This window comes from Triticum aestivum, chromosome 2A (assembly GCF_018294505.1).
Source record: "Triticum aestivum cultivar Chinese Spring chromosome 2A, IWGSC CS RefSeq v2.1, whole genome shotgun sequence".
Classification (NCBI taxonomy): domain Eukaryota; kingdom Viridiplantae; phylum Streptophyta; class Magnoliopsida; order Poales; family Poaceae; genus Triticum; species Triticum aestivum.
The window spans coordinates 662,692,007-662,764,095 of record NC_057797.1 but is presented as its reverse complement, the minus strand read 5'-3'; the positions used below and the strand labels follow the sequence as shown (position 1 = coordinate 662,764,095).

Here is a 72,089-nt window from a genome sequence, read left to right as displayed (position 1 = left end):
CTTGTTACTACTGTTGTTACCTTTACTTGTAATCCTATATGCTTAGTATAGGATGCTAGTATATTCATCTATGGCCCTACATTCTTGTCCGTCTGCCGTGCTATACTATCGGGCTGTGATCACTCGAGAGGTGATCATGGGTATATACTATATACTTTATACATGATACATGTGGTGACCAAAGACGGGTCGGCTGGTGGAGCACCCGCGAGTGGATCTTTGTGGCGGAGCGACAGGGCAGGTTGAGACCGCCTAGGAGAGAGGTGGGCCTGGCCCTGTTCGGTGTTCGCGGATATTTAACACGCTTAACGAGATCTTGGTATTTGATCTGAGTTGGCTACGAGCCTATACACACTAACCAACTACGTGGGAAAGATATGGGCACTCGGCGTCGTGGTATCAGCCGAAGCACTTCATGACGTCAGCAACTGAGCGGCGCGCGCCGAATTGGACTGGAACGCCACTAGGCTAGGTCTGCTTTCGGCCGCCCTCGCAACATGCAGGTGTGTTCAGGGTGATGGGCCCAGACCCCTGGGCGCCTAGGTTTAGACCGACGTGCTGACCTCTCTGTTGAGCCTAGGTGGGGCTGCGACGTGTTGATCTTCCGCGGCCGGGCATGACCCAGGAAAGTGTGTCCGGCCAAATGGGATCAAGCGTGTTGGGTAAGTTGGTGCACCCCTGTAGGGAAGTTAATCTATTCGAATAGCCATGATCTTCGGTAACAGGACGACTTGGAGTTGTACCTTGACCTTATGACAACTAGAACCGGATACTTAATAAAACACACCCTTCCAAGTTCCACAGACAACCCGGTGATCGCTTTTCCACAGGGCGACGAGGGGAGGATCGCCGGGTAGGATTATGCTATGCGATGCTACTGGAGATGCTACTGGAGATGCTACTTGGAGATGCTACTTGGAGATGCTACTTGGAGGACTTCAATCTACTCTCTTCTACATGCTGCAAGACGGAGGCTGCCAGAAGTGTAGTCTTCGACAGGATTAGCTATCCCCCTTTTATTCTGGCATTCTGCAGTTCAGTCCACCGATATGGCCCTTTACACATATACCCATGCATATGTAGTGTAGCTCCTTGCTTGCGAGTACTTTGGATGAGTACTCACGGTTGCTTTTCTCCCTCCTTTCCCCTTTCCCTTCTACCTGGTTGTCGCAACCAGATGCTGGAGCCCTGGAGCCAGACGCCACCGTCAACGACGACTCCTACTACACCGGAGGTGCCTACTACTACGTGCAGCCCGCTGACGACGACCAGGAGTAGTTAGGAGGATCCCAGGCAGGAGGCTTGCGCCTCTTTCGATCTGTATCCCAGTTTGTGCTAGCCTTCTTAAGGCAAACTTGTTTAACTTATGTCTGTACTCAGATATTGTTGCTTCCGCTGACTCGTCTATGATCGAGCACTTGTATTCGAGCCCTCGAGGCCCCTGGCTTGTATTATGATGCTTGTATGACTTATTTTATTTGTAGAGTTGTGTTGTGATATCTTCCCGTGAGTCCCTGATCTTGATCGTACACGTTTGCGTGTATGATTAGTGTACGATTGAATCGGGGGCGTCACACATATGCAGATATGGCCTTGGAACACTGAGACCGAAAGGTCGAGCGTGAATCATATAGTAGATATGATCAACATAGCGATGTTCACCATTGAAAACTACTCCATCTCACGTGATGATCGGACATGGTTTAGTTGATTTGGATCACGTGATCACTTAGAGGAGTAGAGGGATGTCTATATATGTGGGAGTCCTTAAGTAATATGATTAATTGAACTTAAATTTATCATGAACTTAGTCCTGGTAGTATTTTGTAAATTATGTTGTAGATCAATAGCTAGCGTTGTTGCTTCCCTGTGTTTATTTTGATATGTTCCTAGAGAAAATTGCGTTGAAAGATGTTAGTAGCAATGATGCGGATTGGATCCGTGATCTGAGGTTTATCCTCATTGCTGCACAGAAGAATTATGTCCTTGATGCACCGCTAGGTGACAGACCTATTGCAGGAGCAGGTGCAGACGTTATGAATGTTTGGCTAGCTCAATATGATGACTACTTGATAGTTTAGTGCACCATGCTTAATGGCTTAGAATCAGGACTTCAAAGATGTTTTGAACGTCATGGAACATATGAGATGTTCCAGGAGTTGAAGTTAATATTTCAAGCAAATACCCGAATTGAGAGATATGAAGTCTCCAACAAGTTCTATAGCTAAAAGATGGAGGAGAATCGCTCAACTAGTGAGCATGTGCTCAGATTTTCTGGGTACTACAATCGCTTGAATCAAGTGGGAGTTAATCTTCAAGATAAGATAGCGATTAACAGAATTCTCTAGTCACCATCACCAAATTAGTAGAACTTCTTGATGAACTATAATATGCAAGGGATAACGGAAACAACTCCCAAGCTCTTCGTGATGCTGAAATCAACGAAGGTAGAAATCAAGAAAAACATCAAGTGTTGATGGTTGACAAGACCACTAGTTTCAAGAAAAGGGCAAAGGGAAGAAGGGGAACTTCAAGAAGAACGACAAGCAAGTTTCTGCTCAAGTGAAGAAGCCCAAGTCTGATCCTAAGCCTGAGACTAAGTGCTTCTACTGCAAAGGGACTGGTCACTGGAAGTGGAACTGCCCCAAGTATTTGGCGGATAAGAAGGATGGCAAGGTAAACAAAGGTATATTGGATATACGTGTTATTGATGTGTACTTTACTAGTGTTTATAGCAACCCCTCGGCATTTGATACTAGTTCAGTTGCTAAGAGTTGTAACTCAAAACGGGAGTTGCAGAATAAACAGAAACTAGTAAAGGGTGAGGTGACGATGTGTGTTGGAAGTAGTTCCAAGATTGATATGATCATCATCGCACACTCCCTATACTTTTGGGATTAGTGTTGAACCTAAATAAGTGTTATTTGGTGTTTGCGTTGAGCATGAATATGATTTGATCATGTTTATTGCAATACGTTTATTCATTTAAGTAAGAGAATAAATTGTTGTTCTGTTTACATGAATAAAACCTTATATGGTTACACACCCAATGAAAATGGTTCGTTGGATCTCAATCATAGTGACACACATATTCATAATATTGAAACCAAAAGATGCAAAGTTAATAATGATAGTGCAACTTATTTGTGGCACTGCCGTTTAGGTCATATTGGTGTAAAGCGCATGAAGAAACTCCATGCTGATGGGATTTTGGAATCACTTGATTATGAATCACTTGATGCTTGCGAACCATGCCTCATGGGCAAGATGACTAAGACTCCGTTCTCTGAAACAATGGAGCGAGCAACAAACTTGATTGGAAATAATACATACTGATGTATACAGTCCAATGAGTGCTGAGGCTCGCGGCAGGTATCGTTATTTTCTGACCTTCACAAATGATTTGAGCAGATATGAGTATATCTACTTGATGAAACATTAGTCTGAAACATTTGAAAAGTTCAAATAATTTCAGGGTGAAGTGGAAAATCATCGTGACAAGAAAATGAGGTTTCTACGATCTGATCGCGGAGACAAATATTTGAGTTATGAGTTTGGTCTTCAATTAAAACATTGTGGAATAGTTTCACAAACTCATGCCACCTAGAACACCACAGCATAATGGTGTGTCCGATTGTCATAACCGTACTTTCTTGGATATAGTGCAATCTATGATGTCTCTTACCGATCTACCACTATCATTTTGGGGTTATGCATTAGAGACAACTGCATTCACGTTAAAAAGGGCACCATCTAAATCCGTTGAGACGACACAATCTGAATTATGGTTTGGCAAGAAACCAAAGTTGTCGGTAGGAGTAGGACTCCTCCTACGCGCCACCATAGGGCCGGCCACACCCCCCCTTGGATCCTTTGTATACGGGGACAGGGGGCACCTCTAGACACAGAAGTTGATCCACGTGATCGTTCCTTAGCCATGTGCGGTGCCCCCTGCCACCATATTCCACCTCGGTCATACCGTTGTAGTGCTTAGGCGAAGCCCTGCATCAGTAGAACATCATCATTGTCACCATGCCGTCGTGCTGATGGAACTCATCCCCGAAGCTTTGCTGGATTGGAGCCAGGGGATCGTCATCGAGCTATACGTGTGCTAAGAACTCGGAGGTGCCGGAGTAACGGTGCTTGGATCGGTCGGATCGGGAAGACGTACGACTACTTCCTCTACGTTGCGTCAACGCTTCCGCAGTCGGTCTGCGTGGGTACGTAGACAACACTCTCCCCTCTCGTTGCTGTGCATCACCATGATCTTGAGTGTGCGTAGGAATTTTTTTGAAATTACTACGAAAGCCAACAGTGGCATCCGAGCCTAGGTTTTTATGTTGATGTTATATGCACGAGTAGAACACAAGTGAGTTGTGGGCGAGATAAGTCATACTGCCTACCAGCATGTCATACTTTGGTTCGGCGGTATTGTTGGACGAGGCGACCCGGACCGACATTACGCGTACGCTTACGCGAGACCGGTTCTCCCGACGTGCTTTGCACATAGGTGGCTTGCGGGCAACAGTCTCTCCAACTTTAGTTGAACCGAGTGTGGCTACGCCCGGTCCTTGCGAAGGTTCAAACGGAGTCTACTTGACAAACTATCATTGTGGTTTTGATGCGTAGGTGAGATTGGTTCTTGCTTAAGCCCGTAGCAGCCACGTAAAACTTGCAACAACAAAGTAGAGGACGTCCAACTTGTTTTTGCAGGGCATGTTGTGATGTGATATGGTCAAGACATGATGCGAAATTTTATTGTATGAGATGATTATGTTTTGTAACCGAGTTATCGTCAACTGGCAGGAGCCATATGGTTGTCGCTTTATTGTATGCAATGCAATCGCGATGTAATGCTTTACTTTATCACTAAGCGTAGCGATAGTCGTAGAAGCATAAGATTGGCGAGACGACAATGATGCTACGATGGAGATCAAGGTGTCGCGCCGGTGACGATGGTGATCATGACGGTGCTTCGGAGATGGAGATCACAGGCACAAGATGATGATGGCCATATCATATCACTTATATTGATTGCATGTGATGCTTATCTTTTATGCATCTTACCTTGCTTTGATTGACGGTAGCATTATAAGATGATCTCTCACTAAATTATCAAGAAGTGTTCTCCCTGAGTATGCACCGTTGCGAAAGTTCTTCGTGCTGAGACACCACGTGATGATCGGGTGTGATAGGTTCTACATTCAAATACAACGGGTGCAAAATAGTTGCACACACGGAATACTCAGGTTATACTTGACGAGCCAAGCATATACAGATATGGCCTCGGAACACGGAGACCGAAAGGTCGAGCGTGAATCATATAGTAGATATGATCAACATAATGATGTTCACCAATGAAACTACTCCATCTCACGTGATGATCGGACATGGTTTAGTTGATTTGGATCACGTGATCGCTTAGAAGATTAGAGGGATGTCTATCTAAGTGGGAGTTCTTAAGTAATATGATTAATTGAACTTAAATTTATCATGAACTTAGTCCCTAATAGTATCTCGCTTGTTTATGTTGATTGTAGATAGATGGCTCGTGCTATTGTTCCGTTGAATTTTAATGCGTTCCTTGAGAAAGCAAAGTTGAAAGATGATGGTAGCAATTACACGGACTGGGTCCGTAATTTGAGGAGTATCCTCATTGCTCCACAAAAGAATTACGTCCTGGAAGCACCGCTGGGTGCCAGGCCTACTGCTGGAGCAACACCAGATGTTATGAACGTCTGGCAGAGCAAAGCTGATGACTACTCGATAGTTTAGTGTGCCATGCTTTACGGCTTAGAATCCGGACTTCAACGACGTTTTGAACGTCATGGAGCATATGAGATGTTCCAGGAGTTGAAGTTAATATTTCAAGCAAATGCCCAGATTGGGAGATATGAAGTCTCCAATAAGTTCTATACCTGCAAGATGGAGGAGAACAGTTCTGTCAGTGAGCATATACTTAAAATGTCTGGGTAAATAATCACTTGATTCAATTGGGAGTTAATCTTCCAGATGATTGCGTCATTGACATAATTCTCCAATCACTGCCACCAAGCTACAAGAGCTTCGTGATGAACTATAATATGCAAGGGATGAATAAGACTATTCCCGAGCTCTTCGCAATGCTGAAAGCTGCGGAGGTAGAAATCAAAAAGGAGCATCAAGTGTTGATGGTCAACAAGACCACTAGTTTCAAGAAAAATGGCAAAGGGAAGAAGAAGGGGAACTTCAAGAAGAACGGCAAACAAGTTGCTGCTCAAGAGAAGAAACCCAAGTCTGGACCTAAGCCTGAAACTGAGTGCTTCTACTGCAAGCAGACTGGTCACTGGAAGCGGAACTGCCCCAAGTATTTGGCGGATAAGAAGGATGGCAAGGTGAACAAAGGTATATGTGATATACATGTTATTGATGTGTACCTTACTAATGCTCGCAGTAGCACCTGGGTATTTGATACTGGTTCTATTGCTAATATTTGCAACTCGAAACAGGGACTACGGATTAAGCGAAGATTGGCTAAGGACGAGGTGACGATGCGCGTGGGAAACGGTTCCAAAGTCGATGTGATCGCGATCGGCACGCTACCTCTACATCTACCTTTGGGATTAATATTAGACCTAAATAATTGTTATTTGGTGCCAGCGTTGAGCATGAACATTATATCTGGATCTTGTTTAATGCGAGACGGTTATTCATTTAAATCAGAGAATAATGGTTGTTCTATTTATATGAGTAATATCTTTTATGGTCATGCACCCTTGAAGAGTGGTCTATTCTTGTTGAATCTCGATAGTAGTGATACACATATTCATAATGTAGAAGCCAAAAGATGCAGAGTTGATAATGATAGTGCAACTTATTTGTGGCACTGCCGTTTAGGTCATATCGGTGTAAAGCGCATGAAGAAACTCCATACTGATGGACTTTTGGAACCACTTGATTATGAATCACTTGGTACTTGCGAACCGTGCCTCATGGGCAAGATGACTAAAACACCGTTCTCCGGTACTATGGAGAGAGCAACAGATTTATTGGAAATCATACATACAGATGTATGTGGTCCGATGAATGTTGAGGCTCGTGGCGGATATCGTTATTTTCTCACCTTCACAGATGACTTAAGCAGATATGGGTATATCTACTTAATGAAACATAAGTCTGAAACATTTGAAAAGTTCAAAGAATTTCAGAGTGAAGTTGAAAATCATCGTAACAAGAAAATAAAGTTTCTACGATCTGATCGTGGAGGAGAATATTTGAGTTACGAGTTTGGTGTACATTTGAAAAATTGTGGAATAGTTTCGCAACTAACGCCACCCGGAACACCACAGCGTAATGGTGTGTCCGAACGTCGTAATCGCACTTTACTAGATATGGTGCGATCTATGATGTCTCTTACTGATTTACCGCTATCGTTTTGGGGATATGCTCTAGAGACAGCCGCATTCACATTAAATAGGGCACCATCAAAATCCGTTGAGACGACGCCTTATGAACTGTGGTTTGGCAAGAAACCAAAGTTGTCGTTTCTGAAAGTTTGGGGATGCGATGCTTATGTGAAAAAGCTTCAACCTGATAAGCTCGAACCCAAATTGGAGAAATGTGTCTTCATAGGATATCCAAAGGAAACTATTGGATACACCTTCTATCACAGATCCGAAGGCAAGACTTTTGTTGCTAAATTCGGAAACTTTCTAGAGAAGGAGTTTCTCTCGAAAGAAGTGAGTGGGAGGAAAGTAGAACTTGACGAGGTAACTGTACCTGCTCCCTTATTGGAAAGTAGTGCATCACAGAAAACTGTTTCAGTGACACCTACACCAGTTAGTGAGGAAGCTAATGATGATGATCATGAAACTTCAGATCAAGATACTACTGAACCTCGTAGATCAACCAGAGTGAGATCCATGCCAGAGTGGTATGGTAATCCTGTTCTGGAAGTCATGCTACTAGATCATGATGAACCTACGAACTATGAAGAAGCGATGGTGAGCCCAGATTCCGCAAAATGGCTTGAAGCCATGAAATCTGAGATGGGATCCATGTATGAAAACAAAGTATGTACTTTGGTTGACTTGCCCGTTGATCGGCAAGCAATTGAGAATAAATGGATCTTCAAGAAGAAGACTGACGCTGATGGTAATGTTACTGTCTACAAAGCTCGACTTGTCGCAAAAGGTTTTCGACAAGGTCAAGGGGTTGACTACGATAAGACCTTCTCACCCGCAGCGATGCTTAAGTCTGTCCGAATCATGTTAGCAATTGCCGCATTTTATGATTATGAAATTTGGCAGATGGATGTCAAAACTGCATTCCAGAATGGATTTCTGGAAGAAGAGTTGTATATGATGCAACCGGAAGGTTTTGTCGACCTAAAGGGAGCTAACAAAGTGTGCAAGCTCCAGCGATCCATTTATGGACTGGTGCAAGCCTCTCGGAGTTGGAATAAACGCTTTGATAGTGTGATCAAAGCATTTGGTTTTATACAGACTTTCGGAGAAGCCTGTATTTACAAGAAAGTGAGTGGGAGCTCTGTATCATTTCTGATATTATATGTGGATGACATATTACTGATTGGAAATGATATAGAATTTCTGGATAGCATAAAGGGATACTTGAATAAGAGTTTTTCAATGAAAGACCTCGGTGAAGCTGCTTACATATTAGGCATAAAGATCTATAGAGATAGATCAAGACGCTTAATTGGACTTTCACAAAGCACATACCTTGACAAGATTTTGAAGAAGTTCAAAATGGATCAAGCAAAGAAAGGGTTCTTGCCTGTGTTACAAGGTGTGAAGTTGAGTCAGACTCAATGCCCGACCACTGCAGAAGATAGAGAGAAAATGAAAGATGTTCCCTATGCTTCAGCCATAGGCTCTATCATGTATGCGATGCTGTGTACCAGACCTGATGTGTGCCTTGCTATAAGTTTAGCAGGGAGGTACCAAAGTAATCCAGGAGTGGATCACTGGACAGCGGTCAAGAACATCCTGAAGTACCTGAAAAGGACGAAGGATATGTTTCTCGTATATGGAGGTGACAAAGAGCTCATCGTAAATGGTTACGTTGATGCAAGCTTTGACACTGATCCGGACGATTTTAAATCGCAAACCGGATACGTGTTTACATTAAACGGTGGAGCTGTCAGTTGGTGCAGTTCTAAACAAAGTGTCGTAGCGGGATCTACATGTGAAGCGGAGTACATAGCTGCTTCGGAAGCAGCAAATGAAGGAGTCTGGATGAAGGAGTTCATATCCGATCTAGGTGTCATACCTAGTGCATCGGGTCCAATGAAAATCTTTTGTGACAATACTGGTGCAATTGCCTTGGCAAAGGAATCCAGATTTCACAGGAGAACCAAGCACATCAAGAGACGCTTCAATTCCATCCGGGATCTAGTCCAGGTGGGAGACATAGAGATTTGCAAGATACATACGGATCTGAATGTTGCAGACCCGTTGACTAAGCCTCTTCCACGAGCAAAACATGATCATCACCAAGGCTCCATGGGTGTTAGAATCATTACTGTGTAATCTAGATTATTGACTCTAGTGCAAGTGGGAGACTGAAGGAAATATGCCCTAGAGGCAATAATAAAGTTATTATTTATTTCCTTATATCATGATAAATGTTTATTATTCATGCTAGAATTGTATTAACCGGAAACATAATACATGTGTGAATACATAGACAAACAGAGTGTCACTAGTATGCCTCTACTTGACTAACTAGTTAATCAAAGATGGTTATGTTTCCTAACCATGAACAAAAGAGTTGTTATTTGCTTAACGAGATCACATCATTAGTTGAATGATCTGATTGACATGACCCATTCCATTAGCTTAGCACCCGATCGTTTAGTATGTTGCTATTGCTTTCTTCATGACTTATACATGTTCCTAAGACTATGAGATTATGCAACTCCCGTTTGTCGGAGGAACACTTTGTGTGCTACCAAACATCACAACGTAAATGGGTGATTATAAAGGAGCTCTACAGGTGTCTCCAAAGGTAGATGTTGGGTTGGCGTATTTCGAGATTAGGATTTGTCACTCCGATTGTCGGAGAGGTATCTCTGGGCCCTCTCGGTAATGCACATCACATAAGCCTTGCAAGCATTGCAACTAATGAGATAGTTGCGAGATGATGTATTACGGAACGAGTAAAGAGACTTGCCGGTAACGAGATTGAACTAGGTATTGGATACCAACAATCGAATCTCGGGCAAGTAACATACCGATGACAAAGGGAACAACGTATGTTGTTATGCGGTCTGACCAATAAAGATCTTCGTAGAATATGTAGGAGCCAATATGGGCATCCAGGTCCCGCTATTGGTTATTGATCGGAGATGTGTCTCAGTCATGTCTACATTGTTCTCGAACCGTAGGGTCCGCACGCTTAACGTTACGATGACAGTTATTATGAGTTTATGCATTTTGATGTACCGAAGTTAGTTCGGAGTCCCGGATGTGATCATGGACATGACGAGGAGTCCCGAAATGGTCGAGACATAAAGATTGATATATTGGATGACTATATTCGGACACCGGAAGGGTTCCGGAGAAGTATCGGATAAAACCGGAGCACCGGGAGGTTATCGGAACCCCCCGGGGGGTTAATGGGCCTCATGGGCCTAATGTGGAGAAGAGGAAGGGGCTGCCAGGGCAGGCCGCGCGCCCCCTCTCCCCCTAGTCCGAATTGGACAAGGAGGGAGGGGCGGCGCCCCCTCTTTCCTATTCTCCCTCCACCTCTCCTAGTTGGACAAGGATTGGGGGGGGGGAGTCCTACTCTCGGTAGGAGTAGGACTCCTCCTGCGCGCCACCATAGGGCCGGCCGCACCCCCCTTGGATCCTTTATATACGGGGACAGGGGGGCACCTCTAGACACAGAAGTTGATCCACGTGATCATTCCTTAGCCGTGTGCGGTGCCCCCTGCCACCATATTCCACCTCGGTCATACCGTTGCAGTGCTTAGGCGAAGCCCTGCGTCAGTAGAACATCATCATCGTCACCACGCCGTCGTGCTGACGGAACTCATCCCCGAAGCTTTGCTGGATCGGAGCCAGGGGATCGTCATCGAGTTGTACGTGTGCTAAGAACTCGGAGGTGCCGGAGTAACGGTGCTTGGATCGGTCGGATCGGGAAGACGTACGACTACTTCCTCTACGTTGCGTCAACGCTTCCGCAGTCGGTCTGCGTGGGTACGTAGACAACACTCTCCCCTCTCGTTGCTGTGCATCACCATGATCTTGAGTGTGCGTAGGAATTTTTTTGAAATTACTACGAAACCCAACAGAAATTTGGTAGATGGATGTCAAAACTGCATTCCTGAATGGATTTCTAGAAGAAGAGTTGTATATGATGCAACCAGAAGGTTTTGTCGATCGAAAGGGAGCTAACAAAGTGTGCAAGCTCCAGCGATCCATTTATGAACTGGTGCAAGCCTCTCGGAGTTGGAATAAATGCTTTGATAGTGTGATCAAAGCATTTGGTTTTGTACAGACTTTTGGAGAAGCCTGTATTTACAAGAAAGTGAGTGGGAGCTCTGTAGCATTTCTGATATTATATGTGGATGACATATTACTAATTGGAAATGATATAGAATTTCTGGATAGCATAAAGGGATACTTGAATAAGAGTTTTTCAATGAAAGACCTCGGTGAAGCTGCTTACATATTGGGCATTAAGATTTATAGAGATAGATCAAGATGCTTAATTGGACTTTCACAAAGCACATACCTTGACAAAGTTTTGAAGAAGTTCAAAATGGATCAAGCAAAGAAAGGGTTCTTGCCTGTGTTACAAGGTGTGAAGTTGAGTAAGACTCAATGTCCGACCACCGCAGAAGATAGAGAGAAAATGAAATATGTTCCCTATGCTGCAGCCATAGGCTCTATCATGTATGCAATGCTGTGTACCAGACCTGATGTGTGCCTTGCTATAAGTCTAGAAGGGAGGTACCAAAGTAATCCAGGATTGGATCACTGGACAGCGGTCAAGAACATCCTGAAGTACGTGAAAAGGACTAAGGATATGTTTATCGTATATGGAGGTGACAAAGAGCTCATCGTAAATGGTTACGTTGATGCAAGCTTTGACACTGATCCGGACGATTCTAAATCGCAAACCGGATACGTGTTTGTACTGAACGGTGGAGCTGTCAGTTGGTGTAGTTCTAAACAAAGCATCATGGCGGGGTCTACATGTGAAGTGGAGTACATAGCTGCTTCGGAAGCAACAAATGAAGGAGTCTGGATGAAGGAGTTCATATCCGATCTAGGTGTCATACCTGGTGCATCGGGTCCAATGAAAATCTTTTGTGACAACACTGGTGCAATTGCCTTGGCAAAGGAATTCGGACTTCACAAGAGAACCAAGCACATCAAGAGACGCTTCAATTCCATTCGGGATTTAGTCCAAGTGGGAGACATAGAAACTTGCAAGATACATACGGATCTGAATGTTGCAGACCCGCTGACTAAGCCTCTTCCACGAGCAAAACATGGCCAGCACCAAGGCTCCATGGGTGTTAGAATCATTACTGTGTAATCTAGATTATTGACTCTAGTGCAAGTGGGAGACTGAAGAAAATATGCCCTAGAGACAATAATAAAGTTATTATTTATTTCCTTATATCATGATAAATGTTGATTATTCATGCTAGAATTGTATTAACCGGAAACATAATACATGTGTGAATACGTAGACAAACAGAGTGTCACTAGTATGCCTCTACTTGACTAGCTCGTTGATCAAAGATGGTTATGTTTCCTAACCATAGACATGAGTTGTCATTTGATTAACGGGATCACATCATTAGGAGAATGATGTGATTGACTTGACCCATTCCGGTAGCTTAGCACTTGATCGTTTAGTTTGTTGTTATTGCTTTCTTCATAACTTATACATGTTCCTATGACTATGAGATTATGCAACTCTCGTTTACCGGAGGAACACTTTGTGTGCTACCAAACGTCACAACGTAACTGGGTGATTATAAAGGTGCTCTACAGGTGTCTCCGAAGGTACTTGTTGGGTTGGCATATTTCGAGATTAGGATTTGTCACTCCGATTGTCGGAGAGGTATCTTTGGGCCTCTCGGTAATACACATCACTCAAGCCTTGCAAGCATTGCAACTAATAAGTTAGTTGCGGGATGATGTATTACGGAACGAGTAAAGAGACTTGCCGGTAACGAGATTGAACTAGGTATTGGAATACCGACGATCGAATCTCGGGCAAGTAACATACCGATGACAAAGGGAACAACGTATGTTGTTATGCGGTTTGACCGATAAAGATCTTCGCAGAATATGTAGGAGCCAATATGAGAATCCAGGTTCCGCTATTGGTTATTGACCAGAGACGTGTCTCGGTCATGTCTACATAGTTCTCGAACCCGTAGGGTCCGCACGCTTAAAGTTCGGTGACAATCGTAATTAGGGTTTTTGTGTTTTGATGTACCAAAGGTTGTTCGGAGTCCCGAATGTGATCATGTACATGACGAGGTGTCTCAAAATGGTCGAGACATAAAGATTGATATATTGGAAGCCTATATTTGGATATCGGAATCGTTCCGGGTGAAATCGGTGTGCGGTGCCCCCTTCCACCATATTCCACCTCGGTCATATCGTAGCGGTGTTTAGGCGAAGCCCTGCGTCGGTAGAACATCATCATCGTTATCACGCCGTCGTGCTGACGAAACTCTCCCTCAACACTCGGGTAGATCGGAGCTCGATGGACGTCACCGAGTTGAATGTGTGCAGAACTCGGAGGTGCCGTACGTTCGGTACTTGGATCGATCGGACCGGAAAAACGTACGACTACTTCTTCTATGTTGTGTCAACGCTTCCATTGCCGGTCTACGAGGGTACATAGACAACACTCTCCCCTCTCATTTCTATGCATCACCATGATCTTGCGTGTGCGTAGGAAAATTTTGAAATTACTACGTTCCCGAACAGCTACATGTGTGATGCTGCTATGCATGTTCTTCTGTTCATCTAGTATGCTAGACTATTACATTCTGTTTTCTGTTCTAGTTATGAATTATTTACTGAAATTAATCATGAATTTGCCTAATATTCCAACATAATACCAATACAGTCCTTACGATCTAAACCATGTGATAAATTTCATCATAAGCAAAAAATAAAACTTAACTTGAAAAGTTGTGCATATCACAATTAAATACAATGTGATTTAAAACCCATTTAAAATGTAATAAATGCATGTTCATGGTAGAGAATCCTCGTACTTACTAGACCGGATAGATATTAATGAACCAAACTAGTAAAACAACAACTTCAATAGTGTGAAACACCCATGCCGAGATATACTATATGATTTTACATGGGATACATTCCTACGAAATTTGATTACAAAGAATGCCCATACAAAAAGGGCTTTCTTCGAGAACTGGGCGTAGCTTAGTTGGTAAGGCGAGGGAGTTCGCAGCCAGCCCACCAGGGTTTAAATCTCGGCTTGAGCGTTTGGTGCTCACGGAGTTTTCATCTATAAAAAATGGTAAATGTATCTTCCAAACGTTCGGAAGATTGCGAATGATCCGAACGACCGGATCGCTCCCAGTCCTGATCGTTCCTGATTCCCTTTTTTTTGTTAACTGCCATCGTAGGCGAAAAAATAAATTACCATAGCCAGGGTTCAAACTCGAGTCTTCATCGTAGGCGAAAAAATAAATTACCACAGCCAGGGTTCGAACTCGAGTCTCCTGGCAAATACCTATCACAAGCAACCACCACACCACTACAAGTCTTTTAGTAGAGCAAATGATAATCATCATACTTGACCTATAGAGTGACGTCACCATAATTAAAACACTTATTTTTTGGCAGTTTTCGTGCTTTGTCCATGAAACTAATTTCAAGGCATTATCTTCTACCATTCGATTGTCTGCGCATCCTTTTGATTCACTCATTGAGTGCCAATGATAGTACTTTTTTTTCTCTGAGCAATTTAGTGGCAGTGAAGAAGAGCTATGGTATGGAATAAATGAGTTCGAAAACCTTTGCTTGTGGTGTCTATGACCATGCACATCACATATTCGATGTTATGCATATCATCCTTTTATGTGAAATTTTCAAGAAAAAGTAATCGTCTAAAGGGGGACTCGAACCAACAACCCCTACGATGTAGCAAGGGTGTACTGGCCAACTCACCCTATCTTGATTGTTGTCCGATAAGTAGAAATATGACAGTTAATCTTTTCTTCACTTTTATACGAGCCAAAAAAATATTTTTGGTCTTGTGTTTTTTTGGATTCCTCAAGTTGTCTTGTAGTCTTCCATATAGTAAGGTGTAGTCTTCCATATACCAAGGGGTTGTATACTTTGCCCATGTAGCCTCGTTGTAATTATCATGGCAACTTTACATGAGGGACTTTTTGGGTTGAAACATACCACGGTAACTTCTGTGCAAATGTCATGGTAATTTGTGCACCGGAACCCGATAACTTATGTATAAATGTCATGGTAACTTCGACCAAGGGTGGAAAATTTATTGAAACATCTCCCTGATAATTTATGTGTAAACAACACTGTATTTTCTGCATGGCAACCCTGATAACTTAGGCACAAACACCACAAAAACTTTGACCCGAAGGAAAAAAGTTGTCAAAATGTACCCCCGGCAACTTTTGTATAAACATCATGGTAATAACGCATCATATACATGATACTTAGGTACGAACACCATGATAACTTGGACCCCGAGGAAAAATTATTGAAAAATATAACCTCGATAACGCTTGCGTGAATATCATGGTAACAGAAGCACCGCATACCTGATACTTAGGTGAACCGCAGGGGGGATTTTTTGGAAAACATATTCCCAATACTTGTGTGAATAACACGGTGTTATACACAATGGAGTTGATAACTCACTACAAAACCCATGGTAACTTTTAACCCCGGGATAAAAGTTTGTTGGGAACATACCCTGATAACTTCTGTGTAAATAACATGGTAATATACATACAACGGAGCTGATAACTTACTTAATCTAGACGTGGTAACTTTTTGACCAAGGCAAAATGTTGTTAAAAAATACCTCCAAATAACTCACGTGTAAATAACATGATAATACACACACATGAGAGCTGATAACTCATATACAAATATCACCGTAATTTTTTGACCGACTTAATGAAAATTGTTGAAAAACATACCCGATACCTTTTCCGCAACATGATAATATACACAACAAAGCTGATAACTCACTACAAACATCATAATCACCTTTTGACCCCGAGAGAAAAGTTTGTTGAAAACACACCTACGAAAACTTTTCTGTAAATGACACGGTAACTTATGTATGACAGATGTGATAACTTACGTAGCCCAGATGTGGCAACTTTTGGTCCGAAAAAAAGTTATCGGAATATATCAACATGTGATCTAGTTTCGAAGATCTCGTCGAGAAGATTTTTTTTATGAAGACGGTTTTTCAATCGAAGCGACGGTTTGAGCTACAAAACATTTTGAAATTTCAAAAAAAAAAAGAATATAGGATGACATCAGTTTTTCGTCTTTTAGTGCATATATGAATGCAATTAGAGGGAGGAGTGCATGTGAAAGGAAAATTAATTATTTTAATGCATGCATATATATAATTAGAGTGGAATAAGAATCTTTCTTGTCTATTGCTAAAATCCGAATGTTTGGTAGTTATAAAAATTAAAAAAATGCCAACATACTAGTCTAGTCCACGTTGGTTTTGTTTTTTTAAAAAAGCTTTCTTGTTAGCCGGAGGCATGTGTGTAACCGTGCTCCATGGCCCTTTCGTTGGTCCCACTCACGTAAAGAGACTAGGTAACTCTATTCGCAAAAAAAAACTACGTAACTCAAGTAAGCATGCTTCGAAATGAAATGTCAGTCCAAAATAAACGACTCAAAGATTTGGCTGACTCATCAATGGTCCAAAGGAAAAAAAATGCCATAAGAAGAAAGAATACAGTAGATGTGGCTACCCAAGTACTAAAAAACTCATACTCCCTCCGTTCCAAATTACTTGTCGTAGGTATGAATGTATCTAGATGTATTTCAGTTCTAGATACATCCATTTCTGCGACGAGTAATTTGGAACGGAGGGAGTACCAGTTACGTTCGGCGTTCCAAGCCAAAATTAAAGGACACGGGTCGGGAGTGGCCCCCCTTCACCAATCTCATGGTTCATCTCCCGGCGCTGCTATCGGACGGCGCAGAAACATCAGCGGGAGTAAACGTAAGCGCCACGGAGGTTGGATTGTCGTACAACCCTCAAGGCCAGACCGCAGCGCAGTTGTGTAATGTGGCGACCATGCCAAAAAAGAAGTTGTGTAATGTGGCACTGCGAAATAAGGAAAAAACTAGTGGTCAACCGACCGATCTTTCCTCTCACATCCACCACGTTTTACACTTGTGACGCGTCTTGGGCTAGCGCACCGCTTCTCATGCAGAGCGCTCAGTACTGCAGTTCTCGCAATTGAGCATCGATTTCAAAAGGCGTACCGGAACAACTGGGGTGATGCAGAGACTACGGGGTGCTCTCCCTGTTGCAGTTGTCCGCGTTCTTGCAAGTTTTCGCAACAACAGTCTTGTTGCAGGAATATATAGAAGCTAGAGATGTAGGGTCCTATTACAATGAAAGTTTTGCAACAAGACTTTTGTTACAGAAAAATAAGAGAAGAAATTTTGCATCAAGGGTCTTGTTGCAGAAAAATAAAGAATTTTTTTTTGCAATAGTGATCTTGTTGCCATAAATTAAAGAAGAGAATATTTTACAGCAGAGGTCTTGTTGCACAAAATTAGAGAAAAATAGATTTTTTGTAACATGGTTCTTGTTGCAAAAAGTTAGAGAAGAGGAGGTTTGGCAACAAGAGCATTGTTGCAGAAAATTAAAGAAGAAGAACGGACGGCTCGCCTTGTGTAATCAGACGGCTCGTGAAATGACGGATCATTTTAAAAGATCCACCGGTGGACGCATAGCACTGCCCAAAAAGGAATAAACAAGAGCCACAAATTATCGTACTACTAGCGCAATTAGGAGATGAACTATGAAGGCTACACCAAAGGCTAGCCCCACGGTTTACACCATGCATCACCCAAAGGATCTGCAATGGACCCCATTCTACCTTTTCTCTTTCACGCCTTTGCTATCCTGCATGCCTACTACGGGCATGTACAATGCATATCCTTAAGGTGATGCCTCACATGTTATGTAGGATTGGATATGACGTAAAGTAGGTTCGGATAAGGAAGCGGGATCCTTTTCAGGAGACGGGTGCTTGAAGAGAAAAAATATGGTCCGGTGACAAAAGCTGAAAAGGTTGAGTGAAAAATAAAGATGCATGTGTACTGGAGTCTTTATTTTCTACTCCCTCCGTCTGGAAATTCTTGTCATCAAAATGAATAAAAGGGGATGTATCTAGATGTATTTAGTTCTAGATACACCCATTTTTATCCATTTTGATGGCATGTATTTTTGGACGGAGGAAGTATTTCTTAATGAGGCCCACTAATGATAGCTTGCATTGGAAAGAAAAAATTAATATAAGTGTCTCAAATTACCTTTTGTCATGGGGCATATGTATCCATATGCCACCATTGTACATGCCCTACTTCCCTCCTCTCTCTCTCTGTGTGTGCCCTGTGCTTTCTTTTTCATGGAGCACCAGGCTCCTTTGCAAGAAGCGTTGACACCCTTGAAGCCAGGGACGAGACTTGCCCGCTCCCCCCGCGTGCGCCCATTCGTGCTCCCGCATACGTGGCATAATTTGATTGGAACAAAATAAAACTAGGCCTCACCCCCTTAAAATCATGGGGAGATAATTAGATTAGAAAGAAAAAAGAGAAAAAGACAGCCGTAGGATAGAGTGGGAGCACAGATGGGAGGCTATGGAGGGAGCAGGCAAGCCGGATCCTGAAGGGACGCCAGGCCTTAGCGTGCAATCCGAGCCTGCGTGACTCTGCGAGGCCGCACGTACGGGTGAGCTGGGCAGCTGGAGCGGGCCCAATGATGACGCGAGAATGAAACCGGGCAAGCTGACGACAAACGCGCGCGTTTGTAACTTGCAATTGCAACCGGCGCCCTTGGCGGCTAGTCACATAGATGTCGCGGCGGCCGGAATGTCCTAAATCGGCTTCGTCGATATTTAAATGTTGCAGATCTGGAGGCCAGGTGGGCTTAGCGTTCTCAAGCGTGAAGGACTAGGAGGGTGCTTGGATCAAGGGACTATTTTTAGTTTGATTAAAAATAGTTTTTTTAGAGGCTAAAGTTCCAAGCACCCCTGACTAAAGAGAGGGTAGGACTAGTCTTGAGGCTAAATTTTTTTAGTCATGGGAAACCTACTAAAATATGTATTAGCCCTCTCTCTTCTCATTTAATTTCTCTCCTTTAATATATGTGAGTTCTGTATTGGATCATGATTAAAAGTAGTGGGACTAAAACTTGCTAGCCTCACCCATGTTTGGATCCAAATACTAAAGAGACTAAAATCAAGTTAATGAGCATTTATTATCCTCCAAACCCTTCAATCCAGAATTCGCATGTGTTAAAGGAGAGAAGTTAAATGAGGAGAGAAAGGACTATTTCACATTTTAGTAGGGGTACCTCTGACTAAATTTTTTTAGTCTTAAGACTAATTTTAGCCCCTCTTTAGTCAGGGGTGCTTGGAATTTTAGCCTCTTAAAAAGACTATTTTTAGTCAAACTAAAATAAATCCCTTAGATCCAAGCACCCTCTAAAACTAGCAGATCACAAGCGCAACGCAACTGGTTTGATTGCCAATCAAGGACTCAGATGTCGCAGCCACAGTCCACGCTGATATACTGCGTGCACCATTTTTCTAGAAGACAATCACATATTAATTAGCGACTCTCTTCTAGTAATTCGTTCATCCATGAGCCAGAGCGCAAGGTGATCATCTGGATCATGAATGTTGGGCAGCACGTCACCTTCCACACGTTCTCATATTTTCGTCCTACATGATCCCCAGTCCCACTCCTAATTTACCGTGTTACCAACTTACCATTCCGTCTAAGGGGAGGAGAGGAGACGGCGAGGTGTGTGCTCGGTCAGGACCAGTAGGGGCAGCGTGGCTACGTGCTACCGACGAGAAAAATGTCAAGATTACCCTTGCATTAGTAGAAAGGAAAAACCATCTATTATATCCATGACTGCGGGCCAGATTTAGGTGCAGTAACAAAAGACTACCGTAGTATAAATAATTAATTAGATTCTGTCATGCGTGCACGGGATTTGGGATAGTAACTGCCCCGCACTGTAGATGTACTCACTAGTGGTAGTAGCATTAAATAACATGACAAAAAGAATACGCATTAATCCAGATGAGATGAAATCATCGCCGGAGGGGGGGGGGGGGGTGCATGCCCATCCGAACGCCTGGCAGGACGGTAGTACGGCGCAGTTGCACTGCAGCGTGACGTCATGGCAGTTTCGTATTACGACGAGGCATGTGGCACTGATTAAAGTCTAGCCAGGGGAGATGGTCGGAGTATTTTCTTAGGGCGCAGACAAATGGCCAACTAACAGCAACGAGCATGGATCCACAACACTACTACTGATAATCGTTCCACAACGCAACGAGCGGCACACAACAGAGTGATTATTCGAGGCCAATAAACTTGCCGCACATCGGGAAATATAGCAAACAACAATTCAAGTATGCGACAATGACCAAGGCGCATATACGGGCTACCAAATGATGAAGCAACGCAAATCAAAGATCCAGACCGAATGTCTACGCATAGATCCACACCAACATTAACTGGGCGACGAAACAAATACCAAATCGTAGGAACATAACCAAATATGAGATGCTCTACGGGCAGCCAAACGTTCAGTCCAGCACAAATCGAAATCTAGATGCCTACGCGCATAGGTTCACACCACCATTCGGCCATGAAACATAGAGGTCTAGCGAGAAAACACGCATGTAGCGCGTTCAGAAGTAACAAATCCTGGGAAGGAAACAAGCACGAGGTGCTCTAACCGGAGGGAAGGCCTTGCAACTCCATGGCGGCCCCGGCCTGCGCCTCGTCGTGGTCGATCGCCCTACGCGGCCGCGGCCTTGTCGCCGCCGTCGTCGTCCTCCGCCCCCTCGTTGTCGCCGTCGCCGCCCTCCGCGGCCCTGGCCTTGTCGCCGCCGTCGTCGTCCTCCGCACCCTCGTTGTCGCCGTCGCCCTCCGGGGCCTCCTCGTCGTCGCCGGCCGCGGACTTGCCGTCGTCGCTGGAAGCCGCCACCTCCTCCTCAGCCTTGAACAGGACGGCGAACATGTTCTCCGGGCCGCTGAGCTGGCCGGGCTTCAGGGGAACCTCGACGTAGATGGCCTCGAGGGTGTCCTCCGGCGTCTTCTCGAAGAGGATCTCGCGCGGGGCCACGATGGCGGCGAGCTGGCGCGCGAGGCGACGTGCGGCGCGGGAGGGCCTGCGCGTGGCGGGGCGGCACGCGGCGCGATCCATGGCAGGGCTTAGGCTTAGGCTAGGGCGTGGGAGCGGACGCTGCTACTGCGAGGAGGGAGAAAGCGGGCTGGTGGGTTGGCTTGCGACTTGGGTTGCCAAATCGCAGAAGCGTTGCTCTCCTGCGCGAAGGGACGCTGCTGCTTTTATAGCAGAGCAGAGCAGGTGACGTGCCGAATCTCCGCGGGGCTGCTTTTTCCCTGCCACTATTAACTCGCACAGCAGCGCCCACCACCTGAGCAACCGCAGCGGCGTAGCGCTATCCGCCCCAGGCCAGATAGCACACACAACCTGCATTCCGTGTCAGGATGTCTTTTTTTTTGTTTTGCGAATTTTCCAAAAAAAAAAACAGTTTCCGAACGACCAGGGCATGTTCAGTCGGCCATGGTCTGTACCGTGCGTACATGTCACCTATATAGATCACAGTGTTAGGCAAGCGTTATCAGATCTGATGCAAACACACGGCAGATCACAAAGAAATCAACTCGCTTAATTAGCTTGATCTAAAGGCAGTTGGAGAGTTAGAGCCGGCCAAACAGTCGCCCCCTTGTACGTGTTGTCTACACTGTGATCTATAGGTGACATGGACGCACGGTACAGACGCTGGCCGACTCACTGAACCAATCTACATGCCCTTAATAGCCACGACTTCTTCGCGTCTGAGATTACTTGGGCGCTGGCACGTTGAAAATTAAGGGGGTGTTTGTTTTCAGGGACTTTTTGGTGTAGGGATTAGAAAAAGTACCTAGCAAACTAAACAGGGTGAGACTTTTTTGGGACTTTTTGCTAAAAGTCCTTAGAAGCACCTCCTTGAGAGTCTTTTTCAAAAAGTCCCAGGGACTAGAAAAAGTCCTAGGACTAGAAAAACAAACACCACCTTACTTCAGTTGCCACGTCAGTTATCCCCCTTCTTTTCTGGGGGCACGTCAGTTATTCCCTTCCGAGCCATGTTTAGATGTCGCGGCGGCTGGAGCGTCCTAAATCTGCTCCTTCGATATTAGTAGAATGTGGCAAATCTGGAGGCCAGTAGGGCTTAGCATTCTTCGCGTGAAGGACTAGAACCAGCAGATCACAAGCACAACACAACTGGTTTGATCGATCGCTAATCAGGGACTCAATGTCGCAGCCACAGTCCACGCTGATATACTACGTGCACCATTTTTCTACTGTACAAGATAATTCACATATTAATTAATGACTCTTCTACCAAATCTTTCATCCATGAGCCAGAGCACAAGGTGATCATCTGGGTCAGGATTTAATGTTGGGCAGCACGTCACCTTCCACACGTTCCTCATCTTCTCGTCCTACATCAGCGATCAAAGCACCCAGTCCCACTCCTAATAATTTACCGTGTAACTATTCCATCCAGGGGACGAGACGGCGAGGTGTGTGCTCGGTCAGGACAAAAAGGGGGCGGCGTGGCTGCGTGCTACCGACGAGAAAAAAGTCAAGATAAACCTTGCATTAGAAAGGGAAAAACGTCTACTGCTCCGCACTGTTGGTGCCGTAAAAAAAGACTACTGTAGTAATTAATCATTGTTTAGTTCCCGGTCACGCGTGCACTTTGCGATTTGGGACTGGAACTGCCCCGCACTGTTGATGCTAGCATTAAATTAACAAGGTATTGTGGTCTAAAAAGAAAGATACTCTACTTCGCATTAATCCAGCGTGACGTCATGGCAGTTTCGTGTTACGACGATGCATGTGCCACTGATTAAAGTCTAGACTACTTTCTTTTTTGAAGGAGAGGGCGCAAGACGAACTGCCAATTAACAGCAATGAGCATATACTACAATCTACGAATAATTTATCCTAAAAAATACAATCTACCAATAACTTGCTGCACATCGTGAAATATAGCAAATCAACAATTCAAGTCTGCGTACGGGCTACCAAACGAAGAGGCACCGCAAATCGAAGATCGGGAACAGTTCGAATGTCTAGATCCACAACAGGGCCACGAAACACATAGCAAATCGCAGGAACAGAACCAGATATATGAGATACTCTAGGGGTAGCCAAACGTTCCAAAGTTCCAGATCCAATGCGGCGCCACAGAACAGAAAGTTTCAGCGATAAAACACGCATGTAGTGCGTTCGGATGAAACTAAATCCTACAGTACGATGGAAGAAAACAGGTACTAATACTCGAACCGGGCAGAAGGCCTTGTAGCCCCATTGCGCCCCCGCCTCGCCGTAGGCGCCGGCCTACGCCTCGTCGTCGTCGCCCTCCGCGGCCGCGGCCTTGTCGTCGTCGTAGCCGGCCGCGGACTCGCCGTCGTCGTCGCCCTCCGCGGCCGCGGCCTTGTCGTCGTCGTCGCCGGCCGCGGACTCGCCGTCGTCGTCGCCGGCCGCGGAATCGCCGTCGTCGCTGGAAGCCGCCCCCTCCGTCACCTCCTCCTCCCCCTTGAACAGGACGTCGAACATGTTCTCCGGGCCGCTGAGCTGGCCGGGCTTCAGGGGGACCTGGACGTAGGTGGCCTCGAGGGTGTCCTGCGGCGTCTTCTGGAAGACGATGTGGCGCGGGGGCAGGATGCCGGCGAGCTGGCGCCCAAGCCGACGGGCGCCGCGGGACGGCTTGGCAGCGCGCTTGGCGGGGAGGGACGCGGCGCGGTCCATGGCAGGCGCTAGGGCTTGGGAGGGGACGCTGCGAGGGGGGAGGGAAGGGGGTTGGTAGGTCGGCTTTGGATTTGGATTTGCCGAATCGCAGAACAGGAGTTCTCTCTTGCCGTCTTGCGGGAAGGGAGGCTGCTGCTTTTATAGCAGCGGAGCAGGTGAGGGAGAGGAGGCTGCCGAATCTCCGTGGGCGTGCTTTTTCCCTGCCATTATTAACTTGCCCAGCACTTCCCGGTCCCGCCCAAACAAAACACCGCGTAAAAGAAAATTACAATGCCACTATTATCTCTTGAGGAAAAGGGCCTAGCCCAGATTTCATGAAAAGCAATGAGACAGACGACGATGGGTGGTGCATCCAAAGTGACAGTCCGGCGACGAGCCCTGGAAGGTTTTTACCGTAGCACCAACCACCTGACCAGGGTCGGGCCAGAGCAACGGCAGCGGCGTACAGTTATCTGCCCCAGGCCAGGCTTTCTGTTGCCGGATACCTTTTTTGTTTTGCGGGATGTTGCAGGATACTCTACTTTATTGAACCATAAGTACCGATTAGTAATCATTGCGATTTTTCCACAAGAACAGTTTGCATTGCAAGATAATACAGTGTATTTGATGTAATTTACTAGTTATTATTTCTACTTCTAATGTCTCAGTTGGTAGTCCGCGTTCCGAATTTTATTTTTATCCCACAATCCACTGATTTTTTTTCGTAGGTTTTTTTGGCGGTTTTTTCGTCCGCTCCTCTCGATCCCTAGAACTCCAACAGTAGACGCCGCCGCCCGCCCCTTCCAGCTCCCGCCCCCAGCCCTAGCCGCAACCCCAACCCCATGGAGGTCGAGATCAAGCTCCGGCTCCCTGACGCGGCCGCACACCGGCGCCTCTCCTCCTTCCTCGCGCCCCGCCTGCTCTGCACCGACGCCCCCGCGCGGCCCCTCGCCGCCGCCACCGCCACCCAGCGGGTCCGCCTCTACGGCACCGACGACCGCGACCCCTCCCGCGCCGTCCTCACGCTCAAGCGCCGCCCGCGCATCGACGCCCGCGTCAGCCGCGTTGAGGAGGTCGTGGAGCCCCTCGACCCCGCTGAGGGAGTCCTGAATTAGCGGGTGTTCGGATAGCCGAACTATACCTTCAGCCGGACTCCTGGACTACGAAGATACAAGATGGAAGATTCCGTCCCGCGTCCGGAGGGGACTTTCCTTGGCGTGGAAGGCAAGCTTGGCGATACGGATATGAAGATCTCCAACCATTGTAACCGACTCTATGTAACCCTAACCCTATCCGGTGTCTATATAAACCGGAGGGTTTTAGTCCGTAGGATGACATACACATCAACATTCATATCATAGGCTAACTTCTAGGGTTTAGCCTCCTCGATTTCGTGGTAGATCTACTCTTGTACTACCCATATCATCAATATTAATCAAGCAGGACGTAGGGTTTTACCTCCATCGAGAGGGCCCGAACCTGGGTAAAACTTCGTGTCCCTTGTCTCCTGTTACCATCCGGCCTAGATGCACAGTTCGGGACCCCCTACCCGAGATGCGCCGGTTTTGACACCGACATTGGTGCTTTCATTAAGAGTTCCTCTGTGTCGTCGCCATTAGGAAGGATGCCTCGCCCCGTCTTTAAAGACGGCACCGTTGCTAAGGGAGCTTTGGCTGTCAGTCAAACCCTCCGGTTAGGTGGCTTTCTTATGACCGCCTGTTCGGCTTCTGCGCCGACGATGACCTCTCGGACCATCGAAAACAATCTTCATGTTAACTCGGAACTCGCCGAGTAGTTAGATCCAATAGAGCTTTCCTCCATAAACGAGCTCTTGGATCGCTTCGCCGCCCTGGGAGTCGCTACGGATTACGATCAGATTGGGCCTAAAACCGATCTGAGAGAGATTAACTCTCCCAAGTCACCCATCATGTTGTCGTGGTAGAGGGACAGTGCGGCGACCCTTCATCTATCTTAAGGACTCGCTACATCCGGATTCCTGATCCCTCCAAGCCGGATACCCGCGGAGGGGAGGATATCACTCAAGACCCGAACTTAGAGTCAGGCGACGGGCTGGATTCATTAGACAACATCCAGGAATCCAAATTGTCGAGTTCAGAAATTCCTCGGCCTCTAAGCCTTAGATGGGGTGAGGCTTCGAATTTAATTCCACCCACCCACCCCAACATATGCGATCTATCCAAAATCAGGCAAGACCCCAACGAAACAGTACATCATTACTGGGCCAGATTCCTCTTAGTTAAGAACAGACTAAGGGACTACCGGGAGGAAGATGCAATCTCAATCTTCTGCAAAAATTGCACGGACAAGGGAATACTCAACGCCATAAGTCACCGTGATATTACACGCTTTGCTGACTTGGTGTCCATTGTACGAAAGTACTGTGCGATGGAAAGCGTCTGGAAAACCGAAATAAAAGTTTGGGACAATCGGGCCCTGAATACAAACCCACTCCGAAATAAAAGGGTGCATCATCACCAATCACCCGGGTCAAGCACTAAAAAGCAAAAACCCTCTACAGGGCATGGAACCGTACTGGAAGGATGGCTTAATGGACCCTGAAAATTCACAGTATAGAGGATGCCGCACCAACTCACAGCCTCAGAACATGTTGGATACTCCGGCAGGTGGCCAAAATTGGCGAAAATCTCCTAATTCCGGAGGCCACAGAAAGCCACCCCAGAGACACCAATACGGTATTAACAGTCTTCGAGACTTTCGCATCAAATAATATGCGAAAAAGGACACTCTGCAGCCTTACCGAAGTCTACCAAGTAGCAACAATAAACCCATGGAGTGACACGGCTATTACCTTTAACGCCAGTGATGAACCTAAATTCCGAACAGCCCGAGCACCAGCCGCATTGGTCCTCAGTCCAATAGTGGACGGCTTTCATCTTACCAAGGTACTCATGGACGGCCGCAGCAGATTGAACCTCATTTACGAGGAGACTCTTCAAAAAATAGAAATAGACTGGAACCGCATTGAGCGAAGCAGCACAACCTTCAGAGGAATAATCCCCAGTCGGGAAGCGCGCTGTATAGGAAAAATCACACTAGATGTGGTGTTCGGCACGCCAGATAATTACAGGTCCGAAGAGGTCACGTTCCAGGTGGCTCCGTTCAGCAGCGGTTATCACGCTCTGCTAGGGCGGGAAGCATTTACAATCTTCCAAGCAATACCCCATTACGGGTACATGAAGCTCAAGATGCTCGGGCCCAATGGGATCATCACTCTCGCTAGTGATCCAGACATAGCACTCCGCGCCGAAAACAAGACAGCTGCACTGGCCCTCGAGGCACTATCCGAAGCCCTAGCGGCTGAGGAGCTGACTGCGCTGCGCTCTACGGTGAATAGGGACGATGTGGTACTCGACAAAAGATCCAAGTCCAGCTCCTTTAAACCGGCGGACGAAATAGTCAAATTCCAAGTCCATCCAACGGACCCCAATAAAATAGCTTCCATCGGGGCACAGTTAAACCCTGATGTCGATGCCGCATTGCGAGAGTTTCTACGAGAGAACTGGGACATTTTCGCTTGGCACCCTTCAGACATGCCAGGAATCCCACGTAGGCTGGCCGAGCACAGCTTAAATATCCAAGCAGGGTTCAAACCTGTCAAACAGGCTCTTCGGTGTTTTTCCGAACCTAAGAGACAGGCCATGGGAGAGGAGCTAGCAAAGCTATTGGAGGCTGGATTCATCAGAGATATAAAACATCCGGACTGGCTAGCAAACCTGGTGATGGTACCAAAGAAGGACAAATCCTGGCGCCTGTGTGTTGATTTTAAAGACCTTAACAAGGCTTGCCCAAAGGATCCCTTCCCCCTCCCCCGCATCGACCAAATTATCGACTCTACCGCAGTACACGATTCGTTGTGTTTCCTTGACGCATATTCTGGCTACCATCAAATCAAGATGGCAGAAGCAGACCAAGCCGCAACGGCATTTATCACACCATACGGACCATTCTGCTTCAACACGATGCCCTTCGGGCTCAAAAACACCAGCGCAACATATCAGCGCATGATTCAGACATGTCTGGCAAGCCAGATCGGCAAAATAGTGAAGGCATATGTAGATGATGTGGTAGTCAAAACAAGACATGTTGAATCTCTAGTAGACGACTTGAGGCTCACATTTGATAACCTCCGAACATACGACATCAAGCTCAACCCGGAAAAATACGTTTTCGGCGTTCCAGCCTGAAAGCTCTTGGGCTTCATTGTATCCGGTAGAGGAATTGAAGCAAATCCAGCCAAGATCCGAGCTCTGTCGCAACTGGATATCCCAAAGGACCTCAAACAAATACAAAAGTTAACCAGATGCGTGGCGGCTCTAAGCCGCTTTATCTCCCACTTGGGAGAAAAGGCCCTACCCCTTTACCGCCTCCTTCGGCGCACCGAACACTTCAAATGGACGGATGCAGCCACGGCCGAACTCGACGAAATAAAAGCCATACTGGCAACAAACCCAGTCCTGGCCGCGCCAAACATTGGCGAACCAATGCTATTATACATTGCAGCAACACATCAGGTTGTAAGCGTAGTGCTCGTCGTCAAACGAGAAGCGGACGGACACAAATTCCCTCTTCAAAAGCCGGTCTATTATGTGTCCACCATCCCGACTCCCTGCAAATCACGGTACCCGCATTATCAAAAGATTGCGTACACGGTATTCATGGCGTCCCGGAAGCTATGACACTACTTTCAAGAGTGTTCAATAACAGTAGCCTCGGAAGTACCACTTAACGATATTATAAACAACCGTGATGCAACAAGCCGGATTGCAAAATGGGCCATTGAGCTCCTCCCGTTCGACATAACTTATAAGCCACGACGAGCCATCAAGTCGCAAGTCTTGGCCGACTTCGTTGCAGAATGGACGGAGGTCGAACTCCCTAAAGAGTACGACACATATTCCAACTAGATCATGCATTTCGACGACTCCAAGATGTTGGCCGGACTGGGGGCTGGCGTCGTTTTGACGTCCCCCACAGGAGACAGAGTTCAATACGTACTATAGATTATGTACACAGACTCCAACAATGCAGCCGAATATGAGGCCCTTTTACATGGTCTCCGCATGGCAGTATCCATGGGCATCCAACGCCTAGAGGTGCGCGGGGACTCGAACCTCGCAATATCCCAAATAAATGGAGACTTCGATGCCAAGGATCCAAAAATGGCAGCTTACCGCAACGCCGTCCTAAAAATGTCAGCTCGGTTCGAGGGGCTTGAATTTCACCATATAGCCCGGGAAAATAATCAGGCGGCAGATGTCCTGGCACGCATCGGCGCAAAACACGATGTAGTCCCCCCAACATCTTCTTGGAGAGGCTGTTCAAGCCATCCGTAGTATGGGAAGGGGAGCCGAACAATAACAGCCAGGACCCAACCGCACTGCCCGAGCATTCTGACACAATCGGAGGCTCTACCAATGAAATAACACCCTCAGCCCACGTAATAATGGCCGTCATCGCCCCATGGACAGAACCATTCCTCGCCTACCTTACTAGGCAGGAACTCCCCGAGGACCAAAATGAGGCACGCTGCATAGTGCGGCGATCCAAAGCCTACAGAGTCCACGAGGGAGAGCTTTATAAGAAAAGCACTACCGGAGTCCTTCAAAGGTGCATCTCCGAAGAGGAGGGGCGGAACCTCCTGGCTGAAATTCACGCCAGACTCGGCGGTCATCACGCTGCAGCCCGGTCCCTTGTAAGCAAGGCCTTCCGTATGGGCTTTTATTGGCCGACGGCCCGGGCAGACGCTCAGGAGTTAGTCCAACGATGCACCGGTTGCCAGCTCTTTGCAAACCAAAGCCATATGCCACCCACCGCCCTCCAAACTATCCCCATTACTTGGCCCTTCGCGGTCTGGGGGCTTGACATGGTCGGACCACTTAAAGGCGGAACCCACAAGCAAAAATACTTACTGGTCATGGTGGATAAATTCACCAAATGGATAGAAGCCAAGCCTGTTAAGACGGCTGAATCCGGACCGGTGATAGACTTTATATCCGGGGTTGTACTGTTGGGGAACGTAGTAATTTCAAAAAAATTCCTACGCACACGCAAGATCATGGTGATGCATAGCAAAGAGAGGGGAGAGTGTTGTCTACGTACCCACGCAGACTGACTGCGGAAGCGTTGACACAACATAGAGGAAGTAGTCGTACGTCTTCCTGATCCGACCGATCCAAGCACCGTTACTCCAGCACCTCCGAGTTCTTAGCACACATACAGCTCGATGACGCTCCCCGGGCTCCGATCCAGCAAAGCTTCGGGGATGAGTTCCGTCAGCACAATGGCGTGGTGACGATGATGATGTTCTTCCGATGCAGGGCTTCGCCTAAGCACTACAACAGTATGACTGAGGTGGAATATGGTGGCAGGGGGCACCGCACACGGCTAAGGAACGATCACGTGGATCAACTTGTGTGTCCTAGGGTGCCCCCTTGCCCCCGTATATAAAGGAGCAAGGGGAGGAGGCCGGCCGGCCAGGTGTGGCGCGCCAAGGAGGAGTCCTCCTCCTAGTAGGAGTAGGACTCGAGTAGGACTCCTACTAGGAGGGGGAAAGAGGTGGAGAGGGAGAAGGAAAGGGGGGGCGCCCTCTGGCAGCCTCTCTCTCTCTCTCTCCACTAAGGCCCATATGGCCCATTACTTCTCCCGGGGGGGTTCCGGTAACCCTCCGGCTCTCCGGTTTTCTCCGAAATCACCCGGAACACTTCCGGTGTCCGAATATAGCCGTCCAATATATCAATCTTTATGTCTTGACCATTTCGAGACTCCTCGTCATGTCCGTGATCACATCCGGGACTCCGAACTAACTTCGGTACATCAAAATGCATAAACTCATAATAACTGTCATCGTAACGTTAAGCGTGCGGACCCTACGGTTTGAGAACAATGCAGACATGACTGAGACAAATCTCCGGTCAATAACCAATAGCGGGACCTGGATGCCCATATTGGCTCCTACATATTCTACGAAGATCTTTATCGGTCAGACCGCATAACAACATACGTTGTTCCCTTTGTCATCGGTATGTTACTTGCCCGAGATTCGATCGTCGGTATCCAATACCTAGTTCAATCTCGTTACCGACAAGTCTCTTTACTCGTTCTGTAATGTATCATCCCGCAACTAACTCATTAGTTGCAATGCTTGCAAGGCTTATGTGATGTGCATTACCGAGAGGGCCCAGAGATACCTCTCCGACAATCGGAGTGACAAATCCTAATCTCGAAATACACCAACCCAACATCTTGTTGGGTTTCGTAGTAATTTCTAATTTTTTCCTACGCACACTCAAGATCATGGTGATGCCTAGCAACGAGAGGGGAGAGTGTTGTCTACGTACCCACGCAGACCGACTGCGGAAGCGTTGACGCAACATAGAGGAAGTAGTCGTACGTCTTCCCGATCCAACCGATCCAAGCACCGTTACTCCGGCACCTCCGAGTTCTTAGCACACGTACAACTCGATGACGATCCCCTGGCTCCAATCCAGCAAAGCTTCGGGGATGAGTTCCGTCAGCACGACGGCGTGGTGACGATGATGATGTTCTACTGACGCAGGGCTTCGCCTAAGCACTGCAACGGTATGACCGAGGTGGAATATGGTGGCAGGGGGCACTGCACACGGCTAAGGAACGATCACGTGGATCAACTTCTGTGTCTAGAGGTGCCCACTGTCCCCGTATATAAAGGATACAAAGGGGGGTGTGGCCGGCCCTATGGTGGCGCGCAGGAGGAGTCCTACTCCTACCGGGAGTAGAAATCCCCCCCAATCCTTGTCCAACTAGGAGAGGTGGAGGGAGAATAGGAAAGGGGGGGGCGCCGCCCCTCCCTCCTTGTCCAATTCAGACTAGGGGGAGAGGGGGCGCGCGGCTTGCCCTGGCAGCCCCTTCCTCTTCTCCACATTAGGCCCATGAGGCCAATTAACCCCCCGGGGGGTTCCGGTAACCCCCCTGTGCTCCGGTTTTATCCGATACTTCTCCGGAACCCTTCCGGTGTCCGAATATAGTCATCCAATATATCAATCTTTATGTCTCGACCATTTTGAGACTCCTCGTCATGTCCATGATCACATCCGGGACTCCGAACTAACTTCGGTACATCAAAATGCATAAACTCATAATAACTGTCATCGTAACGTTAAGCGTGCGGACCCTACGGTTCGAGAACAATGTAGACATGACTGAGACACATCTCCGGTCAATAACCAATAGCGGGACCTGGATGCCCATATTGGCTCCTACATATTCTACGAAGATCTTTATCGGTCAGACCGCATAACAACATACGTTGTTCCCTTTGTCATCGGTATGTTACTTGCCTGAGATTCGATCGTCGGTATCCAATACCTAGTTCAATCTCGTTACTGGCACGTCTCTTTACTCGTTCCGTAATACATCATCTTGCAACTATCTCATTAGTTGCAATGCTTGCAAGGCTTATGTGATGTGCATTACCGAGAGGGCCCAGAGATACCTCTCCGACAATCGGAGTGACAAATCCTAATCTCGAAATACGCCAACCCAACATCTACCTTTGGAGACACCTGTAGAGCTCCTTTATAATCACCCATTTACGTTGAGACGTTTGGTAGCACACAAAGTGTTCCTCCGGCAAACGGGAGTTGTATAATCTCATAGTCATAGGAACATGTATAAGTCATGAAGAAAGCAATAGCAACATACTAAACGATCGGGTGCAAAGCTAATGGAATGGGTCATGTCAATCAGATCCTTCACCTAATGATGTGATCCCGTTAATCAAATAACAACTCTTTGTTTATGGTTAGGAAACATAACCATCTTTGATTAACGAGCTAGTCAAGTAGAGGCATACTAGTGACACTCTGTTTGTCTATGTATTCACACATGTATTATGTTTCTGGTTAATACAATTCTAGCATGAATAATAAACATTTATCATGATATAATGAAATAAATAATAACTTTATTATTGCCTCTAGGGCATATTTCCTTCAGTCTCCCACTTGCACTAGAGTCAATAATCTAGTTCACATCTCTATGTGATTAACACCAATAGTTCACATCTTTATGTGATTGGTTCACATATCCATGTGACTAACACTCAAAGGGTTTACTAGATTCAATAATCTAGTTCATATCGCTATGTGATTAACACCCAAAGAGTGATCATGTTTTGCTTGTGAGAGAAATTTAGTCAACGGGCCTGCCAAATTCAGATCCGTATGTATTTTGCAAAATTCTATGTCTACAATGCTCTGCATGGAGCTACTCTAGCTAATTGCTCCCACTTTCAATATGTATCCAGATTGAGACTTAGAATCATCTGGATCAGTGTCAAAAAACTTGCATCGACGTAACCCTTTACGACGAACCTTTTTGTCACGTCCATAATCGAGAAACATATCCTTATTTCACTAAGGATAATTCTGACCGCTGTCCAGTGATCTACTCCTAGATCACTATTGTATTCCCTTGGCAAATCAGTGCAGGGTATACAATAGATCTGGTACACAGCATGACATACTTTATAGAACCTATGGCCAAGGCATAGGGAATGACTTTCATTCTCTTTCTATCTTCTGCCGTGGTCGGGCTTTGAGTCTTACTCAATTTCACACCTTGTAATATAGGCAAGAACTCTTTCTTTGACTGCTCCATTTTGAACTACTTCAAAATCTTGTCAAGGTATGTACTCATTGAAAAAACTTATCAAGCGTCTTGATCTATCTCTATAGATCTTGGAGCTCAATATGTAAGCAACTTCACCGGAGTCTTTCTTTGAAAAATTCCTTTCAAACACTCCTTTATGCTTTACAGAATATTTCTACATTATTTCCGATCAACAATATGTCATTCACATATACTTATCAGAAATGTTGTAGTGCTCCCACTCACTTTCTTGTAAATACAGGCTTCACCGCAAGTCTGTATAAAACTATATGCTTTGATCAACTCATCAAAGCGTATATTCCAACTCCGAGATGCTTGCACCAGTCCATAAATGGATCGCTGGAGCTTGCACACTTTGTTAGCTCCCTTTGGATCGACAAAACCTTCCGGTTGCATCATATACAACTCTTCTTTAATAAATCTATTAAGGAATGCAGTTTTGTTTATCCATTTGCCAGGTTTCATAAAATGCGGTAATTACTAACATGATTCGGACAGACTTAAGCATAGATACGAGTGAGAGAATCTCATCGTAGTCAACACCTTGAACTTGTCGAAAACCTTTTGCGACAATTCTAGCTTTGTAGATAGTAACACTACTATCAGCGTCCGTCTTCCTCTTGAAGATCCATTTATTTTCTATGGCTTGCCGATCATCGGGCAAATCCATCAAAGTCCATACTTTGTTCTCATACATGGATCATATCTCAGATTTTATGGCCTCAAACCATTTCGCGGAATCTAGGCTCATCATCGCTTCCTCATAGTTCGCAAGTTCGTCATGGTCTAGTAACATGACTTCCAGAACAGGATTACCGTACCACCTTGGTGCGGATCTCACTCTGGTTTACCTACGAGATTCGGTAGTAACTTGATCTGAAGTTTCATGATCAATATCATTAGCTTCCTCAGTAATTGGTGTAGGTGTCACAAAAACAGATTTCTGTGATGAACTACTTTCCAATAAGGGAGCAGGTACAGTTACCTCATCAAGTTCTACTTTCCTCCCACTCACTTCTTTCGAGAGAAACTCCTTCTCTAGAAAGGATCCATTATAAGCAACGAATGTCTTGCCTTAGGATCTATGATAGAAGGTGTACCCAACAGTATCCTTTTGGGTATCCTATGAAGACATATTTCTCCGATTTGGTTTTGAGCTTATCAGGATGAAACTTTTTCACATAAGCATTGCAACCCCAAACTTTAAGAAACGACAACTTTGGTTTCTTTCCAAACCATACTTCATACGGTGTCGTCTCAACAGATTTAGATGGTGCCCTTTTAACGTGAATGCAGCTGTCTCTAATGCATAACCCCAAAACGATAGTGGTAGATCGGTAAGAGACATCATATATTGCACTATATCCAATAAAGTACAGTTATGACGTTCGTACACACCATTATGCTGTGGTGTTCCATATGTCATGAGTTTGTTAAACTATTCCACATTGTTTTAATTGAAGACCAAACTCGTAACTCAAATATTTGTCTCCGCGATCAGATCGTAGAAACTTTATTTTCTTGTCACGATGATTTTCCACTTCACTCTGAATTTCTTCGAACTTTTCAAATGTTTCAGACTTATGTTTCATCAAGTAGATATACTCATATCTCCTCAAATTATCTGTGAAGATCAGAAAATAATGATACCTGCTGCGAGCCTTAATATTCATCGGACCACATCCATCGGTATGTATGATTTCCAACAAATCTGTTGCTTGCTTCATTGTTCTGGAGAACGGCATTTTAGTCATCTTGCCCATAAGGCATGGTTCGCAAGCATCAAGTGATTCCAAAATCCCATCAGCATGGAGTTTCTTCATGCGCTTTACACCAATATGACCTAAACGACAGTGCTACAAATAGGTTGCACTATCATTATTAACTTTGCATCTTTTGGTTTCAATATTATGATTATGTGTATCACTACGATCGAGATCCAACGAACTATTTTCATTGGGTGTGTAACCATATAAGGTTTTATTCATGTAAACAGAACAACAATTTATTCTCTTACTTAAATGAATAACCGTATTACAATAAACATGATCAAATCATATTCATGCTTAACGCAAACACCAAATAACACTTATTCAGGTTCAACACTAATCCCGAAAGTATAGGGAGTGTGCGATGATGATGATATCAATCTTGGAACCACTTCCAACACACATCGTCACTTCACCCTTAACTAGTCTCTGTTTATTCTGCAACTCCCATTTCGAGTTACTAATCTTAGCAACTGAACTAGTATCAAATACTGAGGGGTTGCTATAAACACTAGTAAAGTACACATCAATAACATGTATATCAAATATACTTATGTTCACTTTGCCATCCTTCTTATCTGCCAATCACTTGGGGTAGTTCCGCTTCCAGTGACCAGTCCCTTTGCAGTAGAAACACTTAGTCTCAGGCTTAGGATCAGACTTGGGCTTCTTCACTTGAGCAGCAACTTGCTTGCTATTCTTCTTGAAGTTCTCCTTCTTCCCTCTGCCCTTTTCTTGAAACTAGTGGTCTTGTCAACACTTGATGTTTTTCTCGATTTCTACCTTCGTCAATTTCAGCATCACGAAGAGCTTGGGAATCGTTTCCGTTATCCCTTGCATATTATAGTTCATCACGAAGTTCTACTAACTTGGTGATGGTGACTAGAGAATTCTGTCAATCACTATCTTATCTGGAAGATTAACTCCCACTTGATTCAAGCGATTGTAGTACCCAGACAATCTGAGCACATGCTCACTAGTTGAGCGATTCTCCTCCATCTTTTAGCTATAGAACTTGTTGGAGACTTCATATCTCTCAACTCGGGTATTTGCTTGAAATATTAACTTCAACTCCTAGAACATCTCATATGGTCCATGACGTTCAAAACGTCTTTGAAGTCCCGATTCTAAGCCATTAAGCATGGTGCACTAAACTATCAAGTAGTCATCATATTGAGCTATCCAAACATTCATAACGTCTGCATCTGCTCCTACAATAGGTCAGCCACCTAGCGGTGCATGAAGGACATAATTCCTCTGTGCAGCAATGAGGATAAACCTCAGATCACGGATCCAATCCGCATCATTGCTACTAACATCTTTCAACACAATTTGCTCTAGGAACATATCAAAATAAACACAGGGAAGCAACAACGCGAGCTATTGATCTACAACATAATTTGCAAAATACTACCAGGACTAAGTTCATGATAAATTTAAGTTCAATTAATCATATTACTTAAGAACTCCCACTTAGATAGACATCCCTCTAATCCTCTAAGTGATCACGTGATCCAAATCAACTAAACCATGTCCGATCATCACGTGAGATGGAGTAGTTTCATTGGTGAACATCATTATGTTGATCATATCTACTATATGATTCACGCTCGACCTTTCGGTCTCCGTGTTCCGAGGCCATATCTGTATATGCTTGGCTCGTCAAGTATAACCTGAGTATTCCGCGTGTGCAACTGTTTTGCACCCGTTGTATTTGAACGTAGAACCTATCACACCTGATCATCACGTGGTGTCTCAGCACGAAGAACTTTCGCAACGGTGCATACTCAGGGAGAACACTTCTTGATAATTTAGTGAGAGATCATCTTATAAGGCTACCGTCAATCAAAGCAAGATAAGATGCATAAAAGATAAACATCACATGCAATCAATATAAGTGATATGATATGGCCATCATCATCTTGTGCTCGTGATCTCCATCTTCGAAGCACCGTTGTGATCACCATCGTCACCGGCGCGACACCTTGATCTCCATCATAGCGTCGTTGTCGTCTCGCCAATCTTATGCTTCCACAACTATCGCTACCACTTAGTGATAAAGTAAAGCATTACAGCGCGATTGCATTGTATACAATAAAGCGACAACCATATGGCTCCTGCCAGTTGCCGATAACTCGGTTACAAAACATGATCATCTCATACAATAAAATTTAGCATCATGTCTTGACCATATCACATCACAACATGCCCTGCAAAAACAAGTTAGACGTCCTCTACTTTGTTGTTGCAAGTTTTACGTGGCTGCTACAGGCTTAAGCAAGAACCAATCTTACCTACGCATCAAAACCACAATGATAGTTGTCAAGTTGGTGTTGTTTTAACCTTCGCAAGGACCGGGCATAGCAACACTTGGTTCAACTAAGGTTGGAGAAACTGTCACCCGCAAGCCACCTCTGTGCAAAGCACGTCGGGACAACCGGTCTCGCGTAAGCGTACGCGTAATGTTGGTCCGGGCCGCTTCGTCTAACAATACCACCGAACCAAAGTATGACATGCTGGTAAGCAGTCTGACTTATATCGCCCACAACTCACTTGTGTTCTACTCATGCATATAACATCAACATATAAAACCTAGGCTCGGATGCCACTGTTGGGTTTTGTAGTAATTTCAAAAAAATTCCTACGCACACTCAAGATCATGGTGATGCATAGCAACGAGAGGGGAGAGTGTTTTCTACGTACCCACGCAGACCGACTGCGGAAGCGTTGACGCAACATAGAGAAAGTAGTCGTACGTCTTCCCGATCCGACCGATCCAAGCAGCATTACTCCGGCACCTCCGAGTTCTTAGCACACGTACAACTCGATGACGATCCCCTGGCTCCGATTCAGCAAAGCTTTGGGGATGAGTTCCGTCAGCACGACAGCGTGGTGACGATGATGATGTTCTACTGACGCAGGGCTTCGCCTAAGCACTGCAACGGTATGACCGAGGTGGAATATGGTGGCAGGGGGCACCGCACACGGCTAAGGAACGGTCACGTGGATCAACTTTTGTGTCTAGAGGTGCCCCCTGTCCCCGTATATAAAGGATCCAAAGGGGGGGTGCGGCCGGCCCTATGGTGGCGCGCAGGAGTCCTACTCCTACCATGAGTAGGACTCCCCCCCAATCCTTGTCCAACTAGGAGAGGTGGAGGGAGAATAGGAAAGGGGGGGGGGCACCGCCCCTCCCTCCTTGTCCAATTCGGACTAGGGGGAGAGGGGGCACGCGGCCTGCCCTGGCAGCCCCTTCCTCTTCTCCACATTAGGCCCACGAGGCCCATTAACCCCCTGGGGGGTTCCGGTAACTCCACTGTGCTCTGGTTTTATCCGATACTTCTCTGGAACCCTTCCGGTGTCCGAATATAGTCATCCAATATATCAATCTTTATGTCTCGACCATTTCGAGACTCCTCGTCATGTCCATGATCACATCCGGGACTCCGAACTAACTTCGGTACATCAAAATGCATAAACTCATAATAACTATCATCGTAACGTTAAGCGTGCGGACCCTACGGTTCGAGAACAATGTAGACATGACTGAGACACATCTCCGGTCAATAACCAATAGCGGGACCTGGATGCCCATATTGTCTCCTACATATTCTACGAAGATCTTTATCGGTTAGACCGCATAACAACATACGTTGTTCCCTTTGTCATCGGTGTGTTACTTGCCCGAGATTCGATCGTCGGTATCCAATACCTAGTTCAATGCCGTTACTGGCAAGTCTCTTTACTCGTTCCGTAATACATCATCTCGCAACTATCTCATTAGTTGCAATGCTTACAAGGCTTATGTGATGTGCATTACCGAGAGGGCCCAGAGATACCTCTCCGACAATCGGAGTGACAAATCCTAATCTCGAAATATGCCAACCCAACATCTACCTTTGGAGACACCTGTAGAGCTCCTTTATAATCACCCATTTACGTTGTGATGTTTGGTAGCACATAAAGTGTTCCTCCGGCAAATGGGAGTTGCACAATCTCATAGTCATAGGAACATGTATAAGTCATGAAGAAAGCAATAGCAACATACTAAACGATCGGGTACTAAGCTAATGGAATGGGTCATGTCAATCAGATCATTCACCTAATGATGTGATCCCGTTAATCAAATAACAACTCTTTGTTTATGGTTAGGAAACATAACCATCTTTGATTAACGAGCTAGTCAAGTAGAGGCATACTAGTGATACTCTGTTTGTCTATGTATTCACACATGTATTATGTTTCCGGTTAATACAATTCTAGCATGAATAATAAACATTTATCATGATATAAGGAAATAAATAATAACTTTATTATTGCCTCTAGGGAATATTTCCTTCACATCTACCTTTGGAGACACCTGTAGAGCACCTTTATAATCACCCATTTACGTTGTGACGTTTGGTAGCACACAAAGTGTTCCTCCGGCAAACGGGAGTTGCATAATCTCATAGTCATAGGAACATGTATAAGTCATGAAGAAAGCAATAGCAACATACTAAACGATCGGGTGCTAAGCTAATGGATTGGGTCATGTCAATCAGATCATTCACCTAATGATGTGATCCCGTTAATCAAATGACAGCTCTTTGTCCATGGTTAGGAAACATAACCATCTTTGATTAACGAGCTAGTCAAGTAGAGGCATACTAGTGACACTCTGTTTGTCTATGTATTCACACATGTATTATGTTTCTGGTTAATACAATTCTAGCATGAATAATAAACATTTATCATGAAATAAGGAAATAAATAATAACTTTATTATTGCCTCTAGGGCATATTTCCTTCAGTCTCCCACTAGCACTAGAGTCAATAATCTAGTTCACATCGCCATGTGATTTAAGAGCAATAGTTCACATCACCATGTGATTAACACCCATAGTTCACATCGATATGTGATCAACACCCAAAGGGTTTACTAGAGTCAGTAATCTAGTTCACATCACTATGTGATTAACACCCAAAGAGTACTAAGGTGTGATCATGTTTTGCTTGTGAGATAATTTTAGTCAACGGGTCTGTCACATTCAGATCTGTAAGTATTTTGCAAATATCTATGTAAACAATGCTCTGCACAGAGCTACTCTAACTAATTGCTCCCACTTTCAATATGTATCTAGATTGAGACTTAGAGTCATCCAGATCAATGTCAAAACTTGCATCGACGTAACCCTTTACGGCGAACCTTTTTTGTCACCTCCATAATCGAGAAACATATCCTTATTCCACTAAGGATAATTTTGACCGCTGTCCAGTGATCTACTTCTAGATCACTAATGTACTTCCCTTGCCAAAATCAGTGTAGAGTATACAATAGATCTGGTACACAGCATGGCATACTTTATAGAACCTATGGCTGAGGCATAGGGAATGACTTTCATTCTCTTTCTATCTTCTGCCGTGGTCGGGTTTTGAGTCTTACTCAATTTCACACCTTGTAACACAGGAAAGAACTCTTTCTTTGATTGTGCCATTCTGAACTACTTCAAAATCTTGTCAAGGTATGTACTCATTGAAAAACTTTATCAAGCGTCTTGATCTATCTCTATAGATCTTGATACTCAATATGTAAGCAGCTTCACCGAGGTCTTTCTTTGAAAAACTCCTTTCAAACACTCCTTTATGCTTTGCAGAATAATTCTACATTGTCTCCGATCAACAATATGTCTTCCACATATACTTATCAGAAATGTTGTAGTGCTCCCACTCACTTTCTTGTAAATACATGCTTCACTACAAGTCTGTATAAAACTATATGCTTTGATCAACTTATCAAAATGTATATTCCAACTCCGAGATGCTTGCACCAGTCCATAGATGGATCACTGGAGCTTGCATATTTTGTTAGCACCTTTAGGATTGAAAAAACCATCTTGTTGCATCACATACAACTCTTCTTTAATAAATCCATTAAGGAATGCAGTTTTGTTTATCCATTTGCCAGATTTCATAAAATGCGGCAATTGCTAACATGATTCGGACAGACTTAAGCATAGATACGAGTGAGAAACTCTCATCGTAGTCAACACCTTGAACTTGTCGAAAACCTTTTGCGACAATTCTAGCTTTGTAGATAGTAACACTGCTATTAGCGTCTGTCTTCCTCTTGAAGATCCATTTATTTTCTATGGCTTGCCGATCGGGCAAGTCAACCAAAGTCCACACTTTGTTCTCATACATGGATCCCATCTCAGATTTCATGGCCTCAAACCATTTCGCGGAATCTGGGCTCACCATCGCTTCCTCATAATTCGCAAGTTCTTCATGGTCTAGTAACATGACTTCCAGAACAGGATTACCGTACCACCTTGGTGCGGATCTCACTCTGGTTTACCTACGAGATTCGGTAGTAACTTGATCTGAAGTTTCATGATCAATATCATTAGCTTCCTAGTAATTGGTGTAGGTGTCACAGAAATAGATTTCTGTGATGAACTACTTTCCAATAAGGGAGCAGGTACAGTTACCTCATCAAGTTCTACTTTCCTCCCACTCACTTCTTTCGAGAGAAACTCCTTCTCTAGAAAGGATCCATTATAAGCAACGAATGTCTTGCCTTAGGATCTGTGATAGAAGGTGTACCCAACAGTATCCTTTTGGGTATCCTATGAAGACATATTTCTCCGATTTGGTTTTGAGCTTATCAGGATGAAACTTTTTCACATAAGCATTGCAACCCCAAACTTTAAGAAACGACAACTTTGGTTTCTTGCCAAACCACAGTTCATACGGTGTCATCTCAACAGATTTAGATGGTGCCCTTTTAACGTGAATGCAGCTGTCTCTAATGCATAACCCCAAAAAGATAGTGGTAGATCGGTAAGAGACATCATAGATTGCACTATATCCAATAAAGTATAGTTATGACGTTCGGACACACCATTATGCTGTGGTGTTTCAGGTGGCGTGAGTAGTGAAACTATTTCACATTGTTTTAACTGAAGACCAAACTCGTAACTCAAATATTTTACCTCTGCGATCATATTGTAGAAACTTTTATTTTCTTGTCACAATGATTTTCCACTTCACTATGAAATTCTTTGAATTGTTCAAATGTTTCAGACTTATGTTTCATCAAGTAGATATCCCCATATCTGCTCAAATCATCTTGTGAAGGTCAGAAAATAATGATACCTGCTGTAAGCCTTAATATTCATCGGACCACATATATCAGTATGTATGATTTCCAACAAATCTGTTGCTTGCTTCATTGTTCCGGAGAACGGCATTTTAGTCATCTTGCCCATAAGGCATGGTTCGCAAGCATCAACTGATTCATAATCAAGTGATTCCAAAAGCCCATCAGCATGGAGTTTCTTCATGCGCTTTACACCAATATGACCTAAACGGCAGTGCTACAAATAAGTTGCACTATCATTATTAACTTTGCATCTTTTGGTTTCAATATTATGATAATGTGTATCACTACGATCGAGATCCAACGAACTATTTTCATTGGTGTGTATAACCCTAGAAGGTTTTATTCATGTAAACAGAACAACAATTGTTCTCTAACTTAAATGAATAACCGTATTGCCATAAACATGATCAAATCATATTCATGCTTAACGCAAACACCAAATAACACTTATTTAGGTTCAATACTAATCCCGAAAGTATAGGGAGTGTGCGATGATGATCATATCAATCTTGGAACCACTTCCAACACACATCGTCACTTCACCCTTAACTAGTCTCTGTTCATTCTGCAACTCCCGTTTCGAGTTACTACTCTTAGCAACTGAACTAGCATCAAATACTAAGGGGTTGCTATAAACACTAGTAAAGTACACATCAATAACATGTATATCAAATATACTTGTGTTCACATTGCCATCCTTCTTATCCACCAATCACTTGGGGTAGTTCCGCTTCCAGTGACCAGTCCCTTTGCAGTAGAAGCACTTAGTCTCAGGCTCAGGATCAGACTTGGGCTTCTTCACTTGAGCAACAACTTGCTTGCCGTTCTTCTTGAAGTTCCCCTTCTTTCCTTTGCCCTTTTCTTGAAACTAGTGGTCTTGTCAACCATCAACACTTGATGTTTTTCTTGATTTCTACCTTCGTTGATTTCAGCATCACGAAGAGCTTGGGAGTTGTTTCCGTTATCCCTTGCATGTTATAGTTCATCACGAAGTTCTACTAACTTGGTGATGGTGACTAGAGAATTCTGTCAATCACTATCTTATCTGGAAGATTAACTCCCACTTGATTCAAGCGATTGTAGTACTCAGACAATCTGGGCACATGCTCAATAGTTGAGCGATTCTCCTCCATCTTTTAGCTATAGATCTTGTTGGAGACTTCATATCTCTCAACTCGGGTATTTGCTTGAAATATTAACTTCAACTCCTGGAACATCTCATATGTTTGATGATGTTCAAAGCGTCTTTGAAGTCCCGATTCTAAGCCATTAAGTATGGTGCACTAAACTATCAAGTAGTCATCATGTTGAGCTATCCAAACGTTCATAACGTCTGCATCTGCTCCTGCAATAGGTCTGTCACCTAGCGGTGCATCAAGGACATAATTCTTCTGTGCAGCAATGAGGATAAACCTCAGATCATGGATCCAATTCGCATCATTGCTACTAACATCTTTCAACACAATTTTCTCTCGGAACATATCAAAATAAACATAGGGAAGCAACAAGGCGAGCTATTGATCTACAACATAATTTGCAAAATACTACCAGGACTAAGTTCATGATAAATTTAAGTTCAATTAATCATATTACTTAAGAACTCCCACTTAGATAGACATCCCTCTAATCCTCTAAGTGATCACGTGATCAAAATCAACTAAACCATAACCGATCATCACGTGAAATGGATTAGTTTTCAATGGTGAACATCATTATGTTGATCATATCTATTATATGATTCACGCTCGACCTTTTGGTCTCCGTGTTCCGAGGCCATATCTGCATATGCTAGGCTTGTCAAGTTTAACCTGAGTATTCTGCGTGTGCAAAAACTGGCTTGCACCCGTTGTAGATGGACGTAGAGCTTATCACACCCGATCATCACGTGGTGTCTGGGCACGACGAACTTTGGCAATGGTGCATACTCAGGGAGAACACTTCTTGATAATTTAGTGAGAGATCATCTTATAATGCTACCGTCAATCAAAGCAAGATAAGATGCATAAAAGATAAACATCACATGCAATGAATATAAGAGATATGATATGGCCATCATCATCTTGTGCTCGTGATCTCCATCTCCGAAGCACTGTCATGATCACCATCGTCACCAGCGCGACACCTTGATCTCCATCATAGCATCGTTGTCGCCTCGCCAATCTTATGCTACCACTACTATCACTACCGCTTAGTGATAAAGCAAAGCATTAGATCGCGATTGCATTGCATACAATAAAGCGACAACCATATGGCTCCTGCCAGTTGCCGATAACTCGGTTACAAAACATGATCATCTCATACAAAAAAATTTAGCATCATGCCTTGACCATATCACATCACAACATGCCCTGCAAAAACAAGTTAGACGTCCTCTACTTTGTTGTTGCAAGTTTTACATGGCTGCTACGGGCTTAAGCAAGAACCAATCTTACCTACGCATCAAAACCACAACGATAGTTTGTCAAGTTGGTGCTGTTTTAACCTTCGCAAGGACCGGGCGTAGCCACACTCGGTTCAACTAAAGTTGGAGAAACTGTCACCCGCAAGCGACCTCTGTGCAAACCACGTCAGGAGAACCGGTCTCGCGTAAGCGTACGCGTAATGTTGGTCCGGGCCGCTTCGTCCAACAATACTGCCGAACCAAAGTATGACATGCTGGTAAGCAGTATGACTTATATCGCCCACAACTCACTTGTGTTCTACTCGTGCATATAACATCAACATAAAAACCTAGGCTCGGATGCCACTGTTGGGGAACGTAGTAATTTCAAAAAAAATCCTACGCACACGCAAGATCATGGTGATGCATAGGAACGAGAGGGGAGAGTGTTGTCTACGTACCCACGCAAACCGACTGCGGAAGCGTTGACACAACGTAGAGGAAGTAGTCGTATGTCTTCCCGATCCGACCGATCCAAGCACCGTTACTCTGGCACCTCCGAGTTCTTAGCACACGTACAGCTCGATGACGGTCCCCGGGCTCCGATCCAGAAAAGCTTCGGGGACGAGTTCCGTTAGCACAACGGCGTGGGGACGATGATGATGTTCTTCCGACGCAGGGCTTCGCCTAAGCACTACAACGGTATGACTGAGGTGGAATATGGTGGCAGGGGGCACCGCACACGGCTAAGGAACGATCACATGGATCAACTTGTGTGTCCTAGGGTGCCCCCTTGCCCCCGTATATAAAGGAGCAAGGGGAGGAGGCCGGCCGGCCAGGTGTGGCGCGCCAAGGAGGAGTCCTCCTCCTAGTAGGAGTAGGACTCCTACTAGGAGGGGGAAAGAGGTGGAGAGGGAGAAGGAAAGGGGGGGCGCCGCCCCCCTCCCCTAGTCCAATTCGGACTAGGGAGGAGGAGGCGCGCGGCCCACCTCTGGCAGCCCCTCTCTCTCTCCACTAAGGCCCATATGGCCCATTACTTCTCCCGGGGGGGGGGGGTTCCGGTAACCCTCCGGCTCACCGGTTTTCTCCAAAATCACCCGGAACACTTCCGGTGTCCGAATATAGCCGTCCAATATATCAATCTTTATGTCTCGACCATTTTGAGACTCCTCGTCATGTCCGTGATCACATCCGGGACTCCGAACTAACTTCGGTACATCAAAATGCATAAACTCATAATAACTGTCATCGTAACGTTAAGCGTGCGGACCCTACGGTTCGAGAACAATGTAGACATGACTGAGACACATCTCCGGTCAATAACCAATAGCGGGACCTGGATGCCCATATTGTCTCCTACATATTCTACGAAGATCTTTATCGGTCAGACCACATAACAACATACATTGTTCCCTTTGTCATCGGTATGTTACTTGCCCGAGATTCGATCGTCGGTATCCAATACCTAGTTTAATCTCGTTACCGGCAAGTCTCTTTACTCGTTCTGTAATGTATCATCCCACAACTAACTCATTAGTTGCAATGCTTGCAAGGCTTATGTGATGTGCATTATCGAGAGGGCCCAGAGATACCTCTCCGACAATCGGAGTGACAAATCCTAATCTCGAAATACGCCAACCCAACATCTACCTTTGGAGACACCTGTAGAGCACCTTTATAATCACCCATTTACGTTGTGACGTTTGGTAGCACACAAAGTGTTCCTCCGGCAAATGGGAGTTGCATAATCTCATAGTCATAGGAACATGTATAAGTCATCAAGAAAGCAATAGCAACATACTAAACGATCGGGTGCTAAGCTAATGGATTGGGTCATGTCAATCAGATCATTCACCTAATGATGTGATCCCGTTAATCAAATGACAACTCTTTGTCCATGGTTAGGAAACACAACCATCTTTGATTAATGAGCTAGTCAAGTAGAGGCATACTAGTGACACTCTGTTTGTCTATGTATTCACACATGTATTATGTTTCCGGTTAATACAATTCTAGCATGAATAATAAACATTTATCATGAAATAAGGAAATAAATAATAACTTTATTATTGCCTCTAGGGCATATTTCCTTCATGTACACCATTATGGCGTCCCCCACAACATCATCACTGATAACGGCACGAACTTCACGGCCGACGAGGTAAAACTGTGGTGCAAAAATATGGGTATCAAGCTCGATTATGCTTCCGTCTATCACCCACAAACTAACGGCCAGGTCGAACGTGCAAATGGTCTTATCATGAGCAGCATCAAACCCAGATTAGTGCGGTACCTCAAGGAATCTAACACGCACTGGGTAGAGGTGTTGGAAATATGCCCTAGGGGCAATAATAAAAGCATTATTATTATATTTCCTTGTTCATGATAATTGTATTTATTCATGCTATAATTGTGTTATCCAGAAATCGTAATACATGTGTGAATAACAGACACCAACATGTCCCTAGTAAGCCTCTAGTTAACTAGCTCGTTGATCAACAGATAGTCATGGTTTCCTGACTATGGACATTGGATGTCATTGATAACGAGATCACATCATTAGGAGAATGATGTGATGGACAAGACCCAATCCTGAACATAGCACAAGATCGTATAGTTCGTTTGCTAGAGTTTTCCAATGTCAAGTATCTTTTCCTTAGACCATGAGATCGTGTAACTCCCGGATACCGTAGGAGTGCTTTGGGTGTACCAAACGTCACAATGTAACTGGGTGACCATAAAGGTATACTACGGGTATCTCCGAAAGTGTCTGTTGGGTTGACACGAATCAAGACTGGGATTTGTCACTCCGTATGACGGAGAGGTATCACTGGGCCCACTCGGTAATGCATCATCATTATGAGCTCAAAGTGACCAAGTGTCTGGTCACGGGATCATGCATTACGGTACGAGTAAAGTGACTTGCGGGTAACGAGATTGAACGAGGTATTGGGATACCGACGATCGAATCTCGGGCAAGTAACATACCGACTGACAAAGGGAATTGTATACGGGGTTACTTGAATCCTCGACATCGTGGTTCATCCGATGAGATCATCGAGGAGCATGTGGGAGCCAACATGGGTATCCAGATCCCGCTGTTGGTTATTGACCGGAGAGCAATCTCGGTCATGTCTACATGTCTCCCGAACCCATAGGGTCTACACACTTAAGGTTCGGTGACGCTAGGGTTGTAGAGATATGAATATGCAGGAACCCGAAAGTTGTTCAGAGTCCCGGATGAAATCCTGGACGTCACGAGGAGTTCCGAAATGGTCCGGAGGTGAAGAATTATATATAGGAAGTGCAATTTCGGCCATCGGGAGAGTTTTGGGGTCACCGGTATTGTACCGGGACCACCGGAAGGGTCCCGGGGGTCCACTGGGTGGGTCCACCCATCCCGGAGGGCCCCATGGGCCAAAGTGGGGAGGGGAACCAGCCCATAGTGAGCTGGTGCACGCCCCTAGGCCCACCCCATGCGTCTAGGGTTGGAACCCTAGGGGTGGGGGGGCGCCCCACCTTGCCTTGGGGGCCACTCCAGCCCTGGCCGCCGCCCCCCCTAGGAGATCCCATCTCCTAGGGCCGGCGCCCCCCCTAGGGGAGCCTATATAAAGGGGGGGAGGAGGGAGGGGGCAGCCACCCTTTGAGCCTTTGGCGCCTCCCTCTCCCCTGCTACACCTCTCTCTCTCTCTCTCGTAGTATACGGCGAAGCCCTGCTACTGTGACGCCTTGCATCCACCACCATGCTGTCGTGCTGCTGGATCTTCATCAACCTCTCCTTCCCCCTTGCTGGATCAAGAAGGAGGAGACGTTACGCTGACCGTACATGTGTTGAACGCGAAGGTGCCGTCCGTTCGGCGCTAGGATCTCCGGTGATTTGGATCACGTCGAGTACAACTTCCTCATCCCCGTTCTTTGAACGCTTCCGCGCGTGATCTACAAAGGTATGTAGATGCAATCCAATCACTCGTTGCTACATGAACTCATAGATGGATCTTGGTGACACCGTAGGAAATTTTTTGTTTTCTGCAACGTTCCCCGTCAAGAGGAGCTCGACTCCGTACTCTGGGGGTTGCGGACCACGCCGAATCGCACCATCGGATACACACCATTCTTTATGGTGTACGGCGCAGAGGCAGTTTTGCCTTGCGACATAATTCATGACTCACCTCGAGTGCGCATGTACGAAGAAAGAGAAGCCGAGCTCGATCGGCAGGACAGCTTGGACGCATTGGAGGAGGAGCGTGACGTGGCAAAAGTCCGTTCTGCATTCTACCAACAGCAGGCTCGAAGATACCAAAGCAGAGAAGTACGGGCCAAAAATTACAATGTTGGCGAATTAGTTCGACGACTACCGGACAAGAAAAAGGACAAACTCAAGCCCAAGTGGGAAGGTCCCTTCATAATTGACCAAGTCCTGAATGGTGGAACGTACCGCCTGCGGGATGCATCGGATAACCGACTCGAGCCAAACCCATGGAACGCAGCCCGTCTCCGAAGATTCTATGCCTAGCGCCGGACTCTGTGTTCGTCTCCTTCCTCTGTCCATTTTTTATATTTTCTGTCTTACATTTATCTTCTTCTCACTCTCTCTCTATCTCTATCTCTCTCTCTCTCTCTCTCTCTCTCTCTCTCTCTCTCTCTCTTTTATAGCCTCTAAAGGCTCATAAAGTGACGCGCTATCCGCGCTCATTAAACCTGGGGGCTTCTTTAAACAGAAGCTTATTCATGCAGGCTTCATGCCCAACACATGTGTCACACTGTCGCATATACCTTTTATTCACCATTATATGCATCGATATGACTTAAGTTTTGGCCAAGCTGGGTTGCCTGGCTCCTGTGCTTACCCCTACGTTCCTGATTGTTCGGCTAGGTGGTAAAGGGAGCACCTCTGCGATTGTTATTGCCGGGTCAGCCGGACGTGTACCTCAGACTGGGTGAAGCCGAAAGCTAGCGTTCTTAAGGGAATATTTGGTCGATGAACTAAAGATGATCTTTTTTTATTTTTATCTATACGCCCCCAGATGTTTTTCCTGCGTTTCTTTTTGCAGCATGGACATGCACCTTAGGGCATGCTTCCCAGGGAAAGGAACCCCTAACGGAACTATTCTCCCTGGAAGATGTTTCTTACTAACCATATAATATAACATACCTAGTCGGGCACTTGTCTGTTCATGCCCTAATGACCCCTACGCCTGGTCTCCATGCATTCCCCGGTTCCTATATAACCGCATGGGAATTCGGACACACTCCAGACCGTCAGGTCGCGAGGCTGAAGCGAAAAGGCCAGCCATGATAAATGATCTACAATCCGGCTAGAAGGCATTATAAATGTCAATTAAATTACATAGCCATTTTGACTGGTTGTATTCCTCTTCAATACCATCTTACAGGCTGTCTAATTTACAGTCCTACTGGGAATACTTTGCGGCCAACTCTACTTGGCCGTATACTAAGCTTACAGGGATCTCCTTCCCATCGGGCCCTACAGGACCGACCTCGGTCATGTGGTTGGGGTCAGCCTTTGTGTACCGCGTCTTTACCATGGCCCAGGCCTCCCTAGCGCCTTGACGGCAGGCTGATATCTTCCACAATCGGAAGCGCCGCTGTGCTCCCTTTAGCTTCTCCGCAAGCTTTCCAAGACCTTCGGGCATGGAGATGGATGGCCACAGGGCCTGGGTGACACCTCACATCGCCTGTCGAACTCGATCGAGCAGTTGCGAGAGCTCAGGAAGAAGGTCACCCGTAGAACCGGGCATCTCCTCTGCAGGACGAGCTATTAGCATACCTACAGACATTGCTTTGTAAGTCGACTTCCCCGCCGAACTTTCTTTCAAAAGGTTCGCTCAAGCACTTACTAAATATGCCACGCCGAAGCCGCTGATTCTCCTTCATGGAGTCCGACAGCTGGGCACGAACATCTTTCAGCTCGACGTCCAGCTTGGTGTTGGCATCTTGGAGATTGTTCTTCTCCCCCATCACCTTTAGCAACACCCTCTCACCAGCCTTTAGCTGGCGTAGGAGGTGTTGCCTTTCCGGATTCAATCCGGCGCCATCTGCAATTTATTTGTCAGATTCGCACCAAAGCCGTGCTTCGCAAAATGCTTATCTTTCAAAGTGTATATTACCAGAGGGGGTCTCCTTAGGCTCCCCTGCCGCGGCTAGTGCGGCCTCAAGTTGGGCTTTTCACTCTTCTAGCTCCTTGGACAGTAGGGAATTCTTTTCCGTAAGAACCTGCATCACAAATGATCCTTAAATCAGTTATTCTAACTGTTTCAAGTCTCGGGGGCTACTGGTATATATATATAATTACCAAAATTTTCTTACCCGTATGTCTTTTACATATTGCTCCGTGGCTCTGGCTAGACCATCTTGAGCGGCACGGAGGTATGCATCTCCCGACTTGAAGGCATCTAACGCCTCTTGGGAGAAACAAGCGTCGCGAAGAATTGTCAGGCGACGCCTGTGGTTCATGGCACTCTCCACCTTAGAGTTGGTGGTAGACAACCCGTCCACATCCTCCATCGGAGGAGCGTCCGGTGCGCGCCTTGTGTTCGGCCCCGCTTCCGGGCCATGCTTTGGAGCCTGGCTGGTGGAGGCGCGATTGGCGGTCTCTCCGAATATAGTTCGGCGAGGTCTCTTTGTCCTAAAGAGAGCACAAGTGTTAATATGCCTTGAAGGTATAACACCTGGAATAAGGGGGTGCGCCATACCTTTGCGCTGACGCCCCGGTCCGGACTGCACCTCTTTTCTACCCACGGGGCCCTGCGGCCCCTCGTTGGCTTGTCGCCGCAGGTTCGGCCTCCCGTTTCTGGGAGGCAGGAATTAGCCCTGGATAATCAGCCGTAATGGCCACCAGGGCGTTGTCCTTGCTCGATTGATGGAACACTCCATCAATCAGATCCACCGAAAGGTCCGGATCCTCTTGAGAGTCCGGGTCAATGGACTGTTCTGGGTCCTCGGGTTGTGGAGGAGGGCTGTTTATGTCTTTGACGGCCTGGCGCAGTTCCTGCGTTGAAATCACTAAGATTGAATATTTAACAATGGGGATATAAAACGGATGGGCAAGATGTGACCACTCATCCAGCTTGGAGGATTGTACATGGAAAATCCACCCTATGGGTCGACGCAGAGAAAATCCTCTTCTTCTCCCTTGGACAAAGCGGACAAGGTCTTTATTAGAGCCGCAGCCGAATCCGGCCCCTTACGGCCGTAGCGGGTGGTGTCGTCCTCCCCGTTGAAATCCCACATGGGGTGGCTTCTATACTGTAGCGGCTGCACCCCTCGCATGATGCATGCGGCCATGACCCCGATCATGGTTAGTCCGGAATGAGCTAACAATCTTATTCGGCCCATCTGGTAAATGATGTCCCTGTCACTTTCCCTCTGAGGGCTCTGTGGGCGCCAGCTTAGGCGCTTCTTTAAGGGAGCACCATTGAATTCAGGTAGGCCGATCCAAACAGGATCCGGTAGCGGGACGTCTTCTATATAGAACCATTCCGAGGGCCAGTCTTCGGACGCCTTCTTTGGGGTTCCGGACAGATATCCGGTCCCGGCGATGCACCACACTTTGGCTCCGCCCACTTGATACATTGACCCCTTCTTGGAACAGGGCACGAGGCAAAACAGCTCCTTCCATAGTCCGAAATGAGCTTCAACACCCAAGAACAGCTCGCAGAGGGCCACAAAGCCCGCGATGTGTAATATTGAGGCAGGCGTGAGATGATGTAGCTGGAGGCCGTAGAACTCCAGCAGCCCCCGGAGAAACGGGTGGATTGGAAATCCGAGCCCCCTTATTAGGTAAGGGACAAGGCACACCCGCTCTCCTTTGGAGGGATTAGGGGCATTCTCTGCTTGCTCTCCACCGTTGTAGACGGCAAGACCGGATCGAACCGGGACCATATAGGCCGGGGGGGGGGGGAGAAATCCCTTGGTCTGGAGCGTCACTAGCTCGCTATGCGGGGTGGAACGTCTTTCCCAATATCCAGGCTTAGGGCTGGAAGGGCGAGGGGAGGAGTTGCGACGGCTGGCCATGGTGGAATGGACCTTTGTCGGATGCGCTCTGATGAACACTCGCGGAAGGGAGGAGGTGTGGATTGGATCTAAATCATTGTCCCCTTAAATAGGGCGGCTCATGTATGCGGCTAGGGGTGTGAATGTAAAAACACTCAGACTTTTCATATTCGTTTGACACGTGGGAAACAACCATTACTGGAGCGCAACATCTACAAGAAACCAGACTTTATTCAAACAGGTGCACGGAATTTGGAGGAGAACCCGCCTTGCAATGCCGAAGACAATCTGCGCGCCAGACTCATCGTTATTGAAGCCTGGTTCGGGGGCTACTGAGGGAGTCCTGGATTAGGGGGTGTTTGGATAGCCAAACTATACCTTCAGCCGGACTCCTGGACTACGAAGATACAAGATTGAAGATTCCGTCCCATGTCCGGAGGGGACTTTCCTTGGCGTGGAAGGCAAGCTTGGCGATACGGATATGAAGATCTCCAACGATTGTAACCGACTCTATGTAACCCTAACCCTATCCGGTGTCTATATAAACCAGAGGGTTTTAGTCCGTAGGACGACATACACATCAACAATCATACCATAGGCTAGCTTCTAGGGTTTAGCCTCCTCGATCTCGTGGTAGATCTACTTTTGTACTACCCATATCATCAATATTAATCAAGCAGGACGTAGGGTTTTACCTCCATCGAGAGGGCCCGAACCTGGATAAAACTTCGTGTCCCTTGTCTCCTGTTACCATCCGGCCTAGACACACAGTTCGGGACCCCCTACCCGAGATCCACCAGTTTTGACACCGACACCCGCCCTCGTCCTCACCTGCGTCAACAACCCCGCCCGTCTCGACGCGGTTGACTCCCCCATCGTCCGGCTCGTCTCCGACGAGTACGGCCTCGGCGGGGACAAAGCGTCGTTCGTCTGCCTCAGCGGCTTCTGGAACACCCGCGGTGTGTATGAGCTTGAGGAGTGCGAGGGGCAGGAGCTCGTGCTAGAGCTCGATGAGACACACTTTGATTTTGGCACAAACTTCTAGATGGAGTGCGAGACCGCGGAGCACGACCAGGCCAAGGAGGTCCTGGAGCGGCTGCTCACCGTGGCTGGGGTGCCGTATGAGTACTCCCGGAGCAATAAGTTCACGTGCTTCATGGCCGAGAAGCTGCTTCCGTGACTAGGTTTGTGGTTGGTCTTTATCGTGTCCCAAATGATGATTAAACCGTGGTTGCTATAAAACTTGTGTTTCATTAGCACTTTCTTGCGACAATAGGCTTTGTGGCGAGTGATTTCAAATCTCACAAATGTAATGTTTAGTTCTGTTACATTCTGGTATTTGATAACTTTCATCCAAGAATACTATCTTGGGTGGTAGCATAGCAACACAAGGGTTTGCATTTCAATCCTCGTAAAAAAACTTGTCCTAGAGCATGATTCGACAACCGTTGGGAAGAAGCTGGGGCTGGTATGTCTGGTTCATTTATATACAGGACATACAGTCTACTCCCTTTGTTTCTAAATATAGACCTTTTTTAAAGATTTCAATACGGACTACATTCGGATGTATATAGACGTATTTTAGAGTGTAGTTTCACTCATTTTGCTTTGTATGTAGTCCACATTAGAATATCTAAAAGGGCTTATATTTAGGAACGGAGGGAGTAGCTAGGAACAAACTGAATTTCGTATGTCCGCCACACGGTTATGGGCAATGAGCCTGTTATTGCAGTCTCACCACACCACATCTTGTTCTGCTCTCCGGTGCAGATGGGCATCCTTAGATTCACCACCTCCCTGATGAGCTGCTTCTTGTCTTAACCCACTTTCCTGATGAGCTGCTTCTTGGTCTCAGGCATACAGGGCCATCATTGGTATCTAAGTTGCCACCTGACAGATCTGTTCTTATTTCTTATTAGGTACCTAAAAGGCTGAACCTGATCTTTGATGAACTAGAAGGCCAAGATACCAAGGTATCCCTGAGTTCATAGCTTGATTCCTTACCATATAATTGCTGAAACATGCAGTGACACATGATTAACCTTTGTACTTTATACTTTGCTAAAACATTTAGGACTCGAGTGGGCGACTCCAAGAATGGGTACTCCTGAAACTTTAGCCAGTGGCCATGTTGATGGTATTTTTTGGGAACAGGGGAGGGCGTGTGTTATTGTTCAAGCCAGGTGCCTAATTTTTTTTAATCTTTAGCCAGTGACCACATTGCTGCTCTAAGCGATGAACAGGGGAGGGCGTGTGGTATTGCAGTTAACTATGTGTCATCTGGTCTTCATAGTGATTGGTAGATTGAAACCGTAAGCCACCTCTGAATTCATATCGAAGGTAGTTCACCAAGATCTGCAGTTTTTATTTGCATTTTATAAGTTTTAGTGTTTCATGTTACTGCTTTAAATACGTAAATATGGTTTCATCTTCCCTTTTTGGCGCCAGTCATGCGAGCTGGTCTTTTTCTGCTTTGATCTCCAGGATGTGGGAAAACACTAATGACAATTTATATTGAGATTGCCATATTCTTTCTACATAATTTGTGTTCTGTATAAATTGTACAATGTTTCCTTTTCTGGAACTTTAGGGGCCTGATCAATTGAACAAGTATATTGGGGAGAGTGAATCAGATGTAAGGAAAATATGAACCCGTGCAAGCACTAACTCACCATACATCCTATTTTTTTGAGGTAAATTTTTATGTTTAGCTGATTGCGTGTGTGGATTTATTCTTTCGGGAACACTTGGTAGTTATTTTGTACAATTATGAATGCATTGTACATCTGTCATGTGATTTATGAATGTGCAACGCGTGGAATTAAATTGTTTGACCATGCCTTCCTTGTTTAGGTAAAACTAAGTAGTTGTGGCAGCTTTGGATGAGAGAACCCAATTCCTGGTAAATTGGACACCATCAATGAGTTCGTCGAGTTTGATTGAACTCTCACACTTTGAACATGCTCTATTGAAAGCAAGGCCATCCCTGTCATAACAGGTACAGTAAAATGCCAACACATATATGATTGATGTTATGGCAGTATACTTGACTTTGGGGATGACGAAATCGACGGAAGCAACAGGAGCCCACGACTCATGAGTTCAGCGGCGTCTGCACGCCCTACATGTAGTTGTGCACCTCCTCCTCCTGTTTTCTTGCATGTGATCAATGGTTTCAGATCTCTATTTATCACAGATTAGAATATATATTCTGTAACAATGCTTTCCTACATTTGGTGGATTATTGCATTTGTATTTTTTATTGTTATCATCTAGAAGATTATATTCTGTATGAATGCTTTTAACAATGCTTCGTCAGGCTGTTCCCGCCGATGCTGCTGTTCATGCCGTCCCCCCAGTGCCTAGCATCACCGGCAACAAGTTCAGCGTTGTCCGACAAGGTGTCCTGCAGGGACAACCTCCGTCAACCTGTCATCGAACTTCAGTATGCGTGCTTTGTTCTCTGAAACTGAATTCAGACTTTGAGTACTACTTTTATTTGAAAGAAAATATGTGCGTGATTCCACAACTTATGCCAAAATGCATAGCATAGCTTGGTATACACGAATTGCAATCTGAACGTTTTTCTCGGTGTCGTCGTCCTGCTTTCTGGTTCTTTGTTATTTGTCATCTTATATCTCTGCTTTCTGCTTTCTGGTGCCTAAACCGAACCGTCGAATCTGTAAATCTATACCAGTACTAGTTTGAACCAGGGGATAGTTGGTTGTTTATGTGTGGTGTTAATGAGTTCATTCTGCTCTCTAACTCATTGAATTTTTGGATGTCAATCAACAAGCTTCCCCTGACTGACTGATTGATTGATTGATTTTTGGCCGGTGCTAGCTTGTGTGTCTTGTGTCGGGCAAGGGAGAGTGAAAGTGCAACTATCCCTAGGTGGTTTTGGTAATTCATAACAACATATAGCTCATTGAGCTAATGCTATTCCAAGATGATTATTTCAGGAAAGCTCAATGATTGGCATGGCATGGATGTGAAAGTGGAACCCTCAAAATGCTAAGGACAAAGGATTGGCTCAAGCTCAAAAGCTCAAGACTCTTCATTTTATATTTTAGTGATCCAAGATCACATTGAGTCTTTAGGAAAAGCCAATACTATTAAGGAGGGATGAGGTGTTGCTTAATGAGCCTCTTGCTTCATGTGCTTAGTGATATGCTCCAAAACCCTCAACTACTTTTCCATATCCACATATGAGCTAAACCCTAAGCCAAACTCGGTCCTACCGATTCTTCCTATCCGGCGCCACCGAGTTTCACTTGTCATTAGCCACTGCCAAACCCTAGCAATTCGGTTCTACCGATAAGGATCTCGGTCTCACCGAGATGGGGTTGCAAACTCTCTGTTTCCCTTTCGTAACTTTTCGGTCTCACCGAAAGAGCGAATCGGTCCCACCGAGATTGCAATGTAAACTCAGTGTTTCCCCTTTGTAACTTTTCGGTCTTACCGAGTTCCACTCGGTCTCACCGAAAGAGCAAATCGGTCCCACCGAGTTTGCCTGACCAACTCTCTGGTTAGCTAATTACCAAATTCGGTCTCACCGAGTTTGTGTAATCGGTCTCACCGAGATTACGTTATGCCCAAACCCTAACCATATCGGTCCTACCGAGTTGCATGTCAGTCCCACCGAAAATCACTAACGGTCACTAGGTTTACATTTTCGGTCCGACCGAGCTTATTGATTCGGTCCCACCGAGATTGGAAAACTGTGTAACGGTTGGATTTTGTGTGGAGGCTATATATACCCCTCCACCTCCTTCTCATTCGATGAGAGAGCCATCAGAACACACACACCATTCCAACTCATATGTTCTGAGAGAGAACCACCTACTCATGTGTTGAGACCAAGACATTCCATTCCTACCATATGAATCTTGATCTCTAGCCTTCCCAAGTTGCTTTCCACTCAAATCTTCTTTCCACCAAATCCAAATCCTATGAGAGAGAGTTGAGTGTTGGGGAGACTATCATTTGAAGCACAAGAGCAAGGAGTTCATTACCTACACACCATTTGTTACTTCTTGGAGAGTGGTGTCTCCTAGATTGGCTAGGTGTCACTTGGGAGCCTCCGACAAGATTGTGGAGTTGAACCAAGGAGTTTGTAAGGGCAAGGAGATCGCCTACTTCGTGAAGATCTACCGCTAGTGAGGCAAGTCCTGTGTGGGCGATGGCCATGGTGGGATAGACAAGGTTGCTTCTTCGTGGACCCTTTGTGGGTGGTTGCTTCTTCGTGGACCCTTCGTGGGTGGAGCCCTGTGTGGACTCGCGCAACCGTTACCCTTGGGTGGAGCCCTGTGTGGACTCGCGCAACCGTTACCCTTCGTGGGTTGAAGTCTCCATCAACGTGGATGTAGGATAGCACCACCTATCCGAACCACGGGAAAAACATCCGTGTCTCCAATTGCGTTTGAATTCTCCAAACCCTTCCCTTTACATTCTTGCAAGTTGCATGCTTTACTTTCCGCTGCCTATATACTCTTTGCATGCTTGCTTGAATTATGTGATGATTGCTTGACTTGTCCTAAAATAGCTAAAATCTGCCAAGAACTAAAATTGGGAAAAGGTTAAGTTTTTATTTGGTCAAGTAGTCTAATCACCCCCCCTCTAGACATACTTTCGATCCTACAAGTGGTATCAGAGCTTTGGTCTCCATTTGCTTGATCTCCATAGCTTTTGGTGGTCATAGCCTTGGTTTCACAACCTAGGAGAGTATGGCGTCTAGCGAGGGAAATTATCACCGTAGAGGTCCTTACTTTGATGGTACTAATTTTGCTAGTTGGAAGCATAAAATGAAAATGCATATTCTTGGACATAACCCCGCCGTTTGGGCTATTGTGTGTGTTGGTTTGCAAGGTGACTTCTTTGATGGGAGAGAACCAAACCGTGAAGCTACCGCGGATGAGTTGAAGATGTTGCAATACAATGCTCAAGCTTGTGATATTCTCTTCAACGGATTGTGCCCCGAAGAATTCAACAAAATCAGCCGCCTTGAGAATGCAAAGGAAATTTGGGACACTTTGATTGATATGCACGAAGGTACCGACTCCGTCAAGGAATCCAAGTTGGATGTGCTTCAAAGCCAACTTGACAAGTTCAAGATGAAGGATGGTGAAGGTGTCGCTGAAATGTACTCTAGGCTTGCTCTCATCACAAATGAGATTGCCGGCTTAGGAAGTGAAGAGATGACCGATAGATTCATCATCAAGAAGATTCTAAGAGCCTTGGATGGAAAATATGATACCGTGTGCACATTGATCCAAATGATGCCCAATTACAAAGATCTCAAGCCAACGGAGGTGATTGGAAGAATTGTTGCTCATGAGATGTCACTTAAGGATAAAGAGGAACTTCACAACAAATCAAGTGGTGCCTATAAAGCCTCATGTGAAGCCCCTACATCATCAAGTGAGAAACAAGACTTCAATGAAGAATTGAGCTTAATGGTGAAGAACTTCAACAAGTTCTACAAGAGTAGAAGCAAAGATAGAAGCTCCAAGTCAAGGTCCTACAATGACAAAAGATCTTCTAGTCGAGAGCGAAACTGCTACAATTGTGGAAGACCCGGACACTATTCCAATGAGTGTACGGCTCCCTACAAGAGAAGAGAAGATTCTCCAAAAAGAAGAAGCAAAGGATCACCACCAAGAGAGAGAAGGAGTAGAGATGATCGTTATGAACGAAGATACTCACGGAGAAGCAAGGATTCGGAAAGGAAGGAAAAATCATCAAGGAGCTACACAAGACGAAGACATCAAGCTCATGTTGGTGAATGGGTATCCGGCTCCGACTCCGACAGCCACTCCGAGAGAAGTTATCACTCCGACTCCGAAGATACTCAAGATGAAGGTGTTGCCGGTCTAGCACTTGTGTCAACCAACTCCTACGACATATTTGACTCACCAAATGAAGGAATTGGAAGATGCTTCATGGCCAAAGGTCCTAAGGTAACACACCCCGAGTATGTTGATTTCAATAGTGATGAAGATGACTTGTTAGGTGATGATTTGCTTGTTGACAACTCTAGTGATGAATACTATGATGAAATGTCAATTAAACATGCTAATCAAGATAAAACGAATGACAATGATAAGGAGAAGATTGAGGCCCTAACTAAAGAACTAAACACTCTTAAGTTAGCTCATGAAACCATCTTCGAAGATCATCGAGAACTTTTAAGAGCTCATGAGAAATTACGCTTTGAAAAGCTCAATCTTGAGCAAGAGCATGAGTTCTTAAAAGCAATCAATGATGATCTCCGCAAGAAAAGTTCTTCTTACATTGCCAAGCGTTTACTCTTATCCACTTACATGCCTCAAGTCAAGTCTAGTAACAAGAAAGATTCTTCCTCTAGTAGTAACAATGATCATGCTAAATCCAATATTGTTGCTTCTAGTAGTTCTCTTGATTCCACTAATGATTCTCTTAGCCAAGTTACACTTGAGCAAGAAAATAGTTTATTGAAGGGAATTATAGAGAAAGGAGTGTACAAAAGCCTTGCCGGGAGTAAGCAATTCGAGGAAATTGTGCGCAAGCAAGGAATGCACCGGAAGAATCAAGGTGTTGGTTTTGAACGAAAGTTCAATGCCAATGGAGTTGAGTGGGAAGAAGATCAATACCCCAAGACAAAGTTTGTCCCTCAACAAGAGAAGTATACTTCTTTCAAGGGGACACAAGCTCAAGATGATCTTCCACCACAAGACTACAAGCAAAAAGGCAAGGACAAGCTTCAAGAGGAAATTGATGCATTTGAAGAAGCTCCAAAGACCTTAGTCAAGTGGATTCCCAAGACTACTTCAAGTTCCACTTCATCAAGTACGACTACAACTCCAAGGATTCCCATCAAGATGATGTGGATCCAAAAGAAGAAGAACTAGAGAGTTCTTGAGGGTGACTCCGCCAACATACTTCACTCTTATCATTTTGGCAAGAACAAGTGCAATCAACTTCCACATCTTGCACTAGTTCAAGGAGTCACAAACCCTCTTGTTGGTAAGACAAGGGACAAGGTAACCTAAAAGTTTTCATGGACATCATCTTTTGTGTGCATCACTCTATGTCTATGGATATCCTTGTTTGTTCCTTGTGGGACTAACCCATGTAGGTATTGAAAGTGCAATTCACTCAAATGGATAGCTCCAAGAGATCTACATCAACATTGAGCATCCACATCTTCAATATCTACATGAAGTCATCATCGACAAAACCCAAGGTTAGTTCATCCCTCTTAGGGGGGATATCACATCTAGGGGGAGCTTTACTCTAAGACTTGAGCTAAAGCAACTCTAAAGATGTGAACACAACAATGCTTTATGTAAAAGTGGTAACCCCACTTGAGCTTAAACGATGAGTATGACCTATGATCAAGTGATCTCACTTGACTCCTAAGTCAATATACTCATATATAGATGACCTAGTCATCGCAAATTGCTTGATAGATGCTAGAATTGGTTGTGCATGCCTTGTCACATATTTCATTTGCCATCTTATTGTGTGAGCATGCTGGTTGCATATTTTACTCATTCGAGGACATCCACTTGTTGTTTTGATTGTTTGGTTTTATCTTCTTTTGCCAAGTGGATGGACAAGAATGCCTAAGAACCTCCTCTAGCTATCTATGCTTTTCTCGTCTCAAACTCTATTCATGCTGCATCACAAAATTTGATCAAGTCAGATTCGAACCACTCTGTGTGAGGAGCGCTCGGAGTCCCCGATTCGTCATAGACTTAAACTTCCAAAACCTCTTTATGATTCTCGGTCTGACCGATACTCCACTTTCGGTCCTACCGAGATCATTAAGTTGATCTAGGTTTTCGATCTCGGTGCAACCGATTTGAACCTTTCGGTCACACCGAGTTTCAGTAACTGCACGCAGTTATGAATCTCGGTGCCACCGAGTCGTTCCACTCGGTCACACCGACAGGGTCGGGCTATATATAGTCACGGGCAAAATTTGGAAATTTCTCCGAACCCCTTCGCCCGCGCGATAGCCTGCTCTGCCCTCGTGGTCTCCGGATCGTCTTCTCGCCGCCAGCCGCCTCCAGTCGCTGGTCTCCGTCGCCGTCAACGGGAATTCTGCCCCGCCGTTGCCGCCGTAGCAAGTCCCCGCCGAACTAGGGTATGGACTTGATCTTTGTGCTATTCCTCAATCTGATTCCTAGCACATTGTGATCATATTGATTCTAGCCACGTTTGATAAACTTCTATCCAGTCAAAACGCCCGTAGATTAGGTTTGATTCGAAAATTCTAGGTTTAGGTTTCCGCCGAAACCATCTCGGACCCACCGAGTTGAAAAACTCGGTCCCACCGATTTGGCTTATGCCATTGCACAAGTGAGACTCGGTCTGACCGAGAATTACTTATCGGTGTGACCGATTTTGGAACTCTGTGAAACCCTAGCAGTCTCGGTGCCACCGAACTGTGACTCGGTCCTACCGAGTTCACTAGTTTAGGTTCCAAAACTGCTTCGGTATCACCGAGTTTGAAAATCGGTAGATCCGAGATGATTTCAGTAGGAAACTAAAACTAAGTTTTTGGATCATTCTTTTTGCAAAAATCTCTGCATTTTGTGATGCTCATCCTTTCTACCTCATCTATAATCTGTTCACAGGGTCAGCAGTCAGTTTGCAGCATGTCTGATCAAAGTGATAGCCAGAATCTGTCAGAACAGCAAGTGGTGATGAGTGAGGGCACTAGTCCCTCCAGCTCTTCTGATGAAGGCAGCAGGAGCACTCCTAGCAACTTGCCAAAAGCTGCCACGAGACAGAGAAAGAAGAGGACTTCTGATTCCGAAGATGAAGACTATGTGGCAGAGGAAGAGGCCACTTCCAAGAGAGTTGAGCCAGCTCAAGGCACTAAGCCAGGCCTGAAAATCAAAAGGCCAGCAGGCAGGCAGCCCATGTCAAAGGCCAGAATGTCAACTGAGAAGCCCATAGAGCCAGTTGCAGCTGAGAGCAAGAAAAGAAAGGAAAGGGTGAAGAAGACTGTGGCTAGAGTGCTTGGCAAAGCTTCCATCATGGAAGAGGAAGAAGAAGAAGAAGTAGCTGCACCAGCACCCAAGGCACCCAAGCTAATGGGAGATGCCATAAAATCAGGGGGAGCTGCTTCCAAGGCCAAGCCAGCTCCAAAGCCAAAGCCAAAGAGGAACACAAGAAGCATTCCTGCAGCTGAAAAGAACAAGGCCCCAGTGCCTGAGACTGTTGCTGAAGAAGAGGAAGAGAATGTCCTAAGGAAGCTAAAGCCCAAGATCCCAGACCACAACGATGCTCATCCTGTGGCTGAGGACATGAAGCTCAGGAGAGATTCAGGGCTGAGGAAAGTGGAGAGAAGCAGACCCATATGCTTCAAGGAGAAGGACTGCCGTGGACTACAGGTTTCACACCAAGGAGCAGCAGGATTTTTATGAGACAGTGCTGCTAGATAAGAAGCCCATTGTCTGTGATATGCGATGGGTTGATTGGACATACATCAAGGACAATGAGGAGCACTATCCTGGAGTGCAAGACAGCTTCATAGCTTGTGGAGTAGCTGACTTTGTTGGGCAGAAGCTCACAAAGTGGAATGAGGAACTCATCATGCAGTTCTACTCCACAGCTCACTTTTATCCAGATGGGAGGATCACATGGATGTCTGAGGGTACAAGGTACCAATCCACAGTTGCTGAGTGGGCACAGATCATTAATGCCCCAGAGGAGCAAGATGATGACTTGGATATCTATGCCAAGAAGAAGATGGACCACAACTCAATGTCAAATATGTACAAGGAGATCCCAAATGAAGCACTTGATACCTTCAAGTTTGGCTCAGTACATTACCTTCTGTCAGGGCTCCCGACGATCAATTGGATACTAAGGCACACCTTACTGCCCAAGTCTGGAGATCACAAGATGATCAGAGGCCATGCTATCAACTTGCTACATGTGTTTGATGTGCCTCAGAAGTTCAAGGTGATGAGCCTCATAGTGGAAACAATCAAGAGGACTGCAGCAGACCAGAAGAGGAGCTGCGGATATGCCCCTCAGATTCAGGAGCTCATCAACTCCAAGATGGGCACGGGCATATACTTATTGGACAAGGAACATTTGCCCATCTGTCCAGATTTTGAGAACAATGAAGTTGTGATGACTGAGAACGAGCCATCGTCTGAACAAGCTTACGCAAAGAAGGAGAAGGCGAGGAAGGAGAAAGCTGCCAAGATGCCAACTCAAGAGGAGGCATCTGAGTATTTCTTGAAGACTAAACAAGAGCAGCTTGGTTACTTGATTGCATCCACGCTGAGGATTGAGCAAAGTCTGGCCACCCTCACTCAAAATCAGCAGAGCCTAGAGAGAATCATGGAACAGAAGTTCTATGACCTGGATGTCAAAGTAACGGAAGTTCAGTCTGCAGTGGAGCAGCTCCAGGAGGACATGCAGGAGAGGAGAGGCAGGGCTACTACTCATGCCTTTGCCAGAGTGCCAAGAGGTCCGAGGTCGTCTGCCGTGCCAGTTGCTGACACAAGAGCCACCACCTCAGCACCAGCCACAGCCTCAGTTCCACCAGCTCCAGCATCTACTTCAGCTCCAACTCCAGCGTCTACTTCAGCATCTACCGAAGCCTTCGTCCTTGGAGTGATCCGGACTCCACCACCACCTGAAGATCAAGCCTGAGCGTCGATCTAGTGCTATGCATTTTCTAGGAACTTTTTGGTAACTTGTTGCCAAAGGGGGAGAAGATGTATAGATCATAGGCTTCGAGAGAGAGAGAGAGTGTTGCTTTTCTCTCTTGCTTTATTTGGTGGTTTTTCGAACTTGTTTGCTTTTGAGTGCTTGAGATACTACGTCATTATTTGTGAGACATTGATGATCATGTGTTTGATCATAAGCTACACTTAATGCTTGCTTAATGCTATTATCTTATCTATCTTATGTGATCATTCATTATTCTTGGTGATGAGTGCATGTATTTCATTCTTATCATTTTAAGCGCTCCACCAAGATGTATGTGACATGGAAGAGTAACCCATGACTCTAACTCTTTGTGCATTTGCAGTCCAAAGCAAATTTTAAATATGCACAAATTTAGGGGGAGCTCTTACTTATCACATACTTCTCAAAGCGACGATATATTTCATGCTTATTATCATTTGTCGAAGCTTTGATCTATATGTTGTCATCAATTACCAAAAAGGGGGAGATTGAAAGTGCAACTATCCCTAGGTGGTTTTGGTAATTCATAACAACATATAGCTCATTGAGCTAATGCTATTCCAAGATGATTATTTCAGGAAAGCTCAATGATTGGCATGGCATGGATGTGAAAGTGGAACCCTCAAAATGCTAAGGACAAAGGATTGGCTCAAGCTCAAAAGCTCAAGACTCTTCATTTTATATTTTAGTGATCCAAGATCACATTGAGTCTTTAGGAAAAGCCAATACTATTAAGGAGGGATGAGGTGTTGCTTAATGAGCCTCTTGCTTCATGTGCTTAGTGATATGCTCCAAAACCCTCAACTACTTTCCCATATCCACATATGACCTAAACCCTAAGCCAAACTCGGTCCTACCGATTCTTCCTATCCGGCGCCACCGAGTTTCACTTGTCATTAGCCACTGCCAAACCCTAGCAATTCGGTTCTACCGATAAGGATCTCGGTCTCACCGAGATGGGGTTGCAAACTCTCTGTTTCCCTTTCGTAACTTTTCGGTCTTACCGAAAGAGCGAATCGGTCCCACCGAGATTGCAATGTAAACTCAGTGTTTCCCCTTTGTAACTTTTCGGTCTTACCGAGTTCCACTCGGTCTCACCGAAAGAGCAAATCGGTCCCACCGAGTTTGCCTGACCAACTCTCTGGTTAGCTAATTACCAAATTCGGTCTCACCGAGTTTGTGTAATCGGTCTCACCGAGATTACGTTATGCCCAAACCCTAACCATATCGGTCCTACCGAGTTGCATGTCAGTCCCACCGAAAATCACTAACGGTCACTAGGTTTACATTTTCGGTCCGACCGAGCTTATTGATTCGGTCCAACCGAGATTGGAAAACTGTGTAACGGTTGGATTTTGTGTGGAGGCTATATATACGCCTCCACCTCCTTCTCATTCGGTGAGAGAGCTATCAGAACACACACACCATTCCAACTCATATGTTCTGAGAGAGAACCACCTACTCATGTGTTGAGACCAAGACATTCCATTCCTACCATATGAATCTTGATCTCTAGCCTTCCCAAGTTGCTTTCCACTCAAACCTTCTTTCCACCAAATCCAAATCTTATGAGAGAGAGTTGAGTGTTGGGGAGACTATCATTTGAAGCACAAGAGCCAGGAGTTCATTACCTACACACCATTTGTTACTTCTTGGAGAGTGGTGTCTCCTAGATTGGCTAGGTGTCACTTGGGAGTCTCCGACAAGATTGTGGAGTTGAACCAAGGAGTTTGTAAGGGCAAGGGGATCGCCTACTTCGTGAAGATCTACCGCTAGTGAGGCAAGTCCTGTGTGGGCGATGGCCATGGTGGGATAGACAAGGTTGCTTCTTCGTGGACCCTTTGTGGGTGGTTGCTTCTTCGTGGACCCTTCGTGGGTGGAGCCCTGTGTGGACTCGTGCAACCGTTACCCTTGGGTGGAGCCCTGTGTGGACTCACGCAACCGTTACCTTCGTGGGTTGAAGTCTCCATCAACGTGGATGTAGGATAGCACCACCTATCCGAACCGCGGGAAAAACATCCATGTCTCCAATTGCGTTTGAATTCTCCAAACCCTTCCCTTTACATTCTTGCAAGTTGCATGCTTTACTTTCCGCTTCCTATATACTGTTTGCATGCTTGCTTAAATTATGTGATGATTGCTTGACTTGTCCTAAAATAGCTAAAATCTGCCAAGAACTAAAATTGGGAAAAGGTTAAGTTTTTATTTGGTCAAGTAGTCTAATCACCCCCCCTCTAGACATACTTTCGATCCTACAGAGAGGGACGATGTGTATATGGGGTTGCAGTGCAGAGGCGCCGGTGGTTTCAAGTTGCAGGGCCGGGAGGTGAGGGAGCACAACGACAACAACACTACGTCTCCCTTCTCTCTGTTATCTCTCTTTGTACTGAATTGTCCCCTCTTTGTTGCAGAAATTTCACGGCAACCAGGAGTAACAATATTTTTGGTTACTTGGGAATACAATGATGTTCTGGTGACGTGGAACATGCTGAGATTTGGACTTCAATCCTTGATTGTGCACGGGTATGCATTCTTCACACCCATGGTGCAAACAGATTTTCATTTTCGAAGAAAGTAATAATACTATAACTACAAAATTCATGTTGCAGATTTATGCTACATGTAGTATATTGGCCCATTATAGCTTTATTCAGTTCACCGTTTGCACCATCATGTTCTGAAGTTTGAAATGTACTCCCTTTTTATGTAGGGATTTCCGAAACGAGTAGAAGACTAATAACTTCTACGACATCAAAGATCTCTGAGATTTTAGAGTATGCACCATATGGATTTACTTATCGATTTATTCACACGTATATTGAGTTCATGATGGAAATATATACGAGTATTTTCATTGTATGGAATTTTTTTAATTACTACCAGATGGAATTTGGGAATTAGTCTTACAAAGCTTCCAAAATCACTAAAGTTATACAGCTACTACAGAACTGGTTAAAATCAGTGATGTTCTATAATATCTACATGACTGATTACAACACTGCTCATGTGATTTGGTACTTTACTATATGGTAGCTTGTTTTGCACCTGAGGCGAGCTAATGATTGGGAACTTATAGTGCCAAACTGACCTGCATATTCTGTCAAACATTTTGTTGCAGTATTTAGGATCGGCATGGAAGCTGAGTTTGTCACCTGATGTTGTTTAATTGTGTGCTACTAAATTCATTGGTTGCCAAGCCTTAAAACTATCTGTAATAGCATACCTTGTTTTCAGCATCATTGGCTTGTTTAGAATGCTAAACTGAAGAACTGAAGTACTGAACAAAACAATACAAAAGTCAGTAAAAAGTGTTTAAGAGGAATTTTTGGTCTGCAGTCTGTACTAATAAAATCTTGTGGTCATTCATTTTGACCTGATCCAAGGCAAGGCCTATCAGTGTTAACTCCCAGGCTGAAAAATTGAATTGATGATTGCATACTCTTGTGTGGACTTTTTATGTGCATGCACGACAACCATTCATTTGTGCCTTTCATCATTAGATCAAATGGCAAGTTTATTGTCTGATTAATTAGAGGTTTCTATTTTGGAATGAAATTTTCTGAATTTTTGCTATCCCGCTGGTCCTTACTAATTCAGTATATACTAGGATTTGAAGTTGTGATCATCCATTGTTCTACTGTGGAGACTAGGATAAATGATTGCAGTTGCAGGGCCGCTGTCGTTGCTGAACACAAACGGGGCTCGGAGCAGGCCAAACTCCGAGGTGGACCGGGCAACGGATCATGGAGAGGCGCCCAAGGATTTTTTTTGCTTCTGTTGATTGTGCCATCCAATTTGTTTAGACTTTTCACCATTGCTAATTACTAGGGGAGTATGGGTGCCGGACCTGGTAAGTGGCCTGCACGCTACACTCTTGCCAAATATTTTGCAATCATGCTTGCACTGAATTTTTATTTATTTTCCGCTGTACCTTACAACAACTTCGTGATGTAGCACTACTTTGCACTAGCATGCACCTGCAGATATAATATGGAAAATGACTGTCATTTAGAATTACTTCCAAGCTGCATCGTCTATCTGAATGTCAGCCTGAAACCACTAGCTGGCACACATAAAATTTTGGAAGTTGTACGTAGTCCTCCTTCTTTGAGCCAAAATTTATGTCTATGATTGATGAATCAATATAATATTTTTGCTCAAGCTGGATCCAATAGAACATGGCTTTGGTGGCAGTTCCCAGTACATGTAGAATTTCTATCCTTCTATATGTGTACTGAAACTATTTAAGGTCACTATGTAGTAAATTCATCATACTATATGTCCACGGAAACCACTTAAGGTCAAAAGTGACAAGTAGAACCACATGCATCGTTTTGGGTAGTCTAACTTGACTCTATTACTTTTATCTCATAAATCTATGATCGGTGCTTGTTTATGTGGAATATATTCTAGAGCGGTTGCTGGTGTTAGGGATGCATTTATATATGGGATAATTGCATTAGCTATTTCATACGATTGGCATGCAAGGATTTTTCTTCTTTAGTATAACTCTCTGTATTTTTATTGTTTCTTTTATTGTTTCCAGAATGCATTTCCACAATAGAGATGGGAAATGGATAAATCGTTGTCGTCCTTCAATGAGAAGCCGAGGAGGAGCTCCTCCATGCTGATGATGTGGAAGACAGATACCCTGTCCGCGACGCCCGGTTCTGGCCTCATATACATGTAAGTACCCATTCATTAATAGAAAGTGTGCCGTCTGAATTTGGATCATGCCATGCACAAGACTATTCAGATTGTTTTCTTGAGGAAAGTGAGTATTCAAGTTGGTTAGATGAAAGTGTATCATCATTTTTTCATGAAAAATAATTTCATAATACCATATTGCAGTGACTTCCTATGTCATCAGCAGATGCAGTGGAGAAGAAGCTGGTTCACCACATGATCATTTATTTTGTTATTGTTTCTTTACTATTCCTTGTTGCATGTATAATCAGAAAAAATAAAAGACCTTTTACGGTGTATCAAATCAATTTGGGCTGTTAATTTATGTGGCTTGAAGGGCCTAGATAGGACAATACTACAACATATTTTCGGTAGTATATTGACTAGTTAGGGGTATTTTGGGTACTCTAATGTTTATCAATCACGCAAGCAGGTTTCTTCCCCGCCATGGCGCAGTCCACACCATCTAATACTTTTCGGTCGGCGACGCACGATGAAGACGATGAAACGAAGTTGACGATCTTGATTCGTGCTCCAAGCTGGCCTGCACCGCACGTACACAGCGACCTAGAAAAGCTACGCTAGTAGACTCACCGCCGGCCAGCTGGATACACAAGCATGCACGTCACACGTATGCAAGTACGCAACAATCAGATCGCTGATTTCTCTTCTAACACACCTACGTAGAGCTTGTTGATGGCCATGGGCACACATCATCTCCGGTGGTTTTATTTATTTCCCCAACTCAGTTTGCGATTACAAGGCCGATGGTGGCGAGCAGAGCTCCATGAGCGGATCGAAGATGGGCACGCGATATAGTAGGCCTTCCCCGTCGGTCTTTCCGGTACATTTCTGCTCCTCCTTGGGGCGACAAGCTGCTTTGACAGGAGGCTCATCTCATAGCCTACCTGCGCTGGATCCGCACCTTGTGCCTCACCTGCGGGGCTGCTCCGGCAACCCGAAGGAACAGTGGCGACGAGGTCGCAGACGCACTCGCCCGTGCCTCCGTGCCAGATCGAATGGGTTAATTTAATTAATTAGATCATTAATTGTGATTATAGAACTAACAAAGAAGAAATCTATCTCTAAACAGAAATTACCAATATGTCCCAGAGGGAAAATTTGACCCATCTATACTGGCCATTGGATCTACCAAAATACTACCCATCATAATGGGTAGTATGATGCACCGTAAAAAAGCTCTCCTTTCGGCCCATACTAGGAGTCTGGAAGTGATACTTTTGTGAGGAGTGCTGGAACATGACTGGATCAAGCGAGACAAAGAACGATGGATGAAAGAAAGAGATCAAAAACGGGATTCACTCCTGACCACCTCATACATACATGTGTAAGAGCTTGTCACCTCATACATATCTCTTGTAGCTATATAGGGCTCTTTTCGTATTCTAGGAAATTTTAAAATTATATTTTACTAGGGATGTAAGTATCAAATGCTAGATATGTGATCTAGAGATTTTATACTTTCAGGATTCAACCATCAGTTGTCTTCCTTGAATATTTCTTTATTTTTGTAGGGCAATCTGTTTTTTTAATCCTAGAAGCGCCATTCAGAACATATGATCGTGGTTGTCAAATTCCCATGAAATACATACCTTTGATCTTAGTTTTATAGGGAAATTAACATGATCTCATTTTTATCATGCTGACAATATATTAGGTTATACCTTTGATTTTGGTAATGGTATGTTTTCCCATGATTGCTGTCATTTTGTTGTCCTACATGTGTCTGTGCATTGGGATAGTATCAAGAAAAGTTGCAGCTATCCATACATCATTATTTATGGCAGAAGGGAAATCTACTGAATCACAGTCACATTTCCTAAAACTCTCGAATTCCAACTTAGCGGTGTTGATGACCATGATGAAACTTTGAAATATTAAGCGGTGGTTTTCCATTGATTCTTTCATTCTCATCGTATCATTGATGTGACTGTGTGACTCAAGTTTTGATTTCTCCCTCACCTTTTAAGTTCAAAGTAGTATTCAACAAGTTGTTGTATCGAATATAAATCTCTGAAACACTTGCTACATAAAGGTTCAGTTATATCATCATTAATGCCAATGCTTCTGGCTGCTGTTGCTGGCTCCTAACAGCAAAATCAAGTCTGGAAACATGTATGGTAATGGTGTAACAAAAAGAATTGAGAGAGGTTTTGAGTATGCTTTTTTAGCTATGACACATTGATTTAGCTTACTTTGCTAGGATACCAGAACTAGCACTCTACGAGTGAAATAATTTATTTATTTAGCACCATTGTCAATTATTACTTTATATTCCTGAAATTTTAATATAACTGAATGTGGTGAAATGCAGTGAAAATATTGTTGATTTTGATTTAAAAATGGCTAAATTGGAGGAAAGCATTTCTGCTACATTCATCAGCAATACTGCACCATATACTATAGAAGCTTGGGCCACCAAATCAGCTGTTTCTGATGGATCTTCTTGGACTCAACAGTATCAATCTACTTCCGAGGCATGTGGTTTATTTTATTCTTGAGCTCAACGGAAAACCATGGCAAGTTCTGTATTACCTTTAGGGTGTTGTAAAAATGATTTCAATGAGACCAATTAAGCGACTAGCCTATGGAAAAATGATGATCTGTTGTT

General features: G+C 45.0%; 1 pseudogene; it reads left to right on the top strand.

The window, feature by feature from the left end:
• Positions 1-24,920: 24,920 nt before the first annotated feature.
• LOC123185835 (triphosphate tunnel metalloenzyme 3-like) lies at positions 24,921-54,251 on the top strand (annotated as a pseudogene).
• Positions 54,252-72,089: the final 17,838 nt, after the last annotated feature.